At 41.5% G+C, this 72001-nt stretch overlaps 1 protein-coding gene across 3 annotated transcripts; it reads left to right on the top strand.

The window, feature by feature from the left end:
* Positions 1-18594: 18594 nt before the first annotated feature.
* On the top strand, positions 18595-69796 carry slc1a7b (solute carrier family 1 member 7b; the record flags this gene model as incomplete). Of its 3 annotated transcripts, none has more annotated exons than XM_080831777.1 (11): positions 18595-18735; positions 39052-39131; positions 52309-52524; positions 57057-57099; positions 57863-58094; positions 58400-58499; positions 59206-59439; positions 61460-61654; positions 66092-66226; positions 67655-67751; positions 69509-69796. In XM_080831777.1, 11 exons carry the CDS (start codon positions 18595-18597, stop codon positions 69794-69796), a joined length of 1761 nt encoding a protein of 586 aa, XP_080687903.1. The 3 variants fall into 3 exon arrangements, with proteins under 3 accessions (XP_080687903.1, XP_080687904.1, XP_080687905.1); XM_080831778.1 differs by having other exon boundaries at positions 67655-67754; positions 69512-69796; XM_080831779.1 differs by having other exon boundaries at positions 67655-67757; positions 69536-69796.
* Positions 69797-72001: the final 2205 nt, after the last annotated feature.

The raw sequence follows: 72001 nt of genomic DNA, 5'->3' as shown, positions 1-72001 counted from the left end.
GATGTGTGATATCTCCTGGTCTGGATTTTTAATTGGTGAAAATAATCACGGACATGGCATTCTAGAAAGTGCCATTTTACGATTTGTTTTGCTGTTTCTGTGGTATTCTATAAAGGGGTGGTGGAAACAATAATGAATTGATGTGAATGTGAACTGAAAATAGAGGGGTACAAATTGATTTGATTGATTGATTGAATCGAAAAATAAAGTGATAAATTATCAACTGATTTGTTTCATTTAAATTTGATTAAAACAGTGGTGACATGATACAATCAGTTATAACATCTACATGTAGCTATAATGCTTGAAATCTCACATTTTCACATCTCACATGTTGGGTATCAAGCATTGACTATTCATCAACTCATGAATATTAAGTTTCACAATGACAACACTGTGAAGTAACTCCTCCTCTACAGGAGGGGAAAACAAACACTCTGACAATCTTTAAGATCTGGACAGCTCTTCTCCAATGTTACCATAAAATCTGACATGTAAGCTACAGATTTTTGTGTCATCATTATATTTCTTGTTCTCCGTTCTAGGACTAATTTCCAAATCTATAGTCTGTTAAAATGATGAACTAACTAAGGAGCAGGAGTAAAGTACAATTGTGTTCAATGAACCTTTGAAGTGGCCATGAACTCCCACTCCCACTCCCACATTCCCTCTTTCCCATCTCCCAAAACCAATTTTCTAGGTTTTTGGCCCAAGGCTGTTTCTGTATTGTGGCTACTTGTATGACCCTCAAGTGGGCTTCATAAAGACATAAATCAAGGAGTCCACAGCAATGGCATGTTTTTTTCAACATCTTTCAGACCTCCTTACATACAGCCTCCTTCCATACATTTGGAATGTACCCAACCAGAAGGAGCCTTTTACAGAAACATGGGAAACCAAGTGACTCGCCACGCAGGAACAACTAAACTGGACATAAAAATTAGGCAGAGAGTCCACAATTCTAATCCAATCCTATAATCCCATAAACTTTCTGTCAAATTCAGTAAATTGCAGAGAGAAATGACAGAGAGAAGAGGAGTGGGCTCCAGAAATGACCTCAGGCTGGAATCGACTTGGGTCCCCATGGGCACTAGACTCCCCGCTGCTGCTGTCCTATGATAAGGAACCCTGAGCAGGACCCAGCTCAAAAGTGGTGGTGGCCCATGAGCCCGCTTCAATAACAAGAGATAAAAAAGATAATTGTTTTAATCATGAATCATTTCTGAACAATTTTACTGCAACTATATGTTGTCACATGAGCACAAATGAATGTTTGATTGTTTGTGAAGATATCATGTTCAAGTGTGTGTGTACTCTGCGCAAGTATTTCATGTCTTCTTAAAGAAAAAAAAGTGAGAGCTATGGTACCAACACCGTGCTAGTTTTGACTGTAGCGCTGTAACGCAACACTTGACTGCTTTTAGCGTGAACATTGTAAAACTAGAAAATGCATTTCCTGAAGGAAATACCAGTGCATGAAATGCAAAGGTTAGGAAAGGAAGAAGAAACGAAAGAAGAGTGAAAGAAGGAAAGAAGAAAGGAAAGAAGAGTGGAAGAAGGAAAGAAGAAAGGATAGAAGAGTGAAGAAAGGAGAGAAGAGAGGATGAAGGAAAGAAAAGTGAAAGAAGGAAAGAAGAAAAGAAAGAAGAGTGAAGAAAGGAAAGAAGAGTGGAAGAAGAAAAGAAAGAAGAGTGAAGAAAGGAAAGAAGAGTGAAAGAAGGAAATAATAGTTGAAGAAGGATAGAAGAAAAGGAAAGAAGAGTGAAAGAAGGAAAGAAGAAAGGAGAGTGAAGAAAGGAAAGAAAAGTGAAAGAAGGAAAGAAGAGTGGAAGAAGGAAAGATGAGTGGAAGAAGGAAAGAAGAGTGAAAGAGAAAAAGAGAGGGAAAATATTGAAAAAAGGAGATAAAAATGGAGTGAAGAAGAGAGATTGAGTGTGAGAGAAAGTAGACTGAGAGGGATAGAGAGAAAGATGGAGAGATGGAGAGAAAAAAAGTAGAGAATGGAGGGTGTCTTAATGTTCCTAGTTACAGTTAAATTGAGAGGGACAGAGAATAGGTTCCTTTGATTTGGCGCAGCTGTCAGTGAAGCACAGGTGCAAGCCAGTTTAAAGACCCTATTATGATGTCATAATGGCCCAATGTAAGTCAATGGGAACATTTCGATTCGTTTTTATTTAATATCTTAAAAAGTATAGAGTTTAGAAAAGTGAAAAATACATATCATAAGTGTCCTTTGCAAGACCTACGCGACAAAGTTTGAATGAAGTTTCTACGTTAAGCGGTTCGGGCTGAATTAATCGCAGAAAAAGGTAACAAGAACTAGAAAATGCGTTTCCTGAAGGAAATACCAGTGCATGAAATGCAAAAGTTAAGAAAGAACGAATAAAAGAAAAGAAAAGTGAAAGAAGGAAGGGAAGAAAGGAAAGAACAGTAAAAGAAGGAAAGAAGAGTGGAAGAAGGAAAGAAGAGTGAAGAAAGGAAAGAAGAGTGGAAGAAAGAAAGAAGAGTGGAAGAAGGGAAGAAGAAAGGAAAGAAGAGTGAAGAAAGGAAATTAGAGTGGAAGAAGGAAAGAAGAAAGGAAAGAAGAGTGAAAGAAGGAAAGAAGAAAAGAAAAAGGTAAGAAGAGTGGAAGAAGGGAAGAAGAAAGGAAAGAAGAGTGGAAGAAGGAAAGAAGAAAGTAAAGAAGAGTAGAAAGAAGGAAAGAAGAAAGGAAAGAAGAGAGGAAGAAACAAAGTAAGGAAAGAAGAGTGAACAAGAGTGGCTCTGGATAAAGACAGTAAAGAGAGAGTGAAAATATTGAAAGAAGGAGAAAAAAAGAGTGAAGCAGAGAGATGGAGTGTGAGAGAAAGTAGAGTGAGAGTGATGGAGAGAAAGAAGGAGAGAGAGAAAAAAAGCACAGTATGGAAGGTGTCTATTAATATTCCTAGTTATACAGTTGAATGGAGAGGTACAGAGAGAAGAGGACCCTTGGAGGCTTGCCGCAGGTGTCAGTGAAGCACAGGTGCAAGCCAGTTTAATTACCCTATTATGATGTCATAATGGCCCAATGTAAGTCAATGGGAAAATTTAGATTCGTTTTTCTTTAATAAGGGTAAAGTGAAAAATACATAGCATAAGTGTCCTTTACAAGACCTACGCGACAAAGTTTGAATGAAGTTTCTACGTTAAGCGGTTCGAGCTGAATTAATCGCAGAAAAAGGTAAGAAGAATAAGAAGAAGAAAATGCCTTGGAATAACAATACAGGGCATTTCATGCACTGTAATAAGAAGAAGAAGAAGAAGAAGAAGAAGAAGAAGAAGAAGAAGAAGAAGCCTAGGAATAACAATACAGGGCATTTCATGCACTGTAATGATATAAACATATTTGGACTTGACCGCGAAAATGGAAGATTCTATAGCTAAACTAAAACATTTCACTTAGCTAGCTTAACTGGCTTGCACATAATCTGTCTACAATTTCTCATAGCCTTATCTGCAGCGATATGCGTGAGGATAATTACTCCAGCATTTTCAATTGCTGAAAGAATTTACGTTTTATTAGGCCTATTTAGATGGAACCGCGAAGGCTGGCTTGTTACCTGCTGTGATTATGGAGGGTCACAGACCATAAAACAGTAGTAGAAAATGATATAGACTACAGCGTTTATATGTTCAACCATATGAAACGTAGTATTAGGTGTTGGAAGAATACAAGGCGCAGAAAACTTTGAGCTGCGTGAACGCCTCTTAGAGATGGATAAACGCTATTTAGAGGTGCGTAAACTCTATTTCCAAAATTCCAGAGGTGCGTAAACTGCGTTTGCGTGCGTTTACCCTCCACTACAGCCCTGCTTGTATGTCTGTCTGGTTTTTACAATATGTTTTCTTAACTGCACTGTTTTGTCAAACTGTTGCTTATCTTTTTTTATTATTATTATTTGTTTTAATGATTTCATTTTTTATTATTATTTCTTTCTTTTATTTCCATATCTCTCTATCATGCAATTCCAAGGGACAACGGCAGGGGCGGAGTGGGCAACAAAAATCCACCGGGACAATTCTGACTGCACCGGCCCACAACCGGGCCACAACGAGCCCACAACTGGCCCAACCCATCCCCTCCACCTCCCATATATCAACTTCACAAACAAAATGTATGGACTTACGGAACAAATCGCGTCCTGTATTGGCTCAAATGTTATGCTAATTCGACACAATGTGTCCTGTCAACTCACTTGCATCACTAGTTGACACCGGCTGGTTGTTTCGGAATAAATCCGTAATTATTGACCATTTTGATGCACTCTCCTCCAGCATCCGCCTCTTCTTCATTCAGGCCTTTTCGGCCCCTCTTTTCTCCTTTCTCTTTTTTCCCTCCATCAGGTCCGCTTCACCTGCTCTCTCTTTCTCTTACAGCCGCTCATTCATCTCTCTATATTCACTGGATAAAGGCAGAGCGATACGCAGGTCCCATTTCCCATGAGGCTTTGCTCCGACCATTCTACATTCATTTATGAACAATAAAAACAAATTAAATCGCTGGCCAATTTCTATTTGAATAAAAAGAATTAGATTAAGATAGGGGGCTAAACAAAAGTAGGCTGGATTAATGAGAGTGAGTTCGACACACTATGAGTGAGCTGTAGAGTGACAACAAGTGTTATATATATTGGTTGGACTTCCTTTGCCTTAAACTGTCGGAAAACTTGGAGCTTTTCTCGAAACATAGCTTGATTGACAAAAGTTTGGTAATGAGCCGCTCATGAACCTCACACGGCTGCACAGGGCAGTCTGCAGGCTGCATCTCGTGGGCTGATTGACCGGCCGACCGACCGGGAAATCTCCCAGTCGTCCGATGGCCACTCCGATCGCACATTACGCACAGTGTTTTTGCGCATTTTCCATGTTATTTATCAAACCACATCTGCGCCGGACACTGTGTGCCTACTCCGCCCTTTAAAGGGCCTGATTTACTAACATTGATTTGCGAACGCAGCTTAATCTGCGCCTTTGCCAGGCGCACATTAACGCACAGTGTTTCCCCGCATTTTCCGTGATATTTATCAAGCCAGATCAGCGCTGGGCAATCATTATTTAGCGCACAGTTAAAAGACGGGAGAAATTGCCTGTAAATAATATGCTATTGGTGGCATTAATGCATAAACTGTCTATTATAACAATATAGATGTGTACATGGCGAGATTAATACGTTCTACAAGGGACATGGGTTCACTACAATATATCCCCACTGAAACAAATACATTTACCAAGTAGCCAGGCCTCTCCAAAATCACCGTTGCTCAATCATGGATAGATGGCACTATTCCGGAAGATACAACTGTCATGGACAGACCACTACCACGTAAGTAATGGTCATGTTGGCATCACATATGACCTGGACATTCATTGAATATGCATGCTTTCTGTTTCGGTAAACGTGTTCGTGGATTGAAGGTGGGACTGTTTGCATGTGGGTACGATCAATGGCTCCAATTACGTTCGGAAAGTTTAATTTCAGCTATCGTAGTGGGGGAATGTATATTGACCAGTGCACCGTAGCAATGCGTCGAGCCCCTGGGTGAATATTTGGCTGAGTGAAGGCTGAGATATACCAACTGCTGATGCTATAACTGTTTGAAATGATCCGATGCCAATATTTGTAATGTTGTCCTGAGTTTAACAACTGATTGAATGGAATGTGATCGCAGGGTGGAGGGTTTGATTTCGTCTCTGATCTGGTCCAGTAATTGAAGTATTGCGTGGCTGGTTAACCTGTACCGTCTAATGATTTGTGGTTCGCTTAATTGAAAAAGTGTTATACGAGTTGAAAAAAATCTTTCGGTGCGCTGCCTCTGTCTATGTCATCGCCTTGCTCTTATTACTGCTGCCATATCAACGTATTCAGACTCAATGGAAATGCGCTTCCTGGTTAAGACGTGCTTTTATGGGGCGGAGAATTATCCCGCAAATTGGAGACGTGCACTCGACAGGCAGTTTAGTAAATACCACGCAATACATCATTAGGTGCACTTACCTTCTCTCCTCCCATTAAAGTGCGCTTCACGCCTACGTTACCACCCACGTCCACGTAACCTCCCCTGTTCACACCCACAGGCGTTAATATGCACTGCGCCCCCTTAGTAAGTACCGTTTTATGTTTACGACCGCTATTTTACGCCAGAAATGGGCGCAATCCTGTTAGTAAATCAGGCCCTCAGTGTACAGACGTTTAAACCCACCAAACACTTAATTTTGTGATATTGGTATGGACATATATATAGAAATATTGCCTCCAATGTTATTGTTGCAGTCATGAGCCAGCCGTAACGTAACAGCATGTAAAAGGAAAACAAATTGCCCCTCAACCTTGCAGGCAGTCACTAAGGCACTCAATAGACGTCAGCCACAAGATAACAGAATACATTCCTGCCAGTCTTCAAATAGAGAACATTCATTCTGGAGAACATGTTAGACAAATTTATTTTTAACTCTAATTCTAACTCTAGGGATATATCAATATAATACCTATAAATAATTGCTTCTTATGGCCAATTGTCATGGGAGTAGATGATAAATACAAGCAGATGGTAAATGGATGATAAATAAAATACACAAATGTGAATGTTATAGGAGTAGCAACTGAACAGAGAAATTATCATTATAAATAATTTGTTATATATGTTTGTTAGAAATCCGGAGAGATTAAACCTTTTTCCAAACATGTTTACCAGATCCAATCGCCCCCTCACCGTAGAAGTGATGGTGTTTGGGTGCACTTAGTCGTATTTTTCTTTTTTCTGTGTCACGGAGCAATCAGCAAATGTTATCCCTGCTCTTGCTTCTCAAAGGCACAAATGCACCAGGCTCAGATCCATTGAAAAGAGCGTACCTGGATGAGCTCTCAAAGGCTCCCAATTAGTCTCTAAATTAGCACGTATATGTTGAGATGACCTTCAGGAAGATGCTTCAGGAAAGGTCTTTACTGCTGTATTGATGTAGCAGTTCAAATGTTTTATTTACACAATGGAATAACATTATGTGAGGAATATATAGACTATAGTGACCCTCTAATTGTTAAAATTGTTACTTGTGCTATTTAAATCAAATTTAACTGAATTAATGTCCCCCCGCCATCCCCCCCAACTGTGTATGTGTAAGGTCTGTGCTTTGTCCTTGTTCTGTTTACTAGTTTGTCTCCCTTGTGTTGTCATGTGATCTTTGTTCCTTTGTTTAGTCCTTGTCCTTCCTTGTTCCCACCATGTGCTTTCCACCATGTGCTTTCCTGTGTTTGTTTGTGTATGCCATGTGTCCTCTTGTTGTTGTCCCTGTCTCCACCCCTCACCTGTTCCCAATCATCACTTGGTTTGTTAGTGTGATTGGTTTCTTCTGTGTCCTGTTAATTCCCCTTGTTTTGTCCACCTGTGTCTCATTGTCTGCTCCACCTTGATTGTTCTCACCTGTCCCTCGTTTGTGTGTGTGTGTGTGTGTGTGTGTGTGTGTGTGTGTGTGTGTGTGTGTGTGTGTGTGTGTGTGTGTGTGTGTGTGTGTGTGTGTGTGTGTGCAGGGCCGTGCAGAGACCTTTGGAGGGGCAGGTGCTCAAAGTTAAAAAGGGGGCACATGTAGCACGGATTTGTAAAAATGTATTTATCTAGGCCTTTTCTATAGCCTATGTCCACTGGTGTGACGGTCATTTCCACCAGTGTGGCGCTGAGTTCATTTCACACTATAGGACAGTGTTATCACAAGGGGTTGGTTTATACCCCCAGACACATTACAGTGTCTCCACAGCTGCCAACACACACACACACACACACACACACACACACACACACACACACACACACACACACACACACACACACACACACACACACACACACACACACACACATACACACACACACACATACATCCATTTCACAAACAGGTGCATACTCATTAGGTTTTAAATGAGCGGGGGAACTATATGGGAACAAGGCCTTTAAACTATAATTTTACAGGCAGCAAGTACTGTAGACAGCTGTGTTTCACTGTGAGTATGAAAGTTGTCAAAAGGGTGCAATGTTTATAGTCAATGTGGGTCCATTTCAACATACAATTTCCAATGAGTGAGATGGATGGAGAGAGAGGGAGGGAGTGAGAGATGGAGATAGTGAGAGAGGGAATGAGACGGATGGAGAGAGAGGGGGGGGGGGATCCTGCTCAAAACGGATTGTCTGCACTCAAATACACTGTTGCTTGCAAAATTGCCGTGTTTCAGTTTAAGTTGTCGCACTCAAATACACTGTTGCTATCAGAAATTCCCTGTGTTTCATTTTAAGTTCTCGCACTCGTTCTGCTCAAAGACTTCTGCTCGCTCTCCCTATCTGGCCCTCTCTCTCTCTCTCTCTGATTGATAAGAAAATAACGTTACCAAAATTCACCAACCAATACAAAATCATGACGTGAAATGAACGAAAATGCTCTCAGATTTAAAGACCACGCTCTATATTAAACGATACAAACTTCATACGTTGACAAGTTTATTTACGGGAGTTAATCAACTATTTTTGGCTCATATTTGCATGCAGTCATTTAGCAGACGCTTTTGTTCAAAGCGACGTACAAGAGAGAGGCATATAAGCCCCTATAGCAAACTTTACACCGAGTTATTCCCGAGTCATCATGGCACATTTGGCATCACAAGGATACTCGGCTTACTAGGCCGTAAGGTGAACACGGTTTTCGTTTCAGCCCGTTCCACTCACTGGCATCTACACAATCTTTAGCTTATAAAAAAGAACGAGTCGTGGTTAGTTACCAAAAAAAAGTTCGTCGCTGATTTTCCAGTCGATTGTCTATATGGCTTTGTTTTATGCAGAACTAGAGACTTCAGAGCGTAATAAGATTTTTGTCGGGAGCCGTGCCACGGTTCGACACGTGATCATGCTACACCAATGAGAAGGCTGCATTTGTCAACAGAATGGAAAAATGGCGGCTCCCGTGTGGTTAGAAACATCGTTAAAGATAGAGGAAAACATCCGAACATCCTCAAAAGTGGGCTAAATTAATTCTAATTAGTGCTGTATAGATAGCCGCGTCCAAGAATAACAATGAGGCAAATATACGATAATGTTATTTTTATGTTAAGTCATTTACATCAAGTTTAACATACATGGGAATAGGCCTACCCATTACTGTGGATCTTACATGGACTGTGAACACCCACCGAAGAAATCAAGGCAAAGACTGTACTTCCTACATCAGCTGAGGAAGTTCAGCACCATCAGCTGTGTGTCCTGACAGCATCACTTGGTATGGGAACTGTACAGCCTGTGACTGCAGCACCGAATCATCAGAGCATCTCTCCATATTCTGCAGGAGACCTACAAGAAAAGACCTACCTACCAGCGCCCAAGGTATTGTAAAGGATTCCTAACATCCTGACCATGGACTTTTCAAAACACTGAGGTCAGGCAAACGTCTCTGCTGCTACAAGACCAGAACAGAGAGACTGAGGAGGAGCTTCTTTCCTCAAGCATTCCTTATCCTGAACACACACAATGACTATAAAACATCAATTACACCTTTTTTCACACACTGCTCTTTAAACTCCCTCTTGCTATTTATGAAAAATATTTATTGATCTTTCTTTCTTCACACTCGCACAGAAAAAACAGTAGTATTTTTATGTATGTGACAAATAAACCTCCATGTATCAATAAAAGGCAGTAATTGTAAATACCAATGACCATCTGTTTGTTGATTCATTCATTCATTCTTCCACAAATGAAAACAACACTAATGAACCATAAAAACACTCTTTATGAAACATGAAATATGATATATAAAACTGTACAAAACTGAATAAGAAATAACAGATTAGGGACACTCAGTCCTCACTGTTAGTGTCAGTGTAAGGACAGTTATCTTCCAATTCCTACAGCAACGACATAGGTCAACTATGCAACACAATCCTGCAGAAAAACATCTGTCTGTCTCACAGGCACCTTTGCAGCCACAGTGTATCACATGCAAAACACTGTTTGAGACAGGACCTCATTATTGCAGCCTGGTAGTTTGCCCTTTTGCAGTGCTGATGGAGGGCATCAGTGGTAGGGGGAATGGATAATTCTGGCAAGGCTGATGATGTCATACAGAAAGCCTTGAACCTAGCTTTATTTACATTATCAGCAGCCGACTGATCATATGGCATACATACTGGCAAAGAAATGCGAATGTTGACTGCTCCAAGTTTAAGTTAGTACCTAAACTTTTAAAAGCCTTTAGGTACTCATCTTTCTCACATGCAACAGAAAATGTCTTTTTTTTCTCCTTTGCCATTAAAGGCACTTGTGGAGTCACACCCAGAAAATGTTTGAATTCCGATCAAGGCTGAAAACACACTGGTTCCAAGAGCTGATGACACCTTGGTAATGTCAATGATACATGTCCTGTTGCCAGTCCCTGTGAAAACATATAAAGTGCATGGCAAATCTGTCTGCACACTTACAGCAATGACTGCCACATCTGTAGATGCCAGACAGTGTAGCGGGTTGAAACGGAAACAGGGTTCACCTTACAGCCTATATGAGGATGTGCATGTGTGTGAGTGTGAGTGTGCACACACTGGGCACCTTCACGAGGCTTCTCTCCAGTCTTCTCTTCCACACACACACACACACACACAAACAGAGTTGAAGACCTTGTAAATGTTTTCCCACATAGTATGTTTTTGCATATGAAAATGCCAGTGAAAATGCCTTTACATATTGTAAACATATAAAAGGTCAGGCACATTTATGTGGACCTTCCCTGCCATGTACTATCAGGTGACGTTTTAAAGACCCAGCTTGTTTAGAAGTTTTTCCACATTGGCATGAGTATCAACATATATGCATTTGAGAAGGGCAAACTTCACACTTCAGAATTCAAGCAAACATGGCTTTTCTTCACTGTGCAACCGCTGATGGCATTTCAGACTTGATGTCCTAGTGTAGTGTTTCTCAACCACTGGGCCGTTGCACTTATCCTTATTACAACTGTATTTTGTGCTGTGTCTTACTGATATAATGTATTTAACCCTTATTTAATGTTAATCACAATTACAAACGAGGGTCTGACAGGGCTTACAATTAGGTGTGAGTGCTCCAGATCAATGAGGAAAAGTCAACCCCCTCGCTGGATTTCTAAAGTTGGGATGATTATTGTATTTCTGTAATGACTTCTTACAATGTTGCATGGAATTGTTTGTGTATCATCTAAGCCTATGATTTCTCATAGTTAAGATCACCTTAGCTGACGTAGGAAGTACAGTCTTTGCCTTGATTTCTTCGGTGTGCTGGGTGTTCACAGTCCATGTAAGATCGTCAGTAATGTGTATGCCCATGCATGTCAAACTTGATCTAAATGACTTAACATAAAAATAACATTATCGTATATTTGCCTCATTGTTCTTCTTGGACGCGGCTATGTATACAGCACTAATTAGAATTAATTTAGCCCAATTTTGAGGATGTTCAAGTGTTTTCCTCTATCTTTAACGATGTTTCTAACCGCACGGGAGCCGCCATTTTTCCATTCTGTTGTCAAAAAGCAGCCTTCTCATTGGTGTAGCATGATCACGTGTCGAACCGTGGCACGGCTCCCGACAAAAATCTTATTACGCTCTGAAGTCTCTAGTTCTGCATAAAACAAAGCCATATAGACAATCGACTGGAAAATCAGCGACGAACTTTTTTTTGGTAAATAACCACGACTCGTTCTTTTTTATAAGCTAAAGATTGTGTAGATGCCAGTGAGTGGAACGGGATTCATTTTCTAAAGCACTTTTCGTGCTTCACCTTGCGGCCTATACCTAGAAAACGGGAGCTGTAGAGAAACTTATCCGAGGCGTCGGTCAGCAGGGCACGTCAGGGCAGAGAGAGGGCACGTTGTGGATCATGTGACCGACCAAGGTAGATCTAAATTATTATCATTTCGTTAAATGTATTATTATTTTGGGCCGCACAGACGGACTTTTCACACACAAATTAAAAATAAATAATAATAATAATAATAATAAAAAAACACTCTGACAAAAGGGCACTTTGGGCATCAAGGGCAAAAGGGGCAGGTGCTCAAGCCCCCTTAGCCCCCCCCTCTGCACGTGCCTGTGTGTGTGTGTGTGTGTGTGTGTGTGTGTGTGTGTGTGTGTGTGTGTGTGTGTGTGTGGTCTTCGTCATGTAATGTTACGTGTTTGTTTCTCAGTGTTTCTCAGTGTTCCTCAGTGTTCCCTGTAAATGAAGTAAGTTTCTCGTGTTGCTGACCTGGACTGTATAATGACTTCTCTTTTGCCTAAGCCCTTTGGATTTGTTTTCCTTCTATTGTACTGTCTACCCGTGTACCGAATTCTGTCAAGTAAAACGTTTATTCTACACCCTACTACTGTTGTCTGAATCACCCGCAATTCGTAACAGTATGAAACATTATTTTACCATTGAAATCAATTTAAAAAAAGGTGACAAGGCAACACAATCCATGTGACTCAAATGTATTTCAATAGCACACAATTTCCATAGATTACTGCTTTACATAAGGAATTTTATATAACACATCAATTTATATCAGGAAAAATAGATGCAAAAATTAAGCGCAGTGCAGTGCAGTGCAGTGCAGTGCAGTGCAATCCTGCCTGGCATGTGAAAGGACTGGAGAGGATCCAGCACCATGGACAGTGCCAACTTTAAAAGCTGCTGTAGACATACCTACATGGCTGAAGTCAGACAGCTATCACAAATGCTGTATATGTGCTGTGTCTTTTCTTGGGCGACAGAACATGCAGTTCCTGTGTACCCAGCACATAGACAACAGGGGGTAGGAAGCTGAGTCTAAGCTCAGTTTGCAGGGGGTAATAACACTGCCTACAGCACCTTTAATCATAAACATGTTGTCTTAACACACTGCTGCCTGACCTTTTTGTAACTCTGTAAAAACTAGTTTGCAGCAAAAAGGTAATGGCTCAATGCTATCAGTCACTTTCCCAAAGTCACTAAAACCAGCTGCCATTAAGCCCCTAAAGCGAAGCGAAGTCTGGATGACTCTGTATTAAACAACTATAGACCTGTATGCCCTATAGATAAGAACATTGAGAAAGTTGTTTTCATTTGTTTGAACACAGTTTTGTTTTTAATAAGGCTTCTGACCTAACCACATAACTGAAATGGCTCTTATACAATTGTTAAATTATACTGTATATGGTAGTAGGACAGTGGTAGTAGGCTAAACAGGCTGTGTGCGGGGTGGCTGGTGTCACTCGCAATTGAGGTGGCTTTTCGGGTGAGCCGGGTGAGTAGTTGCTTGTTGCGTGTGCGCTCTCCCTGTGCTGTGACATGGGCTTTTGTGAATGTAGCCATCCAGACAGCACAGGATCAGTAACCATATGATGAAACCCAAAAGCATCTCTGCGGAGATGAAAAAGCAGCTCCCATTGACATTAGAGATTACTGTATTAATTCTGCCTTTGACTAGGTGTTAAGGAAAAAACAATTACACTGAATTGGATTTTGATGAGGTTATTAAGGGAAAGAGCAGCAGAGTGCCAAATCCTGGTTAATCACATGAGAAGCTAAATGAATGAAGGGCTGGTGGGTGAGTGTAAGAAAATTGCTTTTTTTCTCTCTCTCTCTAAAACATGAATGCTTCGATTGGCTTTCAAACTGTTGAAGAGGACTTGCCCATTGTCCATTTGTGTAGGGATTATATTGTCGATCCCAAGAAATAATAGCCCAAACCATAAAGCTTGTGGATTTATGTATTAGCCAGGCAGAAGGATTGTTCATGCCTCCAGTCACATTCATCTCTACTGTATGCCCTGTCATTTCAGACAGTGGTTGGGCTTTGTGAAAGGAGCCAAACTCACCCCCCTCCCCCATCCCTCCATTCTGTGAGGCTGGATGGACTGGCAAGAGGGATTCAGAATGACCTTTGACCTTGGCAGATTTAACACACTGGAGCAGCAATTCATTTTGAGATAGATAGCGTCAGCACCGAACACCTGGAACCCACCGACCAACTTTAACAGTAGTGATGCCTTTCTGTTACACTGTGCAAAACAATGCTGCATCATTTAGGTATTTAAATGGCCTTTGCATATTGTGAAGAGGACATCAATATTATTAATGAATGACTGCATGCCAGCCTCTAGGGGGTTGTCTAATCTTAGATAATCCCAGCCTGATGAGACCAGATTGAGGAGAAATATTGGCAAAAGAGAGGGATTACAGAGCATGGAGTCTAGGGAAACATGTGATGTCACAGATGACACTCACACATACGAACATAGATTCTACAACGGCAAAAAATGTACCCACATGCACAAACACATATATAATGAACTTTATTTGTATAGCACCTTTCATACAAAACAATACAGCTCATAGTGCTTAACAGCAAAGAAGTACATGCACAAAGAAATTACATGCACAGTGATTCACATAAAAATAGACATAAAATAAACATGCAAACTGGGTTGCATAAAATAGACAAAATGAACATAAAAAAGGGATAGTGCGCATACAGATTTAAGAAGGATTCTGATATGTACACACACGCGCACACACACACACACATACACACACACACACATGCATTAACAAACATGGGCATTCACGCACATGCAGAGACACACATATGTACGCACACACACACACACACACACACACACACACACAAAAGAGAGCTCACAGCACTGAGTTTACAGATATCCTTAGTTCATTCATGAATAGGCAGCATGAGATTAGTGTGAAGATATCCTCCACCATGTCAGTTCTCCATAGCAGCAGATATTGGAGTGCTAAACACACGCTACACGGCAGGCATTCTCTGGCTACTAGGATTATGGCCGTATAAAAATACTGTTTGGCTGTGTGACAGCTTTGGGTCACGAAAACACTAGCGCAGGTCTCCTCAGAACAAGAGCGCTTATAAATGTATTTATTTATCTGCCAGAGCTTTCATGTCAGAACACGCTGTATGGACTTTTTCCATTGAGGTTCGTATTCTGACCTTCGGAGACAACCAGGCTCCCATCTGGTGGAGAATGTCGATGGCCTTGTGCTGTCATGCCATGCTGCTGTCAAAATGTTGCCTGCCGTGCACATAACCAATGACGGCTTGGCCCGCCCCCTTCAAAAAAATGGGTTTAAATCTATTTTTCAAATCTCCCAACCCCCTCCTGTGAAGAGAGGAGCGTTTGATGGCTCGGGCAGCCATTAATCCTCGGGTAGAAGCACACCAACACCACTCACCGTGAAAGCCGTGGGAAATGTAATGTAAATGTAAATGTAATGTAAATGGAAAGAAAATAGAAAAGCGTGGTGAGAGCGCAACACGTTCGGATGTCACAAAAGAAAACAAACAGCGAGTATTTAAATAACTTCCCCCACCTCCCCTTGGAGTGACACAGATAAGACGGCAGTGCAGCACAATGGCAGACTTTAGAGGGACAAAGCGACAAAGCGGTATTGTCACAAGTTTTTGGGGTCAGTGGAAGATTAAAGCTCCTCTCTGTATTTATGAAGGAGGGAAAAATGCAGACACAACCCTGATGAGAATTAACTCAGTAAATGCCCTGAGTGACAGGATCATCTGGCCAATAGCAGCGCTGCAAGAGGTCCTTGTAAATGCAAGATACATAGATGTTGAAGCGTGTATGACATAGACTACAGGAAAATGGCCCTGTAGTCTAGGCCATATGCAGCAATGCACTACCGTAGGCGTATAATCATTCATATAAGTGACTCCACTTTCTTTTCTTTTCTTCTTCTTTACTGCGCTCAGTAAGCTCAAAAGCATGTGTCAGGCTTGTGTGAGCCATGCTCAGTCATCAGCTTGGGCAGCATTACAAACATTTTCTCCTCTGAAGCTGCCTATAAACAATCGGATGCTAACAGAAGTACAGAGTCAGGGAATGATCCTTCTGCCTGGCAAACAAAGATCAAATTGACAGTGGTGGCCACCTCCCCATCTCTGGCTAGCCTCAGCTTTATTAGCACATTTTTGTGTCAAATACACCACCTCCACGAAATTATCCCCAAAAATAACGACGGCTTTACTTAGATGATAAAGGGTGAGGACAGAAGAGGATGTGGCTCCTGCCTCACATGTCTCCAGAGACTAGCAGTGGCTGTTATAGTGTCTGCATCTCCTCTGAACGTGCAACCATCTGTGTTTATTTGAATCCTCTGAAAGTAGACATGTGCTTTCTTTATCATTTTACAAGTGCTGCATGACATCAACAAGGACACTTCACTTACCAAATGCATGATGAAAAAAATGACTGAATCTGCAAATAAGTAGATAAGTACAGTTAAATTGATTTTGCTTATACATTTTAGTCAAATCATTATCACACGCTATGAGAAATGCAATGTCGGATGAATAAGACGTTCAGCTAAATTACTTTTTTTAAGGCAAACAGTTCACATTCACAAAGCAGACAGATTGAGAGAAATGGGAACATTTGATGGATAGGAATGGCTTGTGTATGCTGATATCACTGTTTGACATTCCTCAGATGTATAATATAAATACCATTCAACATCCATTCACATTGATGTATATAAAAGTCATGTACGTGTTATGAATGTAAATTTGTGCTTTCAACATTGATATTGTAATTTGGTGCAGTAGTTTAACTGGGCAATCAGGCAACGCTTCTCTGTGTTATGTCTTAGAGCACAAAGAAGCGTCTGAAGGAAAATACATAAATATGTGTTTATGTGGACAGTTCTGTTCGAATGCATTTGTAATTTGTACAAACAGAGGTATTTCTGAAGACTGTTTGATAATTGCCATCTGTTGTTTTTGTTAATGTTATTCCAAAACATTTTCACAGATAGATTTCTAATAATTGTTTTAGACAAATGGGCATCCTCTTTATAAGCTACTTTGGAAGTATATTGACCCACCCTAAGACATAATTGTTTTCCATAGACGGGTGCAAACAGACCAATACATTGCCATTTTTGCCAATTACCATCCCTTCACTATTCAAATCTGAGAAACTGTAGGGTATAATTATCCAGCTAATGACGCTACGAGTCCAGAGTACATTCTCCTCTTTATAAGCTACTTTGGAAGTATATTGACCCACCCTAAGACATAATTGTTTTCCATAGACGGGTGCAAACAGACCAATACATTGCCATTCTTGCCAATTACCATCCCTTCACTATTCAAATCTAATCCCTTCACTAATCAAAGCTAATGACGCTACGAGTCCAGAGTACATTTTCTTACATCCCCACAGGCAAGCTATTATAATGACTAATACACCTTTTATCGGTGCAGAGCAGAAATCTCAGAGTGAGGTGAAATACTCGATGAAAACAATAGCCAGAGCAGTCATTAATGAATGACATTGGCTGACATCAGTGCCAGGTTATATTGAGACCATTTTATGTGTACGTTCCACAGAATTACACCAACACAGAGAGGGCAATTGAACTAGCATATCAGAATGAAGACAAGACAGTTGGTTGAGTAATATCTTAACTGAAAACCAAAAAGACTGCATGGAAACAGTATGGCATAGTACAGCGCTGCCATTGCACCAGTGCGGTCACAGTGTTGATATCCTAGTGGCTACTTGAAGCATGTATGCATGTCATTGGTCCTTGAAGCATGTATGCATGTCATTGGTCCTTAAACTAAAGCATGTATGCATGTGATTGGTCCTTAAAGCATGTATGCATGTCATTGGTCCTTAAAGCATGTATGCATGTCATTGGTCCTTAAAGCATGTATGCATGTCATTGGTCCTTGAAGCATGTATGCATGTCATTGGTCCTTAAAGCATGTATGCATGTCATTGGTCCTTAAAGCATGTATCCATGTCATTGGTCCTTAAAGCATGTATGCATGTCATTGGTCCTTGAAGCATGTATGCATGTCATTGGTCCTTAAAGCATGTATGCATGTCATTGGTCCTTAAAGCATGTATGCATGTCATTGGTCCTTGAAGCATGTATGCATGTCATTGTCCCTCTGTCTCTGCAGCACCCCTGGCTCTCGGGCCCCTCTAACCTACATTGTGACTTCATCCTGTTTGGCTTTGGGTATTTCATGCTGCTGCCCATCCCTATGTTTTATGGGTCTTTAATCCTTGCATCAATCCAGCCTTTTAAATACAGGGGCGCTCAATGGGATTGCTGCCGCCTGGCCCAAGACAAAAGCACCAGCTGTCACAGGCCCCCTGTTGGCCACTGTGGGGAAATGCATTTGGGGCGTTGGGTGATGGGCTGGGCGTGGGGAGTATGCCTGGAAAGTGTCATGATCTCCTTATTCCTGCGCAGAGAGAGGGAGAGAGAGTGAGGGAGAGATAGAGGCAGAGAAAGCACGCACGCAAAAGAGAGGAGGGTGATCCGTCACACAACCAAAAAAGTGCTTCACAGCTGCTGTGTCCCGAGCAATCAGACCCTTCCTGTCGCCTTCTTGTGTACATCATTTTTTTTCTACACCCGTTCTCCCTGTTTTGATATTTTTTTGTTATCTTGCACATCTGTATTTTCTTCTTCGTTCCTCTTGTGGTCCGCTGCCTTGGATTTGTCCTGTTCACATATGGGGTATTGATACGGCGCAAGTTGGGGATTCACCATGGCCGTGGCACTGGACGCCGTGTGGGTGCGGGTGAAGGCGGTATGCAAGCAGAATGGGCTGCTTATCATGTCGGTGATGGCCGTGATCATCGGATGCCTCCTCGGCTTCTTCCTACGCTCAAAGCAGCTCTCCGAGCAGGTCAGTCGGACAGGGCCAATCCCCAACTCCCCTGCCTATTTCACCCACCCCCCCCCTCCAAAGAACCTTCTTAGGTTCACCTGTGCTCCCTCAAATTCCAAACCCCACCTTAGAAAAAGCTCCACATCAAAACCCAACCCTGCTTACCCCATCTCCCTCATGAGACCCACTTGGGGTTTTTCTTGGTGTCACCCCTTATACGTTTCCTTTCACCTGCCACGATAAGTATTCAGCGTATTGGTCAAGTCCTACTGATGGCTTATGATGTCACAATCGTAGTGTAGCTCAAGCCAGCAGGAGACAGCTGCCATTTTTCATTTTTTTTTGCTGCTGTGTAAGAAGCATTAATACAAAAAAAAACACACACACACACACACTCCATCCCCATCAGTCTGCCCTCTGAGTTCATGTAGTGGAAGGAGACACCTTCAGAAAGTTTTTCTTAGGGTATACTTAGGTTGCTTTTTTCCCTTAGTCAAACCATTTAACTTGCAGGTCTAATTGAACCCCTCATGAATGGAGGGTGTTTGCAGCTAGATTTATCAGTGCCAAAATCTGTTGCCCACATTAAAAACACACCAGGTTCTGTAATTGGGCCCAGAGTCCTGGGTTGTTCCCCATTAGCAAACGGTGATTTTTTTTCTGTCTTGTCACCCTTCAAAAAATGGTTGCCTGGGTAAATCTCTGTCATATTCGGGAATATGCCTAAAAATAAAATGGCAGCCGTTCGCTGCGATGCAGGAGGATTACCATCCAATCACACAAATGCTCTTAGTAATTGTACATTAAGCAGAAGTGCTTCTTCTATCCATGCAACATGCTGACAATGGTGGCATGTTTTCTTTTGAACTATTGATTTATAATAGCTCCATGTTCTTTCTGGATTGTAAATTTGGTATGTAAATGTGGAATGAACAAGCAGAGATTAATTCCTCTGTGGAAACTGAAAGCCTTTTGGTTAATTCCTTCTGGAAGAATATTAAGCGAGACACCACTGTGCAGGAGCACATAGTTGTTTTGTGTTATAATTAATTACAGAGGCATTTTAAGAGCATACTTCATGTGCTAGCGGACAGGGTAGGGTGGATTTGTGTTTTCACTGGTAAAGGTTGCATTAGTGCCAAACATAACTTCCAAGCAAGCATGAGAGTAATTTAATAAAGCGGGCTGATTGAAGTAGAGTCCTATCTCATCCTGCATCACATGTCCCATCTGCCGCTCAATTTAGGCAAGTACAAGGTCAACTTTTATGGGTCGGCAGCAAGCAACGTCTGCAAGTTGTTTTGATTTCATATTCTGAGGCTGCCTATGTTTCTCTACAGCTTCCTTCTCTGTAGCCCAGCTGGACATTTTAGAAATGCTGATGTGTGCACTTATTTATTATATAAACTTATATATTTCATTCATTCATTTATTTATTTATTAATATATTTATTTATTTATCATTTCTTTTTGATGAATTTGTTTATGCTACCAGCAAAACAGTTGGACAGCTGAATGAAATTAAAATGCGCCTTGATTTGTAAACTATTTATGTTATATTCTCAAGTAAGACAGATATGGCTGACACATGCAGCAGCTTCCGTCAAAGTACAGCCATTATTTAGTTCCCCCACTGCGAAGGTGGTATGGATCACACACCCATGCATCGTTACCTTTGACCTTCCTGGAAGGCTCATCTCCATTCAGATTAATGGAAATGTATAGAGCTTGGCCTGGGGCCGGAAAGCTGACCATAAGCAACACATTATTTAAGACGTTATAAATAGTAATCACTCACTGTTGTGCATAGAATTTGAGTGTTGAGCCTTGGTGGAAGAGCTTTGCTACATGTAGTATTCAATGGAGAGAATGGCACAGGTAATCCATGTTTTTTCACATTAAAAAGATTAGAACATTAGATTTGTATTTCCTTCCAAGAGGTGAGATCCAGTTTTGTATCGCAGCTTTCTATCCAGTTCTGAGGAACATGTGTCCAGACTACAAATCTTTGCCATTGGTTCATTTCGTCAGCTTCCTAAAATAATTTTTCAGGTTTTTCAGAAAACACAAAAAACTTTGATATAAGATATTGATTGATTCATTTCACTTAAAAAGGTTATGACAAAAGATGACTTTTGACATACCAACCCAACCTTGGACCTGCCTCCTTCAAGAGCCCACGCCAAATGGGCTTCACCCAGACACTGAGAGATGGGCAAATGGCCAGACCCACCTGATGGGTGCCTGGATTTAAAAACACCCCCAACCACTCGTCAGTCAGTGGACAGGCGTTACTGCCCTGCTCAATGCCACGCCTGTGTCTGATTTAGATGCCCTGCAGGATGTTGTGTCTCAGCTCTGCACTGTGCACACAGCCAGCCACCGCCTGGAACAGTTGAGTTTGGGAAAATTAGATGAGAATGTGAATGAAATCTTCCAAGTATCGTATAAAATTCAGAGGCCAGTTTTTCTTTGCCTTTTGAATTGGTGGGAGTTAAAAAAAACATTGAACCCTCATAGAAGCTACAAGGCTACCGATATCAGTTACTCTCACAGTTTTGTTTCATAACACAGAGAAGAGTTTATTTCTTCAACTTCTTGTTTTATTTTTGCAGAAATGTTTTCATTTTTTAACACAAATACAAAAATACCATATCTATCTACCATCAGTCAATCGACAATCTAATTGAATTGTCAGGTTGCAGGTGATGCCACACAGTCCTAGAACGACTGGATCTGCAAATCTTCGCCTGCACAAGGAGAATGTGTGAGAGATGTATCTGAAAGATGTGCACTAGGGAATGCATATAGCAACAGGAGGGGGAGTTTGACAAGGAAACGAGGAGAGAGAAGGCAGTAATGTCTCAAGTGAGAGTGCTCTGCTTGTGTGTCAACCTGTGCATTACAATGCAATCCATTTATAAAGCACAAAAGAAATTAAAATGGATTCCCTCAGCATTCAATATATAATAACTTCTTATTATGGCTTCCAACTAATTATGCCACATTCCCAAAACAACGGAAAAAAGAAAAACTATAAAACTCTTCAATGTCTTGAGAATAACACTTCAGTGGACTTACAATACCCACAGCTTCTATGCTCTGCTTTTAATTGCTTCCCACAGGTAGAATTCGGTCATTTGTATTCAACACTAGCCTTGTGCTACCTAACAGCGTAAAGCACACAACACCAGCTGGCTTTTGTTCTAAAAACCTTGTAGAGTGCTACAGCAGTGAAGTCCAGTCTGTGACAATAAGCCGAGTCCACTGAGGTGGGACCACCAGATCGCCAACTCTAATCACAAAAAGTATAGTGGAAAAAACTCCTCCTGAGGGGAGGTGAGTAGAGACTGAGAGACAGAGAGATGTGTCGAAGTCAATACACAGGATCAGGTTGAGGCAAATACATAAGGAGCAGAAGCACTTGGTGCAATCCTGTAAAATACGACGGTATGCTAAACTGAATAATTTTTCTTTTTCTTTCATACGGCTAGCTAGCTGTAGTTTTGGCCCTGAAAAAAACCATTTGTGCTTGAGCACATTCTGAAAATCTGTGCATGGATCAAGACCCTTTGGAACCAACCTTCTGTTGTTACACCAGGGCGAGCGCTGACAGTAACAGTCCATTTCAGACAAGCACCCAGTTGCACTATAACGGGTATTATAAATCAAAATGTCAAAGATCTGATGTGGTTCAGTGTGAAGACATAAGGCACTCATTTCATTGACGGGCAATGAACAAAGCTATGTGAAACAAGCAAAAGTCTGTTTCACATAAAATTAAGCTAATTTAATAATTTGGCAAAATCATTTCAATTTTATACTATAAGCAAGATCCTAAGCGTCACCACACCATACACCACATGATAGCTTCAGTTCATGTGTGACAGACTTTACTCATTGCTTTGCTCCTTGCCTGCCAATACAATGAAGGCCTATAGGGTCCATATTAGCAAGCCATCTTGGAAAATATGCAACTGTGGGCCAACTTTATTTCCAGTTCAGGACGTCTAACAGTGTAGAATAATCCCTGAACATTTCAAGGATCTAGCATAAATAGTTCAAAAGTAATGCCCTTTTAAAGCCCCCTGTTGAAAGCCTCCATATCTCAGAAACTCAAGAGGATACAAGCCGAACATTTCAAGTATCAAACAAATCCATGATGGCGAGTCAAGAGGGGCTTTGTTAATTTAACATGGAATGACCAATATTTGAGGAAGAGCTTTGACGTGGAAGAAATCCAGATTTTCCAGCTCATACGGTAGAGTCTACCTCATAGACTCCAAAAACAATAAGCACAAACAAGCATCCCGGGGATGCAGTTCTTTACAAAACTAATCAATGAGCATCCCGGGGATGCAGTTCTTTACAACACTAATCAATGAACATCCTATTGGTCCACTAGATGGCAGAATGCAGGCAAATGAGTCAGAAACCCAGACAGACACGTATGATCTGTGGGCCAAATCCAAATCCAAAGGGTCCACAAAAAATAAAGTACGCTTTTCTAGTCCCAATAAATCAAATGCAAACGCAGTGTGTCACTGGCTGGACTATCAGAGAGGGAGATTGATAGAGTTCTCAACCAATAGAGGAACCCTTTATTTCCCATCATAGGTGTAGCCAGACCAGGGACAAGGATGTGACGTGGGGTACTGTGAGGGACCGGACCGTCACCCCACGTTATTTTGGGATGTGGCGACTGGACTGGGTGAAGAGGTTGGGAAAAAACACTGCATAGGAGATGGTGGCTTTTGTATACAAAATATATCTATATTTATTAACAGGAAATATATTCCCCAACGTAAGTGCCCATGAAATAAAACATACAAAAGAAACGTACAGGCCGCAGGAAGCAGATGAGCCCAGCCACAACCATTATGGGGGTGGAGTCCAAAAGTCTTAAAGAGCCCCATTCCTTTTTGCCACGGTGAGGAGGGGGAGAATTCACCTTCTCACAGGTACCTCAGGCAGTACTCTACGTAGGGTCCAAAATGCTATACAGCTGTCCTGCTGTTCATCTCATTCAGTCAGATTTAGACATGGCATCTTGTCTTTTCCTGTCCTATCATAACCTAACCTGACCTCAAGTCTAATGCCATCTACTATGCCAAATATCTATCTATCTATCTATCTATCTATCTATCTATCTATCTATCTATCTATCTATCTAGCTGTCTGTCTGTCTGTCTGTTAACTATCTGTCTATCTTTCTATCTATCTATCTATCTATCTATCTATCTATCTATCTATCTATTTATCTATCTATCTATCTGTCTATCTACAGTACAGTATCTATGTATCTATCTATCTATCTATCTATCTATCTATCTATATAATGTATAGTTAGATAGATGTATAGATAGATATAAAGACAGATAGATGTTAAGATATAGATAGATGTGTTTATATATATGTATGTATGTACAGGGTGCGATTTGTCCAAAAACCAGAGGGGGGGATGTTTTTTTTTTTTATTTATCATGAAAAAAAAACAAACAAGCAATACATAGGCCTAATTCTCTTCATATACATGCATCATATATGTCTATGATATGATGATCGCTGCTAGACGCTCAGTTCTTGTGCTCCCTACTCCCTCTCATTCACGTTGAAATACTGAAACTGAAAATGAAACACAACTGTTGGACAGAACTCGCTATTCAGTGAACAAATATTTTCATATTCATTGTACAGTAGCTTATACACGGAAATTAGCAAAGCCAGCGAATTCTGCGCTGTCACAACCTGTCTGTTTTTTCATTGTTTTTTTAATAATTGAGGGTTATCCCCCCCATGTATGAAATTCATCCAGCTGAGGTGGGGATGTAAAAACCAGAGGGGAGGTAAATCCCCCCCATCCCCCCCGGCAAATCGCACCGTTGGATCCTAGGCTTGGATATCGAGCATATATATATATATATATACATACTGTATGTATATATATATATATATATGCTCGATATCCAAGCCTGTGTGCTATCTGCCTCCTCAGCTCTTTGCAGAAACACAGAGAATGTTGAGAGGTCCAGTGGGAGAGGGGAAATAAAGTGGAAAAAAGGGTTCAGTTCAGACATATGGCAGTCTCTAACTCAGGATCAATCAGCTGAAGAAAGAGCACTAATGTACTGTCTGCTCTTTGGACTTCACAGAATCGAATTTTCAGTTTTGAGTGTTTGTGTGGAAAGGTGTTCATCACCCCATTTGTCCCCTAAACTGATTCTCATTTAGCTGCGTCATCATGGTCAGGCTTTCACTGCCTGGAGGATGAAGAGTTGACCAGAACATCCCCAAATAATCCCAAAGTCTGAATTGAGTATAATGCGGGTGGCTGCAGTCATCCATCTTTCATGGGAGTAAAGTTATTGACACACACACTCACACACACACTCACACACACACATGTGCGGGCACACACAGACACACACACAAAGAGAGAGAGAAAGAGAGACAGTGATCTTGGCTGATAGTAGGATTATAGTAGGAAACTTACAGCCTGGTCTTTTTAAAATTTTGGTAGAGTGTAGTTGTGATGGTTGTTTACTTGCATCAGGTGATATAACACGAGTGATTTGTACTATTAAACTAGCTTTCATCTTTTCATGTCATAATTTGGTAAATTTCAAATTGTGGGATTATTTGAAAAGGAATTTAGGATCATACTAAACTATTACAGACATGAGTGAATATATGTGTGAAGTATAAGAAAACACTTCAAAAAATAAAAGTTGATGTACAGTAGATGTGTTGTTATATAATATACTATATGAATATATATAGTATAGTTTAAATAATATGAAGCCTGTATGAAAAAAGTTATTAGTCAAACAAATGGATGAGCCAGCCATGTTCTTAATTAAATGCTCTCCAAGGGAATTCACTCACACTTTCAGACTAGGTACTTCTCTCTCCCCCGTAAAGATATGCAATCAACCCTCAATTTGGCTACTACTTCTCAAATCCTCTTCACAGACTCAGAATAGCATCAACAAGCAAATTGTTCTGATTACACTGAATAACGTGTAGAATTTTGAGACTTGTAGAATGTATGAGGCCATATTCATACGCTATTCTGGGCATCTTAGACTTTAGACGGATTTGGGCAATTAGCATTGTAGTCGTAGAGTATGAATTTGCTGTCACACTGAATGATGATGGAGGCTAGAACATGGAGATGTGCACAAAGACCTGGCATACGTGATCTTGAGCAAGCAGGCAGCATATCATTAACCCTGCCTGTGCAGAATGAAATAGTCATGGGGCTCTATCTTGCACCCAGCGCAATTGACATTGTCACCGACGCATGTATCATTCCTATCTTGCACCCGGCGCACAGCGCAATTTTCCCTCCAGAGGCGTGCTTCGAAATTAACTTGCGTCGACATGGGCGGGGGCGGAACAGAGAAGGCGTTTCTCTAGCGCAAGTGGTATTTTGCAGTTTCAAAACAACGCCATGCGCCGTGCGCCATTGACCACAAAAAAGCTGGTCTGGGGCCCTATCTTGCACCCAGCGCAATTGACATTGTCACCGACGCATGTATCATTCCTATCTTGCACCCGGCGCACAGCGCGATTTTCCCTCCAGAGGCGCGCTTCGAAATGAACTTGCGTCGACATGGGCGGGGGCGGAACAGAGAAGGCGTTTCTCTGGCGCAAGTGGTATTTTGCAGTTTCAAAACAACGCCGTGCGCCGTGCGCCATTGACCAAAAAAAAGCTGGTCTAATGTGAGGCGCAATGTCAAAAGTCTGTAACGCGTATTCAGAACGCTATTTTAAGGGCGCATGTGCTTGCCCGCACAGTAGGGCTGGGCGATTTTTCGATTTCGATTTTAATCGCGATGTAATTTTTTTCTACGGTTTTAAATGAGACGTTCGATTAGACGGCGCCTTAAAAAAAAAAAAAAATCAATGTTTTCACAGACCCGCGAATACAGCGCCGCACGTAGCCCATGGGCGTAGCGACAATGTAATTGGGGGGGGACAAGACCCCCTCACTTTTCAAAACAAGTCGTTTCGACCCCCCCACTTTTGCAGTCAAAATAGTGCGTGCGTGACTGGGGGTCTACTAGTCCATTATTCTTTCCATTGCTTCACAATTAAATCCGTTCAACTTTATCAGTGGGGAATACCCACAGCAATATAAATCCACTCCGCGTTTTCCTGGTGTACTACGCAGCCTCATCACGCACGCAGATTCAACTGTCATTAATGTTCATTCATTCTCTGATTTGATCGGAGCGTCGCGCTAGAAGCAGACCACAGAAATGGACATACGGATTTTTTTTCCGAAGAAGAGGAAAGTAAGTCAGAGTTGCCCAAGTTTTACCTGTAGTGGACAATTAAGGACCACCCAATGGACATTATCTGGCTATAATCGTATTGTTATTGCCATAACAACCGTGAGCTAATCTGGCGTTAACGTTAGCTATCTAATGGCAGTTTTTCTAACGACAGCAGCGACTAAACACACACTCACCAAAGAAGATTTTTTTTTTTGAATGTGTCACTCACTTGTATACCTCTCTTTGACTCACACACACGAAAGATGATGTCAATGCCACAAATAAAATGAACATTGGTGTGCTGGGCATGCTGTCAAGCTTTGCCATGTATGAAAACTATTTCCCCTACGTGAACCGTTTACTTCTGGCAGCTTCCATCCTTAAAGACTTTGCGTTTCAATACACATTTGGCCATTTCTGACCTGAACAGTCATACTTTAATGAGGTGGACAGTTTGAATGTAGCCAACATAATTATCAGGCCACCAAACCTATATCAATTGTGAATTTGATATGCTGATAACATGATTTACATCTCAGAGAAAAACATGGTAAAATGCACCAGAATGCGGGTATTTGCATGTACGTTTTTCAAATTTGTTGGGGGTGATTTTGTTCATATCGTGATATAAAATCGAAATCGAAAATTTTGGGGGGAAAAAATCGAAATATAACTTTTTCCCATATCGCCCAGCCCTACCGCACAGTATAGGACCTGTAGGCTACACTTTACTTCTGTCGTCTTCACGAGAGATTTACACCAATTGTTTGGCAAGCCATATATAATTACAAGGAAAATAAAGTATTTACCACATGAGGAAATCATTGTGATATCCGTATCCAAGACATTTAAAAACTAGGCATACATCTAGCGTACATCTAGCGTTTCACAATTGACCCAAATGATTCAGGTTAATTGAAGCTGCGTGACATTTGATTTATTGTATGACTTTGTTGCATTTATTTAATGCCAGTATTATTATAAATCTTGTAAACTCATCTCTGTGTATGTGGACTTTATTTATGTACCTTGGGTTTGGTCAGCTGGTGCACTGGCTTGGGTGCCGATTTCCATGCCCCCAAATACCTGCACGCTCTCAGGCGTGAGGGTAGACGTGGCGATGTCCTCTGCTGCCGTCAGATCCTGAGTCGAGGCAGATCCACCTCCCGTGAAGGCACGAGAACGTGTGTTACCTTCCAGCTTGGATGTCCCACGTCTCCGGACGTCATTATAGCGTTTTCGGCAACGTTTTCGGGTGCCCCGTTGCAGAAACAATCACGGCAATATCTTGACATGCTTGCTTGACTTTGCTTACTTTTGGAGGGTTTCTCGCATCCCCATATATATCTATCTCCCGGCTTTTTACAAAGCCATACAATAAATCAAATGTCACGCAGCTTCAATTAACCTGAATCATTTGGGTCAATGTGTAGGCTACATGTATGCTTATTTTTAAAATATCTTGGATATGGATATCACAATGATTTCCTCAAGTGGTAAATACTTTATTTTCCTTGTAATTATATATGGCCAAAAAATGTGTGTAAATCTCACGTCGGTCTCCTCGGCTGTGAACTTCTCCGGTCTTCCACCAGGTAATTCCGCCATCAAAATAACAAGCCGCTATGGACTATGCGCTTTTCGCTCTTAAAGGGAATGTGAAATGACGCTCGGATTGGTTTATTTCATATTACGCCCAAACCACACCTATGGCTGAGTAACCTCCTTTGGACCAACCCTTTTGACACTTGCGCTGGACGCAAGTGTGTTTTTTCCGCCGTTAAAATAGCAACTGCGCCATAGAGCCGCCCACACAGCTACTTGCGCTTGGCGCCGTCCTACTTGCGTTTCTGATCGGCAAGATAGGGCCCCTAATGTCAGAGGCGCAATGTCTAAAGTCTGTAACGCGTATTCAGAACGCTATTTTAAGGGCGCATGTGCTTGCTCGCACAGTATAGGACCTGTAGGCTACACTTTACTTCTGTCGTCTACACGAGAGATTTATACCAATTTTTTTGGCAAGCCATATATAATTACAAGGAAAATAAAGTACCACATGAGGAAATCATTGTGATATCCATATCCAAGATATTTTAAAAATAGGCATACATCAAGCGTACACATTGACCCAAATGATTCAGGTTAATTGTAATGGCAGTGTTGTACCCGATTCAGCACGATATTTAGTCTTGTGAAACGCCATGTCAAATACATTCAACTTGCTCAAAGGAACATTAAGTTAATTCATTTTGTAGTCATGGCTGGGGTAGGCTATATATTTCCACAGAACAAAAAGGTGTTCTTTTGCGTTCGCTATTATCCGAGGTTTTTGGAAGAAAAACATCGGTTGTTTGTACTCTTTAGAACAGTTCTAAAGACTGTAATCACTTGTGTTCTTCTCTTCCATCTCTTTCACAAATAATGAAATCGTAGTAGGCTATAGTATTTTTCCCTGCGTTTGTTTAGGCGAACTGCTTTCCTTTCCGATCAAGCGAGGGTGCTGAATCGGGTACAGAAGTATGGGTTCCCTGGCGTCCTTGGCGCTATAGACTGCACCCATATTCACATACGTGCCCCCCCAGTGTTTTACACAACATTGCCATGAATCATGGATGTGTCAATGACATAAATGAGGATAGATTAGAGGACTTTAGAAGACGTGAGGTTGAACTGCATGTGCCGATGGGTGCAATATTATTACCATGCATACATAACCTAGTGATTCAGTGAGGGTGAACCCAAAACATCGGAAAGTATGTTTTTGTGACTTTTATTTCAAATATGTTGCCACCAAAAAACGAATGCTAGTAACTGAAAAAATACAAACGAGAAATGAAAAGTAGAACCATTTCTCCAAACAAGCATGGGAAAATATTGCCGTGATTGTTTCTGGTAACACACGTTCTGGTGGCCTCACGGTCTTCCTCCCGGTAATTCCGCCATCACGATAACAAGCCGCTTTGCAATATGCGCTCCTCGCTCTTAAAGGGAATGTGAGGTGACGCTCTGATTGGTTTATTGCATATTACGCCCAAACCACACCTATGGCTAAGTAACCTCCTTTGGACCAACCCTTTTGACAGTTGGGCTGGGCGCAAGTGTGTTTTTTCCGCCGTTAAAATAGCAACTGCGCCATAGAGCCGCCCACACAGCTACTTGCGTTTGGCGCCGTCCTATTTGCGTTCCTGATCGGCAAGATAGGGCCATGGTGTCTTGGAGATTCAACAGAATTTTTTGCACAATTTCGTGATGGCCTAGATTCATCAATATTGGAAAATAAGGCCCATACGTATCTAGAACAGAATTAACTGTGGGAGGCTTTTCATTCTCACTGAATTGCATAGCAGTGTTACTTGAGTAAAATTGACTCTAATCCACTAGAAAGAAATTATCTGTTAGGTTTGAAAATCCAAACCTCATATCGCTTTGACTGGACATATTTATTAAAAGAATCTCCCTTGCACACATTGGAAAAAAGTTATTATTTTTCTAATTATTTTATTTTGTTTTATTTTTAGATAACATTAGACTCAACTTTATTATTTCACACATAACATATGCCACTATGTAAACAAAACTTTCCATTGTGTTTTGGTGAGTTACTTAAAAAGACTAGTCAGTCACACATTAAAGCTCTGTTGCGTAGACATGGGCTATCCAGCTTGCAGTGTGACACTTGGCTGAATTAAAAAAGTCATGGCTACATTCAGACGTGCTATTGACTAGCCGCTTGGCAGCAGATGCTGTCCTACGCAGCCAGCTGCATCCTCTCGTGACACACACGCACACACACACACACATATACGCATGCACCACGCCCACACACACACATGCACACACACACACACACACACACACACACACACACACACACACACACACACACACACACACACACACACACACACACACACACACACACACACACACACACACACACACACACACACACACACACACACATATACACAAGTACTGATCCTGCTCTTAAAACAGAAAACTAAGCTCTCTCTGACTAATGCAGGGCAGAAAAGCTCTTTAGCTGTTATTATCGTTCACTCCTCACTCTGTCCCTCTTCCTCTCCTCACCACTTCATCAGTCTGTGCTGGACTTCTACCTCCATCACTCCATCCTAGTTCCTCCTCCTTGCTCTAGAACTGTATCAGCACACACCAAAATCAGAGCAGAACCTCTGCTAGCACATCTTCCTGTTCTTCATGTTTGTGTTGCAGAGAGTGAAATAAGCATTATCTCTATCCCATGTCTCCAGGGTTGTCCTAAATTGATGCATTTCCCTGCTGTTGTTTTCCCAATCATCCCATTAGACAACCTGGAGCTGAAGATAACATGCAATCCCATCTTTTTTGTTGTTGTTGTTGTTGTTTGTTTTTTCTTAAAAAGGGGCAATGTGTTGTGTTTGCAGAGAGACCTGATGTAAATGTGTAAAAGGACTCTGTGCACCGCTGGTTACTACACCCCGCCTCATTGCTCTAATGACCGGCCAGGTTGTGTGCAAAGGAAAAAAAACAGAAACATGTCTGCACCAGATTATATGATTACAAAATTACTTCAAAGCCACTGACAGTCATGCAAGGTCAAAAAAACATGATGTGACATCCACGGCAACACAGCATTTAGATAATATGATTTGGAGTCAAACATTTTTGTACGTGGTTCTCCCAGTCCTGTCAAAGAGGGGGATGGGGGGAGGGGGGTCTGTATGATGGCAAGCCTAGCAAATCCTGTAAAAAATGTAGCACGCTATAATAGGGCATGATCTTGCATTAGATTGGAGGGAAGCTAGTTTATTGAGGCATTAAGTTTGTGACATACTGTAATGATGCAAGCCAAACTAGGTCCGATTGCGGAAACATTTATTCAGTTGCAGGGGCAATCCAAGAAGCGTAGTCAAAAACTGTCCAAGATCAAAGCAGGGAAAAGTCAATGCAAAAACTCGGTAGAAGTAGCAGGGTAGTGAAAATAAACAACAGGAAGGAACATGGGAGAAAGCCCTTAACTGAATTACAGGAGCAGTTGAGTTAGCAAGGAAGCAGAGGACAAGAGTACCCTAACCAATATCTAACGAAGGACATAACCAAATGGCAGGGTTTAAATAGAGTCCAAAACCAGAACAGGTGAAACTAGTATTCATGTGATTGACGCGAATGCGATAGTGAGCCACACTATCCATAACCACAAGGAATTTAACATCTCACCCTGTGACCTACACTTAAAAAAAAATGCCTGTTAATCATCTGCTTTGATACACAGATTCTTTTGCCATTTCTCTTTGCCAAGGCCAATATAAGCAGTAACTTAACTTAAAACGGTTATATTTTTGAAATGGTTATGGGCCACAGGCCCTGTTCTCTCTCATGAGAGTGTGTATGTCTTCTGTGAGGCATAGTAAGTGACCCTAACAGCCCCTAACATGGATTACTACCCATCGTCTCCAGTGGCAGACTCCACTTCACCGCCCAACCAAAGTGAGGGCTTATAGTAAAGAAGCTTTCTAAAAGTTTTGACCGACAGCCAAACTCACCCTACTAAGACTCTAATGGTGGCAGAGAGAGGTTGAGACTGAGTTGGTCCGGCACACCGAGCGAGGGAAGAGGAGCAGGGGGCGAGGGCAGAGGATGCTGGATAGTGGGCACTGTCAGCGAGACTGACGAAAAGTGGCGACCGATGACAGAGTAGCAAGAGGTCACCTGATCCACTAGCCAGATTCCTGACAGCAACCCTTTAAATGGCGTCACAGCATGGTGTACACTCTAGCACTTATTTTGTTTTCTGTGTCAATCAGGTCTCTACTCACTATGTTTGGTGCCACTTATCATGAGCCTTCTGTCTAGATAATCATAAGCATGATGTAAAATGACAACATTTATAATTTACATTCTCATTTACATTTACATCTAGCAGACGCTTTTATCCAAAGCGACTAAAAGGAGAGAGCAATCAAGCTATGAGCAAAAGAGACATGGGTCGTGTCTACTACCGCGCACTTGTGCACTTCAAACACTGACAGAACCAGCAGAATTCAGGGCAGAATTCAGGGCACTGAAAGTACCCAGATGGCGCACTGCAAATGGTAAAAAAATTCATTGTGAAGCGACACTACTCGCCCTAAACGGACGCCATCTTGGCTACGTAGCGGAAGAGGAGGAGCCCTTTTGGCAGCTTTTCAGTTTGGAAAGTTGTCTGACTGACGCCACGCAAATCACTTTAACCATTATTGCTGGTTACAATAACTGTGTTATCTGATAGCACAGTGTCTATTTCTCGGTAACTTAAAAAAAAAAATTAGGCGAGAAAACGCCAAAAGATGTACATTTACATACAAAAGATGGCCGTCAGCAGAGTTTGGTCAGCCATCTTTGATTAAAATTTCCAGTTGGCCGGAGGAAGCTGGTGCACAGATTTATGAGTAAAAGGCTTGCACATTTGGGTCTGTCAGTGTTCCATTTGAGACCACACTAATCAGCGTCAGAAGGCACTACAGATGTAAGTGCTTAGTTTGCACTACGAACTGTATTGCAGTGTACTTCATAATGTGCACGGTATACACGGCTCTAGTGTAACAATAAATACAGCTTTACAGAAGAATTAAAAAAAAAGTGCAAGAATATATACTGTAAGTGCGAGTTAAGTACTAGTAAGTGCAAGTTAAGTACTAAGTTAATTACAGCTTGTGTCTGGTGATTTAACAATGTCATGTTATGGTTCTCTTTAAAGGCCACTATAGTTCCCAAATGATTTGATGTTACTACAACTTGGCATACAATTTGACAAAGTTCTTACAATATCTACAATTCTACATGTTGCCAGTACAATTGCTGATATATCACTAATGTCATGATATCTGCCTGTTATGTGTTTCTAGTGTCTCATGGTATCTGTCTTAACATGTGTACCATATGGTTATGTCAGTGCTAAGACATGAATTCAAGTAAAGGGTTATCAACTGTATTGGGGCATAGAGGTTGCTGGAGAATGTCGAATTACTCAAAAATGTAATGTCCATTAAATTAGAATAAACGTATTTTCCATGAAATTTGAACGATATATTTTTTGTATATGCCCCCCATGAACACAAACATTTATTCACTTTACATACACAATACGAGTGCAGTGAGATTACACACCTTTTGTGAAGAAATTAGAAAACCTAACAAGGTTGCCATTGCTGGATATGCAAAATGTTAGACAGATCTGTCTAGTAAACTAGCATGATGCTAATGCAATACTAGTTTTGACAGTACTGACCATCCTTCTTAGGCTTGTTGAGAGATTTATACATGAATGCTGTGAAATAATATGTGTGCATTATTATTGTCTCTGCCTCTAAGGCTGCATTTGACAGCAACTATGTGGTTTAATTATAGCGGAGCATCCTTGTTTTTTTTAGATGGCCTTTCATTTTTTGTGCTTTAGGTAGACACTTCTCCCCATGGCAACTTGAAGGACAAGTGCCCTGAAACAACAGGAGCTCAGATTAATGGACTGCAAAAGAGTGTTGTAGTACTGTCCCTGTGAAAACAATCCCTCTCTTTGGTACAAACCCTTCTGGGTCTTTTAATTACATTTTCAGAAATCCTTTGTTTATTCAGGAAAAATAACAGCAATATGTTACTGTAGGTGAAATGAGAAATATTACGAGATGTTTATAAAATGGTAAGACTACATTCTTTAAAGTTAGCAGTGAGGCTGCATCTGTACTATTTCACATTAAGCTTGCCTTCATAAACATTAATTCAGTATTGATAATATTCAAGTGTTGGTAATATTCTATATGACAATAATAAAATATTTATTACAGATATCATTAAGACTGTTTGGTAATTCTAAATCCAATAGCTTAGCCGTATTAAAGAATTTAATAAAAGATATATGTAAAAGTTAACCTGAGCTTTAGTGGAACCTTAAAGTTCTTGGCACCATTTTCTGGACTTTACTGACCTTTTCAGTGTCCTTTCAATGTTTTGAAAGGAGGTAGTTTTTTCAGGTTCAACAATGATTAAATATCCTTCATCTTTTCATGAATAAGTCACCTTTCACCTCCACACCTTTGTTTAAATGACACATGAAAGCAGAGGTCTTTCAGCCCACATCTCTTAAGTAAGAACTGTCATATATGCAGAGGGGTGATGTGACATGTAACCTGTAAAGTGCTGCCTAGTCCTGGTATAGTCATTGTGGCCATTTTCACTCAAACCTGGTTTTGACATTCAAATGTTTAGCATCTTAAGATAGCGATCAAAGAGAGAGTGAGAATAAATAAATGGTTGCGAAATGGCTGTGGTTGTGAAATGGCTATGGTTGTTATCCTATGTTAACCTACCCCAATCTTGACCAGCCCATGGTGGTGGGAGCCCATTGCTCTCCTTTAGATGTTTTGCCCTGTTTGGTTCCCCAGTCGGGATGACCGTGTGTTGTATAAGGAGATTGGCCATGGACTCTTGTAGGTCTTCACAGCACTACATAATGCTATTTTGTTCTGTTGTATCCATGCCTGTATGGACCTTAATTGTTTCAAAGATTTTGCATCTAGGGACATGATCCCATAGAACGCCTTGATTCAGTGTCTCTCTGGCTCAACCAGTGGTGCTAACTACACTGTGGTCATGCATTTCACGGCAGCATATAGCCTGCTGATAACCTGGTTACTTGTCCTTGGGACAAAAGACATTTGCTGCATTGATGAAAAATATGTGTCAGGAAATTCTGACAAGGCTATAGTTGAAGAGGTTTCAGTGTGGACACTTGGAGTATGTGATGACCCCATTGTCAGAAACCAGGGCAAGGTTACTCTTGAGCAACTTCACCATTTCCCCATTATGACCCTGCTCTTCTGTTGTTTATGTAGGTTAGCATGTATAGCTCTACACATTTCAGCAGAATATGGTTTTGATTTTTTTTAATTACTGTCATCATTTGAATTAATTTTGAATATAACACAAGGCTCTTTGGTTCCTCAGCTGTACCATTGCAGAAGACATCTTTATATTATGCATAAGGGATTTCCAGAGGTGCTCTGAGTTAGGCTTTCCCTCCAGTGGGTTGGACTAGTGATGGAACCGGTGCTGGTAGCGGTGTGTTATAATCGTAATTATACCCATTCAGACAGAGGCAGGACTGACCAAATAATAAATTATCGTTTATTAATAAATTATCATTTCTGTCAGACATATTTGTGAGTGAGTGATTAACAAGGTTCTTCAGTAATTCCTTTGGGTTTGAAATATGGTAGAAAAGGAGAATACTGTTGCGCTCAGAATAAGGTGAGGTCAGCTCACGTGTGTAAAAGCACACTTGAAGTGAGTGAGTTTGTTGGTCCGCATGCTGATACAAATAAATGAGGACTTAGTTTGTCAAAATATTTTATCCTTAGTTACAGACTTAGACAAACGTGGTCAGAGTTTGGCAACTAGACACCCAGTTTAAACAAGGCACTGATTATTGGCGGTAACCAGAGAACAAAAGACAGGTGGGGGGGGGGTCCTTATGCCAGGAAGCATCCTAAAAGATGAGTAGATGTATATGGAGTCAAGTTGAGACGTTAACCATTGACGTTATAAGGGAGGAGACCAATCATTGACAGGAAAATGAATGGGGAATTAAGGAGGGGAATCCATAAAGCTGCAGATTCGTAACTGCAAGTCCTTCCCTGTATTATAAAGAGCCAGAAACATTGTTAGAAACAGCATAAAGGACGATTATCCTCACCTGAACGTTCTGTTTATTTTCATTCGGGCATGCAGTCTCACTGTCTCACTGATCACACTCAAATGTTCTTAAAAGAGGGAACAGATGTGAGAATATCCTTCAGAGATAAGATGAGTCCAGGTGTTGATAATGTTTCAGAGGTGAATGCCCCAGTGATTGGTATTGGGTATCTTCTTGTGCTAAATAGGGGTAGATGGTGGGTAAACTCTCAGAGATAGGGTTCCACTGTGGAGAAAGCCAGGCACTGAGCATCATGAGTCTTTCTGGAACTGGGACAAAAAAAAATATAGAGCAATCCTAAGTGGAAACCTCATCCGTAGTGCTCCAGATCTCAGGTGGGAGCACAGGATTACATTTCCACAAATGAACAGCCTGAAACATACCATTAAGAAAACACAGGGGTGGCTTCAGGGAAATCTGTGTAAAGATGCTGGAACGGCCCAGCAAGAGTCCAGACCAGAACCCAATAGAGCATCCCTGGAGAGACCTGAAAATGACTGTGTACCGACACTCCCCATCCAGCCTGCTTGAGCGATTCTGCCAAGGCGTATGAGATAAGCTTCCCAAAAGAGTGGTGTGGACTGGTGGGATTTGAGGCTGTCAGTTGCTGCCATATGTGCGTTAAATAAGTACTAAGTGAAGGGTTTGTGGAGTACTGTGTGTAGATTGATAAGTAATTGTTTCTAATTGAATCAATATTAAGTTGAGTCTGATGCATAACAAAATGAACAAAACCTTAAAGGATCTAAACTTTCCCAAATGCACTGTATGTATTAATGGATAGATGGATGGATGGATGGACAGATGAAGGAATTAATGCATGTTTGTATGCTGATGAAGGACTTCTGTCAGAATTCTGAAACGTTCTGGTTTTGGTAATGTATGTATGCATCGAATAACCTTTCCAGAATCCTCCTCTCAAAGCCATACCAACATTAGATTGTAGTATGTTCCAAGAAGTAAAGAGGAAAGAAATACATCAAAAATACATCACATTGTGACAAATATTGGAAGCTTCTGCAAACTTTTACATCCAGTTTTTCAGTGATTGCTCTTCTTGTTCATGAACTGACCTTGACTAAAACCAGTGGCAATATGCACAGCTTAGGCAACATGCACTTTCAAAAGAACAGATGGTTATTATGGCTCCTAATGAATGACTTGACTACCTAGTGTTCTCCAACAAATCAGTTGCTTTGTGTGTTCTCAATTCCTTTCCACCTCGAAGACCGTTGCATGATGTCTCTTTGAATTGAAGCCCTTGAATTGAAGAATAAGCATTGTAATCATGTAATCAGTGTTTTTGATTTAATAAGTATGCGTAATTACGTGTTCGCAATTACAGACATTCAGTTCAGTAGAGAATATGTTTGTAAAAAGACTAGAGGATACGCCTTGGTCACACTCACTGAAGGAAATAGATGTTGCCACCATTGTTGCTTTGAATATCTGTTGTTACATAAGAAGCTTAGGAACATTGTTAGCAATTATTCCTCAGACAATGGATCCTGGTCTTCTAATTGAATAGAAGGGTTGCGTAAAACACAGTACCGTATTCACAACGTTATTCAAAAATAGCATGATATAGAATATAATGTAGATGTCCCAGTATGCAAAAGGAGTGTGCTCTCCCTCTCTACGTTGGGTTGTAGATTAAAGATGATGTTACATCACAACCAGTCTTGGTCTTGTTTGCTTTTTTGCACCAATCTGTCTTTCTCTATCTCTCTCTTTCTCACTCTCAAAATATGCAGAGCAGGGGGTAGCATTAAAACTGAATGTCCAGTGTGTGGTAATCAAGAAACGCTTCAGTAACGCCTTGGCAAAGTGCGGCGGCCAAAACAGAAGCGGTGCGCTTCCCTGCCTTGCGCTGGAAAGTTGAGAATGGTTCAACTTTTAAGCGCACCTAAAAAACGCTACAAAGACGCACCGCGTGGTGGAGAAGGGGCGCACACGCAAAGCGCGCCGTACCATAGGAATCAATGCATTTGCTCGCGTCCCGTTTTTAAAAAACGCGTATGTGTATTTGAACCCTTAGGGAGTGAGGTTTTTTACACTGCCTAGCGTATCCACTGGCTACCGTTACAAGTATAAAGTGACCTGAAATGAAAAAAAGTTAATCATTTTCTGAAGGGAGTAGCCATTTCTAAAAAGACACCATACTGTGTTTATGTCTCTGTCTTTGCACAACTCATTGTGCAATTCAAAAATACACTGTTGCTGATATACAGCATTTTAGCATCACAGCGTGCTGTCTCTGTGTCTCTCTCCTCAGGAGGTCTGATACCCTCTAACAGCTGTCTGTCTCTGTCTCTCTCTCCTCAGGAGGTCAAATACTTCCAGTTTCCTGGTGAGCTTCTGATGAGAATGTTGAAGATGCTTATTCTGCCCCTCGTCGTGTCCAGGTAAGCAGCCTCTCACCAGCCTCTTTCTCGGAACTCTGGGGAGCATCTCTACAGATATGTGGAGTAAAGAGAAACATGCAGGGGCTTATACTTGCATATTGAGAGTGTTATACGGATGGTATGGAGAATCAATAAGCAAATGCAAAAGACAGCACACCACTCATTCAAAGATACTAGCATTGTGATTGTTTTGTTTTATTTGATTAAATGTATTATTTATTATTTAATTTGTTATAGGTATTACTTTTTTCATTTCTTTGTTTCTGTCACAGAGTTCAAAGTATGAGTATTATCTACAAAAGCTTAATAGTTTGCCATTTGATGTGGTTGGTTTTAGTTCTTTGGAAAATGCTAAAGTTACTTTAATATCAGCAGGAAATAATGAATAAACATAAGAGCTGCCAGTCCCTCCTGTAAAACTGATTGAAATTCAAAACTCTATTTAAAATGCAAGTGACTCTGACGCCATCATTTCAGTTTCTTTGATACATTCCTTTTGATCCATCCGTTTTGCAGAATTGATACCTCTCTTAATTAGCAGCAGTCTTTCATCCCATAAGTCCATCAGTGTCACAGAGGAAAGGGCCTTAACATCGAGAATATGTGTTGCAACTAAGTTCAAAGCATTTGTGCAATGGACACGATGAGTAATGAATGACACAAGACTGAAATAGTGGAACACATCAGAAGGCCTTTGAATGTCCCATATCCTGCAAAAAAAAAAAAAAAAACACAATTTGAATCTTTATCATAAGGGACATAAGACTGAGATAAATGAGTCAACATTAGTATTTATGCCCTTCAAATAATAATACAGACAGTTAATCCTCTCAAGTTATGTAAACAGTGAGGGACATACCAGTACCAATAAATGCATCTTTTCAGCCTGAGCATACTTTGTATATGTTTGTATACTATATACTTTCATACTATGTTTGTACATTTTAGGTCATCCAGTAGCCATACAACTCACAGGCACACATGCATAATTCACATACACATAGGGAGAAAATGTTCACAAGGAGTGGGGGGATTACAGATTCAAGAATGGGTCTGACCCTATGGTACAATATGCAGTGATCGTGACAGTGTAGATGCCCAGGAGGAAAGTGTTCTTGTGCTGCTTGTGTGGATAGTGCAAAAAGATAGTGTTCTTGTGCTTGTGTGGCTAGTGCAAAGAGATAATGCACAATATAAGTCTGTGCAAGGGGCTAGTATAGCCAGTAAAGGGATGGAAAGTGGGTTGGTATAAGATAAGAATGGGTGGGCACACTGATGTAGACCGGCAGGGAGACCGCTCCGGAGACCGCTCCTTGGTCTTAATGGTGTTCAGCTGCAGGTGGTTATGCCTTCACCACTGCATAAAGTTATCCACCAGGCTCCTGTACTCACCTTCCTATCCATCCCTGAAACATCCCACAATAGCAGAGTCGTCAGAGAACTCCTCAATGCGGAATGACTCTGTGTTGTAGGTGAAGTCAGACGTGTACAGGGTGAACAGGACTGGTGAGAGCACAGTCCCCTGTGGAGCGTCGGTGTAGCAGACCACAGTCCCAGAGAGGCAGTCTTTCAGCCTGACCAACTGTGGTCTCTCCGTCAGGTAGTCAGTTATCCAGGATACCAGGTGGATGTTCACACCCATCTCCAAGAGCTTGTCACTAAAGGGCAGGCCACACTAAGCGGATTTTCATACTTTTGCGGAAAATAACTTGACAAACTGGCCTCCCGGCCAGATAAATCTGCCATTTGGAGCGTTGCTTTCCGTCAAGGTTAGAAACCCCTCTCCAGAGTGGGAAGGTTGCAATCTTCCCTGCTATCAGGGCCTGTCTGGCCGCAAATCGGGTTTGAATCCGCGAATCTGATGACGTAATTATCCCACGTGAACGCTGGAAGCTGTCAAGTAGTCACGTACATCTTCCCAATCGCAATAAAAACAAAAAAATGTAAGTCTTCTGTTCTGTTTATGGCTGGCAAACAACGATCTAAGAAGGGCACGTTTTATTCACTGAGTTACCAAAGCAGTCTTCTTTATGGGGACTAATTTACACTGCACTGAATTACACAACTAATATTACCAGATACATATAATAGTGGACATTACACTAGGCAACATGGATCTCATTCATATCTCATCCAGTCGAAATCTTAGCAGGATTGAACATATCTTTATTACAGCGTAATATCAACATAAGAACAGAACATAGCTAAATCTCCGCTTAGCGTGCTAATCACTACTAATAGCACTAGAAGGTAGCCCAAAATGTGGTATTTAATACACACGATCTATCACAGTAGCAACTTCATGAAAACCCTTACTTTCATTAGGTATGCACATAATGCATCACATACAGGTCGAACAATGATGATTTAAGCATAGGAAATGTATAAGGCACAGTATGGTCAACTACTTGGCGACAAACTGAACTGTCTGCACCAACTTAACTAGTTGTAACTTGTCGTCTTCTTCTACGAGTCTCCTTCTCCATTTCCGGTAGCACCCTTCACAGCGCCACCAACAGGCCTTGCATATGTACTACAGCATATTCACCAGTTTCAATGGGTGTGTGTGGCCGTAGAACAGCGCAGCACAGCTTTGTCTGGCAGCGATTGACTAAACCCGAATACGTTCCCGAAAGTAAGAAAATCGGCTTAGTCTGGCCTTACTCTCAGTCGCAGGGGCAGGATGGTGTCAAAGTCACTGGAGAAATCAAAGAACAGGATTCTCACATCACCCTTTCCCCTTGTTCCCCATGAATCCCCTTGACCCAGGGCCAGAGAGCCACAATGGCCTGACATTAGTGTCTTTAAATATACATTTCAATGGTAGTTTCATAATCACTAATATGACTAATTTCCCATTTCCCGGAACAGGAGATGAAATCTCAAGACCAATAGGCTATTTCTGGCAAGCATTACTGATGATTTTTGTAGACACCCTATTTTGTGATGTGGAGCTTCATTTTCTAGATTTGCCAAGCTGCTGTGTTTTTGGTCTTTTTCATTTTTCTTTTTTAATTTAATCAGGAAGACGGAATAAGGAAAAATTCATACAGTGGGGCAAAAAAGTATTTAGTCAGCCACCAATTGTGCAAGTTCTCCCACTTAAAAAGATGAAAAAGGCCTGTAATTTTCATCATAGGTATACCTCAACTATGAGAGACAAAATGAGAAAAAAAAATCCAGAAAATCACATTGTCTGATTTTTAAAGAATTTATTTGCAAATGATGGTGGAAAATAATTATTTGGTCAATAACAAAAGTTCATCTCAATACTTGGTTATATACCCTTTGTTGGAAATGACAGAGGTCAAACATTTTCTGTAAGTCTTCACAAGCTTTTCAGACACTGTTGCTGGCCCATTCCTCCATGCAGATCTTCTCTAGAGCAGTGATGTTTTGGGGCTGTCCGTGGGCAACACAGACTTTCAACTCCCTCCACGGATTTTCTATGGGCTTGAGATCTGGAGACTGGCTAGGCCACTCCAGGACCTTGAAATGCTTCTTACGAAGCCACTCCTTCGTTGCCGGGGCGGTTTGTTTGGGATCATTGTCATGCTGAAAGACCAAGCCACGTTTCATCTTCAATGCCCTTGCTGATGGAAGGATGTTTTCACTCAAAATCTCACGATACATGGCCCCATTCATTCTTTCCTTTACACGGATCAGTCATCCTGGCTCCCTTGCAGAAAAACAGCCCCAAAGCATGATGTTTCCACCCCCATGCTTCACAGTAGGTATGGTGTTCTGTGGATGCAACTCTGCATTCTTTCTCCTCCAAACAGGACGAGTTGAGTTTTTACCAAAAAGTTCTATTTTGGTTTCATCTGACCATATGACATTCTCCCAATCCTCTTCTGGATCATCCAAATGCTCTCTAGCAAACTTCAGACGGGCCTGGACATGTACTGGCTTAAGCAGGGGGACACGTCTGGCACTGCAGGATTTGAGTCCCTGGCTGCGTAGTGTGTTACTGATGGTAGCCTTCGTTACTTTGGTCCCAGCTCTCTGCAGGTCATTCACTAGGTCCCCCTGTGTGATTCTGGGATTTTTGTTCACTGTTCTTGTGATCATTTTAGCCCCACGGGGTGAGATCTTGTGTAGAGCCCCAGATCGAGGGAGATTATCAGTGGTCTTGTATGTCTTCCATTTTCTAATAATTGCTCCCACAGTTGATTTCTTTACACCACGCTGCTTACCTATTGCAGATTCAGTCTTCCCAGCCTAGTGTAGGTCTACAATTTTGTTTCTGGTGTCCTTTGATAGCTCTTTGGTCTTGGCCATAGTGGAGTTTGGAGTGTGACTGTTTGAGGTTGTGGACAGGTGTCTTTTATACTGATAACAAGTTCAAACACGTGCCATTAATACAGGTAACGAGTGGAGGACAGAGGAGCCTCTTAAAGAAAAAGTAAAAGGTCTGTGATAGTCAGAAATCTGGCTTATTTGTAGGTGACCAAGTACTTATTTTCCACCATAATTTGCAAATAAATTCTTTAAAAATCAGACAATGTGATTTTCTGGATTTTTTTTCTTATTTTGTGTCTCATAGTTGAGGTATAACTATGATGAAAATTACAGGCATCTCTCATCTTTTTAAATGGGAGAACTTGCACAATTGGTCGTTGACTAAATACTTTTTTGCCCCACTGTATTTGAAGTGAAAAAGTGAAAGTCCTCTCTATGGCAGAGGTGGTGTAGACACACACACTCTGAAATCAACCTCTGTATTTAACCCATCCAGGGAAGTGACACACACACACACACAGTGAAGTGAAGTAACACTAACCGGGAGCAGTGGGCTGCCATTGGCAGCGCCCGGGGAGCAGTGATCGGGGTTAGGTGCCTTGCTCAACGGCACTTCAGCCGTGGATGTGGGCATGGGAGAGCAGTGGTCTACCACTTCCCCCGCCCACATGCTTCCTACTGGTCGGGGATCGAACCGGCCACCCTACGGTTACCGGCCTGAAACCCTAACCAGTAGGCCACGGCTGCCATTGGCATTGATATATCCTTTAGACCTGCTAAAGCTAACTTGAACCTCTGTTTGTCTATATAATTGTCTTTTGCCAAATAATGGAGAGTAAAAAAACATACTCACACAAACAAGATGGCAGACTTGTACCAGGATGTGTTGTTGCTCTCAAAATTCTTCAGAATCATAGATATGGGTGTGTGGGTATGGTCTGAGAAGCGCCAGTGTTCACTGAGCAGCATTGAGTGTTACAGAGTGCCTCGTTAGTACTACTCTAGGCTGGTAATATATCGCCTCCAACTTCCAACTTCAGCTTCATATAAAAACCTACAGGGGGTTCACAGAGAGACCGACCCCTGAGAGCTGAGACTCTTCAAGATAACACAAAAACGTCAAATCCCATTTACAAAAGATGCCAGGTTAAAGTTATAAAAAGTACCAGTACAGTTTTATCCCACTGGACGGGTATTTTATGAGCAACTTAATCTGTTGATCCTACTAACGACAACAGCACCTTATTCTAGCAATCTGCTGCATATCTGTAACAGACAAAACTAATACAAAAATACATACTTTCTAGAAAAAAAATGTCTTCTTACCTTAAAAGACTATTAAATGCAGCATCTCCTAATACACATTCAATTTCATGTGTCCATTGGTGACATTGTTTTATTAACTCTTTTTCTGGACAGTTGGCTTTTAGTGTTGATAGATGTTTCCAAAGCTGTTATTTCTACATGGTGTCACACAAGAGGCAATTTTCTTTTTTTTTGTGATACATTTTTTATTGTATTTTATAATTCATACAAGAAACAGTTACACATATACACAAGTAAGACAACTTAACACATATAATACTCAACCATACTCCCTACCATAAACCAGCGTTGGTGCATCAGAGAAAGATCTAAACCCGTGAAATCACTCAGCAAAAAGATCATTGGGGAGAGAGGCACTTTCATACTGCTGTCATCAGCATGAGGCAGCCGTCACCTTGAAGCCAGAGGAATGAAAAAAGAGGGAAAAGAGGCTCTCATCCACCTGAAGAGCAGATGCACTACACTTATGTATAATACAATAGACAGAGAAATCTCCGAGAGATTATGTAGAGCCCTCACACTTATGCTTGAGATACTTGTGATTACTCTACTTTGGCTAATTCTTTTCCTGGAAATCAGGGAGGTGCACGTCACTGTGTGCCATTATCGCCCTGAGGTTGATAGTATACGTTTTTCATTACAAGCCGTTGTTTTGCAGATTGTTTTGTTGCTCATATTGCTGCAGTGCAACTTCTAAATTTGGAGCACGATGGCTCAGGTGCTTGCACTCCTTGCATTGGCGCCTCACAGCAAGAAGGTTATGGGTTCGAGGTCTTAATTATTATTATTATGTATAACATTGTAAGAACATAATAATTGTTCAAATTACCATGGCATATGATTATGATTGAGTAGAGAGTATTATGCTGTCACATATGTATAATTAGTGTGTTACACTGTAACTAAATGTATAGTTAGTTTAACCCCAGCTATCTAACATAAAGAATTGCGCATTTCTGTGCATGGAATGTACTGCTGACAAATGAGATAATGTGCAGTGTGTGGAACCATAGAGGCTTCAGAAAACTTGCTAAATTGTCAACAACCTCGTTTGCATTCTGGATAACCTGCCCATTAACAATATTACACATTTTTGCCCACGGGGACACAGGTTCGATTCCAGCCTGCTGTCGTTCTCCCGATCCTCTCCCCACGTCTTCTCCGCCTCGCTTCATGTCCTCAACTCTTCACTGTCCTGTCCAAATAAAGGAATAAAAGCCCAAAATAAATCTTTAAAATAAAAAAAAATTAAAAGAATATTACTAATTTGACTGGTCAGAATGCCTTTAAAGTTAACTGGACATGGTAAACTGACATTGATGAGTGTTGCATGCCGCTGTGAGTAGAACGCAGAAGTAGAACGCAGTTCAACCCCCACCTCACTAGCATAATTCTACTAGTGCTAACTGTTCCACTGCTGAAACAACAATACAATCTGCCGCTTATGCCACTACAATCTACCGCTGGTCAGTGTGATCCTTGCCTAACGAGTTCTGGAATGATGAGTGGGAGTTACTAAACAGAGTGTTACTGCAGTGGGAGATACAGATGGTGTGATGTTCTGTTCTGTTCTGTTCAGTTTGGCCAATCAGAGGTGACAGACTGTTAAAGTTGCAAGGCTACTAAGGATGGCAAGGATATTACGCAACTGAAAACCTATCCCCCCTAGTGATTAATGATACTTCACCAGAAGGCCGTATGAAATACCTCAAATAAGAATATTCAGAAAATATATAGTAAAGCGCTGTTATGTGACAACAGTCTATAGTGCAAACAACAATAGCATTGGAACTGGCTGGCGCTGGTGGTTTAATGGAGATGACACCGCGGATGATCCTGGTTCCATTGGCTGTGATCAATGCATGGCTTTTAAGAATGTCACCAAAGCACAATGAAAATAATTCAGTGCAGCATATCGTCCTGTTTTACAGTATCCTCACACAAAACAAATCCTAAAAATATTGCAGCCAAGAATGCGACCAAACCAGCTAGTGTTGGACTACAGGATAGAGGGCAACTCCCAGGCTGCCTCAATCGATGTGACGAACAAGTTTCCGTTAACAAATAGAGCCCAACTCTAGGGCAGAAAACATCTTGTAGTAATCACATAAGCAGACAGCTGGTAAGCGCCTGCGATGCACTCCTGACCTTTATGTTGGCTATGTAAGCCAGAGCATGATTTACAGTTGCAAGAAATATATTCTATTGTAAATAGCCCACTGTGGTTTGTGATTCATTTTTTTGTGGTTGTTGGTTTTTTACACAAATCGCACCCTGCATACGTACACACATAGAGAGGAAGAACAGGGAAGTAAGAAGGACTGAAGATTAAGGTGCACATCAGATGGAAAACTGATGTAGAGTGCCACCATGTCAGCAATTGGTCAGGATTTTGTGTATAATCATTCTGACCAAAAAAAGAAGTAGATACCATTGCTAACCTTACTGTGAGGTAAAGGGAGACTATGAAACCATGACTGTAAATCAGCCATTGCTTTGAGCAACACCATATTTTGTAGTGGCTGCAATGTGAGAAGATTAAAGTGCAGGATGAATAATTCAAGAGCTGCTGTGCAGCAAGAGACTGTTGAATCCGCAGACTTTATTGAGTGATTTATTGTCTTTGCATCATGTAGTTATGCTGGGATGTTTACTATTTTTAGGTGTGAGGCTTGGTTTTTGATTGATGTCTGAGATTGTGTCCACTTGGTCATGGTCATTCTAGTTTCATCTTCCATGTGTGATTACTGGAGATGAAGACAATCACATCTTGTTCCACCCCTCCTCCCTCAGGTCAAAGACCATTCTGGATCCAGCCATTACGTTTTGATCCCCTCAAAGGATACATATATTGTTTTATACAACTAGCTCACTCAGTGGAGACGTTATTTTTTACTCTGTCGCCCAGAGGTGGTCGTGTCCTACTGAAGATAATACCTCAGAGAGACAAGGTCGCGACCGTTGCAACAATATGCTGCTGATTCTGGCCGCAGAGCGAGTGCTCGTCCAATGACCTGGTCCAGTGTTACCCGGGAAGCGATTCAATTGGATGAAAGCCAGATTAAGCAGAGACAGGCCTGGCATTTTCTTAATGAATCCGCTGCCACATGTGACTCTGGTTCAGCGTCATCAGGGGATTACCCATTAGGCCATTCTGTGTCTGACCCCTGACTGCGTGGACAGAATGAGCAGCCATTGGCTAGATGACTTTGGCTGAATGGTGCTAAAACCAGGATGTGAACCTCATAAAGTTTCTTGTGCACACAGTAAATTATCCACAGAGGATTATTTTACTTGTACACAGAGAATTGCCATGATGCAATATATTCAATGATGCCACTTTCATGCATTTCAAGACATATTGAGACGCTTTAGATGCAAAATTATCACTATAGAAAGAACAGCCTTATTTGTCTGAAATAACGAAGTAAAGGAATTTTGAAATAAGTAAAAAACACTAATCTCTTTGTCCCCATGGGTGTCGTTTTCCCACAATGTCAGTATAAGGCATTGCGTTTTTTGCACAGTATTCCTTCTTAGTTTAATAAGACCTACAGGAGAAACAAACCTGGTTTTCAGACAGATTTTGTGTGTTTGTAAAGGCCACATCTTACAGCAGCCAACCCCATAAAAACTATATCTCTCTCTTTTTTTTTTTTTTTTTTTTTTTAAACCTTTACATGATGAGAGATGTCCGTTGACAATCACTAATATGTAATCTATGGTGGGGCTATCCAGATGTTGAGTGGCAAGCAGCAGTCTTTTATAGGGCACAGTATCCGCTAATCTTTTGGAAAGCCACTCAGCGGGCTCGTGCTGGTCTGACTGCTCGTGCTTGCATGGGTTTTTTTTTTCTCCTGTTTTTTTTTCTTCTTTTTTGTTTTTGACTTCGGCCGGCTGTGCCCGGGTCATTTGGGTTTTTGTTTTTCACGTGGCTGTGGCTGAAACAACAAATCTGTTATCTTAAAATGTCCACACCCACACACACCCACACACACACACACGGAGAGGAAGAACCGTGTTCTTATGTGGGTATATCAGGAAAAAAACGGTTACAGTCCCATCCTCACATACAACCAAAATCAATCACAATGCACACTGTGGGTCAAACTCAAGAGACTGAGCTAGATTGACAGAGATGTGAATTTGTGTTGACATGGCCATGGCTAGTGAGAAGATGTGCACGTTGTCATGATTGAAACAGACTGAAACTTCAACACATACTGAGAGCGCATGCAGGAGGAGGGGAAGCAGAGACACACACAACCCACATACTATACGGCACACCTACCACCATGTTTATCAAGCAGAGAAATGTCACAGAAATGATTACAGAAAATTACTGTGGCATATGCATTAAATGTCAAAATAATTTACTCTCATTTGAAAATTTCAAATTTTAAAAACCTCACAAGACTAGGGATGGGACAGTATAAATGTGTTATATTACAAGTGACCTTAAATGTTCATTGCATAATTCCAGCTGTACTAGCATGCTTTAAAAATGTACTATGCTACTACTGAACTGAACATGCTGGTAAACCTTCCCGTTGTAGGCCTATAAAATCACATGCACTATTGCTGTCTACTGTTTGTATGAAGGATGGACAAATCATCAGTTAGGCAGTGTTGCAAATTTCATTGCCTGCATCTTGTTCATGAGAAATATATTACATTTACAGTGTGCGTTGAGAATGTTTTAGTCATTTGTAATTGGATTCATTGCCAGAAGGATTTTTTCATCTTGGCCTGCAAACCATGTTTCGATGCACACGCATGTGCTAAATAGATTAAATGATGAACCTACATGGACTATATCGTAGGACTGAATATGTCATAATGTCTGTCCCTGTGTAGGCTGCAGACATGTGCAGTGGGTCTAACCTGCTTGTAGCTGCATAAAGGTTTGAGCGGTGTGGGCTATGGTAAACATATCGACTGAACTCGTGTTTGTCCGTTCTTTAGTCTATTGCCTCTTACTGAAAGCTTCAGTGGCTTCATCCGTCCCCTGATTCACAGCAGGTGATTCACTGCAGGAATACGGCAGTAAGCAGTTTGCTTTTTGTGCACAGTTGTTGAAATCAATATACTTTTAACCCTCTATACCCCAATAGAATTCTAGAACACTGCAGCAAATTACTGCGAAAAACAGAGCATTCCTTCATTTTAGTTTATTCTGTAAACAAACAGTTACAGTTAGAAAACAAAATAAAAATTATAATTACAATTTTGTTTTTGTTTGAAAGGGCATAAATTGTTTGTTAATATGATCTCAAATATGTATTAGTGACTTCTACAAATATTAAAATACATAGCTTTACATACACCCTAAAGTTCAAATTCATAAGTTTTGAAGCGTACTGCAGACGTATTTATTTTATTTAATATATTCTCATATGTATTTAATTAATATTTGTTATATATTTTGTAAATACATTAATACATATTAAAATATTAACACTACTTAACCATACAGATAGCCAACATTTTTACTAATTTGGTGGAAAACACCAACCTCTATGCCTCTTCAAAAGCATTCTGATGCAATACATTTGTGGAGGAAGTGAAGGTGTTTGTGAGGATAAACATCCTCATGGGTATCCATCATTTACCTTCTTATCTTGACTACTGTACTGTACAAGTGTCCTATGTGGCAGACACCAATGCCATGAAATAGGTATGAGGAGTTATGCAGATACCTACCCTGTTCAAACCCAGGGATAGCAGACTCTGGTGATAAGCTTCAGAAAGTGAGACCATTACAGTTTTTTCCAATCATTTTCACACTTGGTTCAATACCATGTACTCTTTCTCAAAACACTTAACACATCCAGCATTTTAGTAAACCATTGTGAACTAAATGGGATACTTTTCCATTGCTTAGATACAAAATGCAGTCAATGACCACTTCCAAAATTCATGGATACCTGTTTCAGTCAATGTTCACCACCAGCAAAACGTTGTGCAACTACAGCATTTGTTTTTCAGATATTCAGATACTCGGTTGAAAACATTTAACTTTAGTTTTTAAACCAGACACAATTTAGATCACTGTAGATGGAAAGATGCTGTATTTTCACAGACAAATGCAATTATACACTTGACATAAGACAGATTTTGTTTTTACTGATGTATTCATAAATGTCTTTAGTTTCCATCTTTGTTTTGTTTGTTTTGCAGTCTTGCTACCATCTATACTACAGTACAGCATTTGCATTGAATTATGTACTGTAGGTGTCAATGAAGACATGTTTCCACTATTTATGCATATGAAAGTCATGGGCCATCAATGAGACAAAGTGACCCAAAAAGGGAACTAAAACAAACATGTCTATCCAAAGTGATTTACACTATCATCTTTCATTGCCCAGGAATTGAACCTGGGTCAGATACTTGTTTGCCAACAACACTTACCACTGTACCACTTATCACACCTGGCAATCTTGCCACACAAAATTTGTATGTACAAACCAACGGAAAAGTTTGTTCTTACAGTTTTTTCCAATCATTTTTACTCTCAATACCATGTACACATTCCAAAAACACTTAACCCATTGAGCATACCAGTAGACTATGTGAACCAAACTGTGGATACTTGCCCCTAGGCTTATATACAAATGCAGTCAATGACCACTTCTTCCGAAATTCATGGATACCTGTCTCAGTCAATGTTCACTACCAGCAAAACGCTGTGCAACTACAGCATTTTTTTGCCGATGTTTAGATACTCTGTTCAAAACAGTTAACTTTCAGTTCAAAACCTAATTTACAGTAATTTAGATTACTGTAGATGTAGAGATTCTTATACCACTATACCATTAATAAACAGGGATGTATTGAAATCATACAGTAGGTTTAATTGTAGACACCTTAACGCTGCTATTACGTATATTCTTTTCTTCTTCTTCTTCTTCTTCTTCTTCTTCTTCTTCTTCTTCTTCTTCTACTTCTTCTTCTCATCATCATCATCATCATCATGTTCCTCTTCTTCTTCTTCTTCTTCTTCTCATCATCATCATCATCATCATCATGTTCCTCCTTTTCTTCTTCTTCTTCTTCTACTTCTTCTTCTCATCATCATCATCATCATCATCATGTTCCTCTTCTTCTTCTTCTTCTACTTCTTATTTTTCTTATTATATTATGACTATATAAAGACAACCTAACACTATCCCTGTTTAATGTGGCCTCGTGGCTTTCACAGCTATATGGATTTTGTATTTGTTGGAGTAGTTAAAGCATCCAGAGTGGTATTTTGTCTAAACAAAAGTGCTTTATCCTTCATCGGAGCTGTTCTGTAAATATGTGTGAAAGGCTCGCCTCTAGTATAAGCAACCATCAGACATTTTAAGGAATTGTCAAAAATGGATTTTAATTTGTGTTTATAAACAAATTAAGGTCAAACAATTGGAGGAAACGCGACAAGTGAGCCTTTCTCTGTAATACTGGATAATGTTTGTAAAATACATGTAACCATGCGCAATGCAGATGGTGTTGAAATGTGTCTGAGCAGGGTGCCTCTCTCTCTCTCTCTCTCTCTCTCTCTCTCTCTCTCTCTCTCTCTCTCTCTCTCTCTCTCTCTCTCTGTCTCTCTCTCTGTCTTCCCCAGTTTGATGTCTGGACTGGCTGCCCTGGAGCCTAAGTGCTCCAGCCGTCTGGGCCTAATCACTGTCTCCTATTACCTGTGGACTACCTTTCTGGCGGTGGTGGTGGGCATCGTCATGGTGCTGATCATTCACCCGGGCGGAATGGCGCAGAAGGACGAATCGGAGGACAGCGGGAAGCCCATAATGAGCTCGGCCGATGCCTTGCTCGATCTGATCCGGTAAGACAAACAATGTGTGTGTGAGTGTGTGTGTGTGTGTGTGTGTGTGTGTGTGTGTGTGTGTGTGTGTGTGTGTGTGTGTGTGTGTGTGTGTGTGTGTGTGTGTGTGTGTTTGTGTGTATGTGTATGTGTGTGAGCAACCCCGAAAGTTTCCTGCTGGCAAAAGAATTGGACTTGCAATCCCAGAAGAGTGTGTATATAAAAATAGTTTACAGCTGTCAAAAAGCTGGACGTGGAAACCTAAAACAAAGCTTGTTGACTACGGTGGAGAAACCCCTAAGGGTTCTGAGTCTTAACATGCCACGTCGCTCGGTGGTTGGGTTGAAGCTTGAAAGCTGTCTGCCAGACTGAGTCTGAATCCTGAATCCTGAGTCCGCCACATCTGGGCCACATCTGGGCCACATCTGGGTCAGTGCTGGCTGCCATGCTGCTACTCATATGCATCCAGCCCATTGATCCGTTTTTTTTTCTCCTGCCTCACCTGTCCACTCCACTATTTCCAACGTGTTTACCTGATTGCCAGTTCTCTCCGAGCACGTCAGTCTTGTCAGAACTGTTTACCACAAAACTGGTTGGATTTCAGATTAGAGAGTAACCCTGCCATCTGTCTTCCCCTGACGCCCCTCTTTTGCCTGGCTATTAACACTGACAATGAGAGGGCGCTTTGGAACCACTCAGGATTGTCAGCCAGCTTCACCTGACACTTTTCATCACTGGTTTGTATGTCAGCGAAGTTGCCATACAATGGCAAGAAAGGCTGGTTGGACAGGGTGGGTTGGGTTTTTCTCTGTCTTGTAGTACAGGGAATATCACGATCCCCCTTGCATTCACTCAGGCTGATGTTGTGGGTGTATATTGAAAAACGAGTATAATGAGAACTTGTGAGGCGGTTGAAAAACGGTTGATTTTTGGAGCAGATTTTTCTCCACTCAAGAGCCCACTTTTGCCTTGAGTTCTCAGTTCTCTGCCAAGGACAAACACTTTTGGTCAACCAGTGTGGACTGTTGTGGGAATTTATTTCATCAAAACAATGTTGCATTTTAGCATGTCTGCCATGGAAGAACAGAAATACATGCTGAATGTAATTGTCAGAAATGCACTAACGTGTCAAAGGTGTCATAAGAAAAGAAAGTGGAAACTAATAGTTAAGCCAACAAACCTCTTGAACTTCTTGAAAATACTATTTTTCAGTCACTCGGGCTGTCTATGCTATTTGCACAGACAACAATAGCGGTTGTTTATACCAGTATATTGAAGTAGATTACGGTGGCACTGCTGATAAGGGGAGAAGCTGTCTGTTAAACTATCCAGATAATAATAAAATAATAAGCCTGTTCAAAAAGCCTAAAAAGGCTAACACTTAACACCCTCTCTGAAATGTATTAGATTGAACAGTACCTAATGTTTTCTGAGTGCCAAGGAAAGTGGGAAGTGAAAGGGCTGAGTGAGATGAGGGAGACCCAGTGTGCCGTCGCTGCCCCCTCTGTGCAGATACTGGAGCCATCTAATTACAAGCAGGAACCAGTCGAGTGTGCGGAGAAGACAAGACTTTTAATACAGCTCGATGTCCTTACATACACCCTCTCACACAAAACAAATCCTACTGACCCTGTAATTTACTGGCAAAGAGTTAACTTTCACTTGTTTATTGTTATTATGATCTTGATTATGCCTTCATGTGAAGTGACCCTGAGTCAGGCTTGTATTACATCCAGACATGTGTGACAAATGTGTTCTAATGAGCCAACACTCAGATGCGACTTGCAGCTTTTGTCTTCACCCACCGACTGACTGGGGTTCTGTGGCAGCTGCGATAGAAAGTCTGCTAGCTAACTTCACATGGGGAGCGAGCAAAGCGAAGGCGACCTGCAAACTCTGCAAGTTGAGCAAAAGTAATGACTGGTTCCTCTGCAATAGTACAAGGAATCTTCTCCCGTATATAACTAAAAACAATGAAGTCTCTCTGGAGATTTTCTGTGAGCGTATGAAATTGCCTCTGTTAATAACTCTGAGCTCAGTCTCTAAAGGCCTCAATATACAGTACTTCTGCATCCTTCTCCGACCTTCTCCGCCAGCCTTCTTCCTATGTGCGGGAGTTTGTTTAACAGTTTAACTGTGCGGGAGTTGTCCCATTTCCCATGAGGCTTTGCTCCGACCATTCTACATTAAGAAACAAATTAAATCGCTGGCCAATTTATATTTGTGGACAAGTTATGTAACGTCTGAATAAAAGAAATAGATCAAGATAGGAGGCTAAACTAAAAATCAGTAGGCTGGATTAAAGAAAGTGAGTTTCGACACACACCTTGAGTGAGATATAGAGAGACAACAAGTGTTATATATAGTGGTTGGAATCAGCTGGATTCAGCTGTTGGAGAACTTGGCGATTATTTTCTTTTATGAGAGACATTGACTCGGTGGGTGATGATGTCGTTGGCAAATAATGTTGTTAGTGGACCAATCACAGCCAAGGGGGTATCTGACTCTCTCCGACTCTCTACGAAAAGTTAGAAAAAAGCGTTCCTCTCCGACCAGCTCTCCGAGGGCTCGCATGGGCGTTAACACCTGGGGGAAGGTGTTGCCAAGGCTTGCCAAGGCGTGCCAAAGTGTCCCTCTACGACTGAATCGGAGAAGTAAAAATCGGCCTTTAGTCAATAAAGCCTGGCTAGCATCACATGTGCAATACTGTCATTTTACATACATCCCTGACATCTTCAAGAGGTAACTCTGTTCAACATCATTACCTTAACCTTTAGTGAGTTTATCTCTGGAGTTTATCATGTGAGTTTTGAAAGGAGATTCTGATTCATTACAATGCAGCTAAAGACAAATGCTCATCACACTGATGTATACAAAGCAGAGGCTTGTTTACTATACACAATAGCACATTTTACATACATATCAATGTCATTTCAAGGCCAGAGTTTGACTCTGTGTAAAATCTGTGATATTTGTCCAAAGTCCTCTTGCTGTTATTCAAGTCCAGAGATGATGGCATTTGATCGATCTCCCGCTTTGTGTTCTCACCGCGTTTGTTTGGTTTGGTTGTTGATGTTGTATTTGACTTTGCCAAAACCGGTGCGTCATACAGTTGTTTTTCTGGCACTGCTCTGTGAGTCCTTTTGGTTTGTCTGTGTTTTCTTGGCGCCATGGTGATGGCAGAATGTCATAATGTGCCTCTTTGTTGATAGTGAAACTCATTGTTTCATCAGGAAAGGCCCACAAACAAGGTCGGTTGCCATGCTGTTTTTGGCATGGAGCAGCAGTCTGTGGGTGCACAAAAGGCTTTCCTGTTGCTAATGTGGCTTTTCAAATCACATGGCGAGGGCCAAAGGCAGCAGGCTGTGGTGCTCATAACAGAGAAGTGTCAGGCATATTAAATACTCTGTACACAAAACCTGCGGCCTTTTCTCCAAGCCACGACATGCAGAGGTTCCACATGAAAGAGGACCAGGCCCATGGGGAGAGAGGCCATTAATGTCCTGATACAACTACAGATAAAGGCTCTGAAGCTTTTACACAGCACTGGAAGTCTAATATAATATATGCCATTCTTTTTTTTTTTATTTCACAAATGTGTGTGAAATGTAAAATAGTAGCATTTCTGTATCCAAATTGTCCTGCCAAACCTGAATGTGATCAGGAACTTAATCATGTTAGCGTTTATCCAGCCGGGTGTCCTCACAGTCGTGGCTGTTTAAAGGGGTTATGAATTTGAACAGAACAATTTCTCTATCTCTAGAACGTTACAAATCTCATTACATTACCTAAAATCTCTCGTCCAGCTTTAGAATCAACATTTCTTCCATGATCTCTTGTTCTTTACTTACTTATTTCTTTTCCCAGCCCTCTCTATCTGTTCTTTGCCCCTGTAGGTCACTGAAGCCTGCCTAGTGTTGTGCCTTTATGAGTCCAGGTCTGAAACAACACCCACATGAACTAACATGCATTTGTCTTGCAAACCATAGACGTGTGATTATAAATACAAAATGTAGTGTGTGTAAAAAAAGAAAAATAAAGAGAAGCACGATGATGAAGCAGGCATTCTTTCGGATTCATCTCTAGCATTTAAAATCATCCCTATTTTTGAAGGCATGCAAATGTTTTACTCATGGTATGTTAAGTAACTCACACACCATTTGTCATGGCTTGACACCAATGCCTGCCCACGTATCCACTGAGAGGAACGTTGTTGAATAAGGGCTCCATTTACCCATAAATGCCACGTGAGACAGAGTGTGACAGCCTCAGTCATGATTCCGAAAGAAGAAAAAGCAAGACAACGTCACCACTGGCATTGAAATCACACAGTCACATTTACTCATCATGGGCAGCACCTTTCAGAAATGGCCTTGGTGAAAGCATGCTAGTTGGTCAGATTGCTTCCTGTTGTTGAGTGTTTGGAGATTCTGTGCTGAGTGAAGGCTCTCTTTTCTTCTCTAACGATTTTGTGACAGAACGTTCACGGCCTCTTTGGTTCCCCACCCTTTTATCTGTCATTTCATGTGAAAACATCTGTGCTCTCTTCACAGAAACATGTTCCCGGCCAACCTCGTACAAGCCACCTTTCAACAGGTGAGTCCTAATTGGCACCTTTATTCCACAAGAATTAATAGATTTTGTTTAACCATCCAGAGTCCGTCTTAGCCATCTGACAACAAACAGCTATTGACATGTGAAGTATCACTCACTATGAAAGGATAATAATAACCAGAGATATTGATCTTTTAGGTGGAGATGCTTTGTCCGAGATGCTTTGTCCTGCATACATTACTTTTTGCCCCATAAAAGGGCATTGTGAAAGGCCAGCCTGGTGAAGCATGTACTGTATGTCAGAATCAGAATCAGAATCAGGTTTATTGGCCAAGTGAGATTGCACAAATAAGGAAATTGACTCCGGGTAAAGTGGCTCTCAGTGTACTTACACAGAATACACTTCACAACACAATAGAACACAAACAGTGCAACGGTCTAAGAAGTCGATAGAGTATATACAAGGAGAAATGGTTATATACAGGAGCTGTGAATTGTAACACAACAAATAGTTCAAGAAGTGGAGAGTGCAAGAAGTGCTTGTGTCTGACAGGCAGCTTGAAAAAAAAATATAGTTCTCCACAGCTCAAACATGCAAACTTGACTATAAATGCAGGCATGCTAGCAAGGAGTCAAAAGAGCTAGCATCAAAGTGACCTAGAGTTTACACACTACAGAGTTCTGTGCCCATTGACTTTACTGCACCTACAAGAACGGAAGATTTTAGAAACTGAAAAAAATAGTAAAAATAGTCAGATCTTCCGCAGAGTGATTCCTGTCCTCTCATCTCTCTTCCCCCAACCAGTATCGGACCAACAGTGTGCCCATCATGCAGTCCCCAAAGCCCACAATCGCCCAGAGCCTAGAGAGCACCACCAAAAGGCCTCTGATCTACGGCATCCAGGATGACAACGGAACCGACATCCAGAACTTCCAGCTGGACCTGACGCCACCCCCGGACGTGGTCTTTCGCACGCTACCAGGAACCAGCGATGGCATGAACGTCCTGGGAATTGTGATCTTCTCAGCAACAATGGGTAAACAACAATCACTCACCTGCATTATACAGAGAAAACATTCAAGTTCAGGACCCAAAGTCTTTAATTAATTATATAATAATTAAGTTAATTACATTCAGACAGATGAATGAATACTTATTATTTAAATACACAAGTCTGTACTGATGTTAACTAACCTTCTGTTCTGTAAACATCAGAGTACCAAACGCAGTATTTCAGGTGGGGCGGTTCAAGCTCTCTACTGGAGTGCCTGTAGTACTTTCTATCAGTAGACTGCAGTAGACCACTGATGTGTTTGTGTTTGTGTTTGTGCTTGTGTTCAGGAATAATGCTGGGAAGAATGGGTCCGAATGGGAGCGCCTTGGTCAATTTCTGCCAGAGTCTGAATGAAGCTGTGCTTAGAATCGTCGCCATTGTCATCTGGTACGGTTTTGTTAACTTGTAACTATGAAACACTGTGAAGACATTTTTTGCTGAAATGTCTTGCAATCAACACATCAATGACACACAACACGCTTTTTCCTAAGCGGCTTTCACATTAGGGTAAACACGTCAGAAAAAAAATGGAAATATCTCTATAAATAGTAACACCAAAGTATAAAACTTGTTTTCCCAGTGGTATGAAACTGCAAATGCACTTTTCTTATAGCCTAGCTGGCAAAGCAGACATGGAAAAAAGACCTAGCTTTAAGGTGATACAACAGCAGAACATTCAGCGATCATTGACTGCTCTGAATTGTTTAAAACAGCTGGGAAAATGAGAATACTGGAAGGTGTATATAAAAGGGAATCTGGGAATTTGAGAAGAGGTCAGTAAAAAACGTGTGATTGATATTGTGTGGTTACTTTAACTATTTGACTTCTTCAGTACACATCTCTACTTCTGGTCAGATTTATTGTAACATGCAAGTTTGAATCGTGACATGTGACAGTAAGAGCAGGTGGTTGCTGCTGACTCTGGCCCAGCTCTGGGCCTGATCTGGCTCACGTCAGACTATTCAGCTATAGGCCAGCTGGGGTGCAGCTCATAATGCCTGTGAAATGCCTTTTAATAACGAGTCTATGTGTTCATGCATGGCAGCCATGTTCCTCATGGTTCTTCTCCATATTCTGCATTCCAACCAACCAGGTACTTCCCGTTTGGAATCGTGTTCCTGGTGGCGGGAAAAATCCTGGAGATGAGCGACCCCTCCGCCATGGGAAAGAAGCTGGGCTTCTATGCTATTACCGTGGTGATGGGGCTGATCTTACATGGCCTCTTCATCCTACCAAGCATGTATTTCTTCATCACTAAGAAGAGCCCGATTGTATACATCAGGGGCATTCTGCAGGCACTGCTCATCTCCCTAGCAACCTCCTCCAGGTAGGAACTGCATCCTGCCATACATACTAGTAGGCAAGGGAGTGAGGTCAGTGCTTCTGTGTTCAAAGCTGAATGACAATTTGTTTCTTCCCTGTGGTAGGTTTGCATTCAGTGTGATCTCTAGCTCTCACTATCTCTCCACATTTTTCTGTCATTCACTCTTTCTCTCTCTCTCTCTCTCTCTCTCTCTCTTTCTCTCTCTGTCTCTCGCTCTCTCTCTCTCTCTGTCTCTGTCTCTCTCTCTCTCTCTCTCTCTCTGTCACTAACTCTCATACAAGCACACACAAACACACACAGGCTCGGCCCACTTAAAAACCCAATTCATGACTTCAGGTGGGCATGAGTCCTCCATCTAGCTATTTAATCATTGCAGGCAAGTCATTGTGAGTCATAACAACCTCTCCAGATCCCATTCCCACTTGACAGTCACATCATACTCGCTGCAGATGTCTCCCCACACACATCACCCATCCTGAGCGCCTCTCACTCTCTCACTCTCTCTCTCTCTCTCTCTCTCTCTCTCTCACTCTCACTCTCACTCTCACTCTCACTCTCTCTCTCTCTCTCTCTCTCTCTCACTCTCTCTCTCTCTCTCACACTCTCACTCTCACTCTCACTCTCTCTCACTCTTTCTCTCTCTCTCTCTCTCTCTCGCTCGCTCTCTCCCTCTCTCTCACTGTTGTTTTTTTCCGACCTGTCTTAGCCAGCACTCATTCATCTCACATTCCTGTGGAGAGAATATATGACTCTGTTTTTCTTCCCACCTGCCAGTGGGCTTTTAATGAGAGTGTGTGACCCCACAGACGCCATGTCATGGTGGCAGTTGTGTGTGGAAGAGAGGTAAGGGGGGTTAGCAGGACACATCTGGCGGAGAAAAACAGGCAGCTAGGGGTCGTAACCCCACACACCTGTGTGGGCCAAGTTCATCTGAGGGTCCTGATAAATGTCCTAGAGAATGTGTGTCTTAGTGACGCACACACATACTGTTTATACCTAGTCCCTATGCAGGCACATGTACACCCTTTGGCCAACCATTTTTCATCTAACATACAGGATGCCATTGACCTATGCATACTATACCGTACTGATTTGAAGGATGTCAGATTCTGTTGCAAAGGGCATCTGAATGTATTTTAATTGTATAAGGTCTTCAATTGCCCTCACATGCAATGCTCAAAGACTTCCACATTTCCCCATTCAAAAGATTAACAACATGTTTGTGAGGCTGTCTTTGTGCATTTTATTTTTTATGATGTCGGTTTCCCAGTTCACTTTAACCTCACACCTGTATAAAAGTCCTCATATGGTGCGCCTTGTGACCCTGTGGAAGGACTTAGGCCTTATTTAGTGGAAATATATTCACTGAGTAATTTTATAAACCATGTGTCCTTTCATGTCATGTCCTTTCTGATAGGTGAAAGAGAGTAAATAAAAGATAGGTTCAATTATTTCATGATTTACTGAAAGAACCCTTTTCACACATTCATTCATCCGTTTATATTCTTTTCCTTCATACATATTAACTCATTGTTAACATTTCACATCCATACATTTTTGATGTTACCAAAACAAGAAGCTTTCTCATTGAAATCACTTTATATTGTTGGAGCGTTATGTATTTGAATTGGTTATAATCTTTCTGTTCACTACTCTGTTAATCTTTTTACCAGAAGCAGAATTTTAGCCTGTATCAGTGTGTTGAATTCAAGTTTAAATTCTAACAGAAAGAAAAGAAACTATGCCTTGCTCAAGGACACTTTGAAGTGAAACAAGTGATGCACCTAATTTGAACCGAAGAACCTCCTGGTTGCTTGGCAACCACTCTACCTCCTGAACCACTGGCAGCCCCTCTTCTGCATAGTGTGGCATGGACAAGGCTTTGTTTTTTGTCTTTATGTTTTTTTAGTGGAAAAATGTATATCCCCTTTGTCTTGTGTTTTCCTCTCAGCAACTTTGTACAGATAACTCACAACCAGGTCACATACTGATGTGCTTCTTTCACATTTCCTCCTTTGTCCAGCTCTGCCACGCTGCCTATCACCTTCAAGTGCCTCCTGGAGAACAACCACATAGACCGGCGCATCATTCGCTTTGTGCTGCCCGTGGGAGCCACCATTAACATGGATGGCACCGCGCTCTACGAGGCAGTGGCGGCCATCTTTATAGCCCAAGTCAACAACTACGAGCTGGACTTTGGCCAAATTATCACTATCAGGTACTGCACATTAAAAAGCATTGTGGTCTGGGGCACAACATACAGTGTATGAGGTCCAACTACAACTAAAGCTGGGGTATTTTGTCTAAAGTGAATTTTGCAGATTAATCAAAATCTGGATTATATTAGATAAAAAAAAGTGATAGCTAATTATGGACAAATTGCTCTGAGTTTTGGAGTCAGGAGGCAAAATATTTTAGTCGAGACACATTCTTTCATGCTTTTGTGAGATGTTATCTTTTATGTCTGTAATGATTATTCATGATAAACTATTTGTGTGCTACTGAGCCAGCCAAGGTCAAACAGTGTTGAGGCCACAGTTCATTTCATTCTCTTAGTGAAAGCAGCACAGCTGTGGAATAACCCCCTTCCCTGATAACAAAAGCCAACAGCAGACACGCACACATGCACACACATGCACATGAACACACGCACGCACACACACGCACACACACACACGCGCACACACGCACACACACACACACACACACACACACACACACACACACACACACACACACACACACACACACACACACACACACACACACACACGCACACACACACACACACACACGCACACACACGCACACAAACACCATCTCTCACACATATTCCCACCCAAAGCTTAGCGCATGCTGAGAGGTTATTTAAAGTAGGTTTCTCCTTGCATATGTGGATCTCCAGTTACCAGCCAACATGCTCCGTAGGGATAGGTTGCATCCGCGCAGTGCTGATCACATGACCTAGTGATTTAAAGTGCAAACTGCAGCAAGAGACATTTGGCAGCACAGAGAGCGCACATGGAAACGGCAACACCAGATGACAAAGGGTCACGGGTCAATCTAGGTGAACAAGGACAGGATACAGGCTCCTCCCCAGGAACAATCTGTGATTAGCGAGCATGAACTGATTTCAATACATATACAATAGAAATGTTGATTTTGGGCAAAGAATTGTAAGCGTTATGAGCCGTGGCTTATTTTTTTCTGTGGTGAAAAGCAGCGCTGTACAGTCTGGTATGCTGGTGGGGAGAGAGAGAGGGTGGGGGGTGGGGGTGGGGGCTGAAAACTGGTCAGTAATCCCTCTGTTAAGACAACCATGTGACCTGGGTAAACCACCAGTGCCCTGTCACGCCAGACTTCTATTTTTTATCCCTGTGACACTTCTGGCAGCACTGCTCCATCTGTGTCACTCCTCCCATCCCCCTGCTCTCTTCATCTCTCTCTCTCTCTCTCTCTCTCTCTCTCTCTCTCCATCTCTCTCTTCATCTCTCTCTCTCTCTCCATCTCTCTCTCTCTCTCTCTCTTCATCTCTCTCTCTCCATCTCTCTCTTCATCTCTCTCTCTCTTCATCTCTCTCTCTTCATCTCTCTCTCTCTCTCTCTTCATCTCTCCTCTTCATCTCTCTCTCTCTCTCCATCTCTTTCTCTTTCTCTCTCTCTCCCTCTTCATCTCTCTCTTCATCTCATGTTATCATTGAGTACATGACATGTGAGAGCGATAAACTGGTCACATAGCTATGAGAAGTTGCCTGCTAGGATACAGCGCTTATTTCTTTCCAGACTTTAAATTGGACCGACTTGTGTGAGTGCTAGTGTCAGTAGGGTAGACTGGGGCAATTGGCACTTTCAGAGTTCCACCAGTGTTGCATTAAATTCCATGGGGTCTGACGCTGCTTATACTGATTGATGCTTTGGGTTAGGCGAGTTTTCTACATCTGCTGGCAGTAGCGCTGTCCCTGGCTCACACACACACACACACTTTCACACTCGTGCTATCTCACTGTCACTCTCACTCTCTCTCACACAGACACACACACAAACACAAAAGAGAGTGATCTGGCTCTCAGTTAGCATCTTAGTAGCCAGCAGGGAAGACAGAAAACAACTGATAGCACTACTGCTTGATCAATGTCCTTTTTTTGGGTTGCACTTTGGGTTGTTGATGCTTAAAGACATGGCACACTGTAGATAGCTTGTGCTGTCAAACAACATACTGAAAAGGCCTTGAGCGTTTCCTTCAAGAACATACGTTCCATACAATATTTGTTGGGGCAAATCTCCAATTCTATGTCTAGCGTGTCAGAGCCCTTCTATTACTGATTATGTTCGTTTCTACGCAGCCATGGCCACTTAACCTTGGGCACAAAAAGCTTTCTGGTGAAGCCGCTCGTATCTAATCGTTTCCTTGGAATGACAAATTGATGGTACATTTCAGGCAAATGGAACAGTTAAACGTAAGCATGTACAACTGAGCTATGGCTGAAATTCTCTCTGTCGGTTGTTACGGATTGCGGGGGATGTGTAGAACTCAATTGCACGACTCAGACAACAGTAGTAGGTTTCAGAATTAACGTTTACTTTTTCAGGGTCGGTACGCAGTAAGGCAGTCCAAGAAGCAGGCAAACAAATCCAAATGGGCAAAGGCAAAAGAGAGGTTAAATACAGTGCAGGGTCAGCAACACGAGGAACTTAATTCATAAATTAAATTTGATCACGGAGGAACACAAAGTGAACACAGAGAAAACGCATAGAGAACGCATAGAGAACGCAGAGGGAACGTAGAGAGAACGCAGAGAGAACGCAGAGAGAACGCAGAGAGAACACGGAGGAAACAAACACGTAACAAATCTGACGAGAACGCAACGAGAGACAAGAAATCATGGACTATACACACACAACAGATAACAAGGGACAGGTGATAAAACAATCAAGGCAGGGCAGACAATGAGACACAGGTGGACTTTACAGGACACAGGAGAAACCAATAAGACAAACAAACCAGGTGATGATTGGGAACAGGTGAGGGGCGGAGACACGGACAACAACAAGAGGGCACATGGCATACACAAACAAACACAGGAAAGCACATGGTGGAAAGCACATGGTGGGAACAAGGAAGGACAAGGACTAAACAAAGGAACAAAGATCACATGACAACACAAGGGAGACAAACTAGTAAACAGAACAAGCAGAATAACAAGGGGAGGGCGTGAGGAGTCAGACACGAGGAGACTAAGGTAAACAAGCACAAATGAAGAACACGGGAAAACACAAGGGATACATACTAGGAAACAGGACAGGGACAGAGCACAGACCTTACATCCGTTCTTTAATTTTCCATCATTGTGCCGAGAAGGCAGGTACTGCGACTCAGGCTGATGATGTAACCCTTATGTCAACAGTGAATGCCGTATAGTATCAGTGCAACATAGTTATTTGCTATTTCTCAAATGAATCACTGATTCAAAAATAATAATAATAAAAAAAACTGTCGGATTTGTAATAGTTCTGTCCAACCATGTTGTGGTGCTGGCACACATCTTGCTTATTTTTTGTACTAACCTTATTGGGCACAATAGCCTTGGGTAAACTTGTGAGGAATGTAAATGACAGTGTCACACACTTCTTTGTGTTTTTTTTTTTTTTGCTGTCAGACATTCTTTTATTTATTCGCAAGGCCTAGCAATGGAACATCTTTGTAATGCCTCCCACACCCCTGCCTGAGGTGTCTTTTGTTACCAGAAGGCACATTACTTTGACCGGATCTAGAACCTAGTGATAGTAGTTTTTCCATTTGAAAGCACTCTGAACAGAGGAGAGTGCACTGCCTGTGCACTTATATGTTTCACTGTAGGAGAGTGGGAAAAGTTTTTTCAAATACTTTGTATGTCTTGACATTTGAAGTAATTGACAAATAAAGCTACTTTGACTACTTTGACTTTGACTTTGATAAAAGAGAGAGAGCTTAAGAGTGGCACAGAAGCAAGATAAAAGAACATGACAGTAAGATACAATGAAAACCAATGGACAGCGTGCGCTCAGTGAAGTCACCTGAGTTATTGGCTATGGTGAATATGAATATGGTTCATTCTGGGCAGATGTGGCAGATTTGTCTGTTTACTATGCACATTCTGGCTCCAAAAAGCACTTACTGTGTAGACTCCGGCTCCAACTTTGCCAATGTGCCAATTTTGGCTTCATTTCCTCAGAGCATTTATGCATGTCACCCTGCTGTCCATCTTTTTGGGTTAGACACGTGAGAATCAGGCAAGGGGAAAAGTAGTATTACCTGTTACTAGTATTACCTGTTCACCTTCAACTTACCTTAGATATGTAGTATCCTGCATCCCATCTAAAAGGAAATCTACTTTTTGACTTTGCTCGAACACATTTAAACATACACTTCTATCAATGTATCAAAATTGAAACCAGCACATATCAGGGTGAACAATGCACAAAATGATAGTGGTTTTATTTATATTTGGATGGCTTCATCTGATGGCTTTGCACTTTCAGATGTAAAATGTCTTAACACATATAATAGATGGCAATGAAATTCAGTTTTGGAAGGTTGTGTCTACAAAGTGAGTTGTCATCATTGGCAGGAAGTAGAATCTGCTAAATGACATTGTTTGTTTCTGTTCTGTCTCCAGTATCACAGCAACAGCAGCTAGCATTGGTGCAGCTGGAATTCCACAGGCTGGCCTGGTAACTATGGTGATCGTGCTGACATCTGTTGGCCTGCCTACTGATGACATAACGCTTATCATCGCAGTGGACTGGGCTCTGTAAGTACATTGGGGTTGACTGGGTTTATTTGCCAACCTGAACTACACAAACAACAGCACATTTTCTATAGGATTCTGAGCAATTTCCTGGAACATAGCTATTCTGCTGAAAGTCTAAATTAAATGCCTCTCGTGATCATCTTTGCCCAGTGATCATCATTTCCACTATGCATTAACCTCTGTCTGTTTTGGCCAAATTCACATTAGCGAAGGCATGTTAAATGATCTAATGTCTTGAACATTAGGCCTCATCCCATTCCGTTGTCAAAATGCTTTGATGATCTGGATTTATATACTGTTGTTATACACTGTAGCAAACCTTGGGGCTTCATCATTGACCAGGTGTCTGTTAGGGTTATAATATGATTATTTGATAGTGATTTCTGAGAATATTACCAAATCTACCAATTGTGCTGAATCTAAAAAAAAAATACATTTGATTTTGAAACCACTGTTTAGAGTTGCTTACATGTTTTATCAGAGCATGTCAGAATGACCAAAGTGGCATGGCATGGCAATAGTGTCCTCACTGATTGTTCACCTGGCCCCCTCTGCCTGTAGGGGAGAACCCAGGGAAGATGTGAGGGGAAGGGGAAACTCAGGCCAAATCCATTTCAATATATGCAGTATCCATCAATACTGTCACACAATATCTACAGTACATTATGCGACTGATTGTTTGTCGTAAACAGATTGTTGTACACAAATCCCCATAATGCGGATAAGAGGAGTGTTTATTGTCACGCCACTCCTTGACTGTTCTCAGGGACAGATTCCGTACCATGGTGAACGTGATGTAATAATAATAATACAAATTTGTATTTGTAATAGTTCTGTCCAACCATGTTGTGGTGCTGGCACACATCTTGCTTTTTTTTTTTTACTAACCTTAGTTGGCACAATAGCCTTGGGTAAACTTGTGAAGAATGTAAATGACAGTGTCAAACACTTCTTTGTGTTTTTTTTTTGTTGCTGTCAGACATTCTTTTATTTATTCGCAAAGCCTAGCGCTGGAACATCTTTGTAATACCTCCCACACCCCTGCCTGAGGTGTCTTTTGTTACCAGAAGGCACATTACTTTGACCGGATCTAGAACCTAGTGATAGTAGTTTTTCCATTTGAAAGCACTCTGAACAAAGGAGTTTCAAATGCATGATTGGGCTCTTTATAGCATGGCAATAGTGTCCTCACTGATTGTTCACCTGGCCCCCTCTGCCTGTAGGGGAGAACCCAGGGAAGATGTGAGGGGAAGGGGAAACTCAGGCCAAATCCATTTCAATATATGCAGTATCCATCAATACTGTCACAAAATATCTACAGTACATTATGCGACTGATTGTTTGTCGTAAACAGATTGTTGTACACAAATCCCCATAATGCGGATAAGAGGAGTGTTTATTCTCACGCCACTCCTTGACTGTTCTCAGGGACAGATTCCGTACCATGGTGAACGTGATGGGAGACGCCCTAGCCACCGGCATCATGGCACACATCTGTCGGAAAGACTTCATGAAGGAGGGAGATGGGGTAGGTCCTCTTGTGAACTGCGTTCATAATGTTGTTTGGCTACAGATGAACATTGTTAATATTGTACTCATTTTGTTTGTTTGCTGTTTTCCTTTTCAAGTAAATGCCTGAAGTATTGACATATTAGGCCACGGAAATCTTCTACTTAAAATAAACATCTGTCACGTCCATATGGCTTTGTCTATCTTGAGGCAATCAAGTTAATAGACACAGACCAGCCATAAACTGTGCCCATCAAAAGTAAATGAATAAATGCATATAAATAAAACCAGCTCACGTCAGGCTTGTTGAGTTCTGAGGTAAGGCTTCTTCCACGACGCGGTCATAGCCTTCTATTTATTATGTCCATTTCTTACAGGGCATCTGATATTCAGTATTGGGCTATTGTATTATCCAGTACACAGACATGTTTGCATGGTGGGCTCACTGAATTTTCTGTGCTTAAAGGCAGGAGACAAATGCACGGCACTCATGAACTCAGGTTTAAATGATAAGTCTTAACTTTTCAAACAAGAACACAGTGTTAATTAGACAGTCAGAGAGAAAAATGGGTGTGATGCCAAACAGGTTACACGCTTTGATTGAGTGAAGGTCAGATAGCAGGATCTGTTTGATCTTTTCCATTTGGGATCTATAGATATAATTGGCCGTAGGGGTCAACCAAACAAAAGAAAGGTGGGAGTGACTGAATTACTTTTAAAAAGATGAACGCGCCATTCATACCATAAAATCATCCATGGAGCATCAACTGTTGAAAGAAAACCAGAATAAAAATTCAGTATAGGTACCGTAATTTGGCCTACATTATAAATGAAGTGCATGACAAAGGTTTGGCAAATTCATACATGTCATACGTAAGGCTTGAGAACTGCACCACCAGGCATGAGAGTGTTCAGAAAACTGGACAGTTTCTACGGTAACTGAATGCACATTACAAATCTTAGATACCAACTTCATTCTTTAGTAGGCGCTGGCGTCACAGCGTGGAACAACAAACATTGACAGACCAAGAACTGAACAAAACCAAGGTTGTTAAATGCACAAGACTTAACAAGATAACAAGACACAGATGGGCAAGGAACAAGACAAGGAAGGCAGTAATAAGAGAGGCGTGAACCGAGACTCAATGAACAACTGAAGAACATGGCTCAATAAAAAAGTAATAACACACTGGCACTCCAAAGTAAAGACCAACACAGCACAGACATAAACCAGAATGTTTGTGATACATCTTCATGAGCAGAGTCCTGCTCAGTTCAGGCTTGGTGAGTTCAGAGGTGATATGAGGCTTATTCCACGATGCAGTCATGGCCTTCCGTGTATTAACTCCATAACTTATCTGACATCTAGTATTGACATAAAGGCAGTCCGTGCTTGCTTGGATATGGACCCATGGTGGCTTTACACACTTTTCTTTTCTTAGATAAGTGGAACCAATCAGGGCCACTGGTCTCACTGTCAATATACTGTAGGTTCTCAATCAATATTTCTCCTTCCAATAAAGACAGAGGCCATGGATCTATACAGTTCAGTAGACTGGATAATTGTCTTTGCTTAAGGCCTTTCTTTTTTATTCTTTTCTTTTTAATTTTTTTCAGACTCTCCATCACCGACTTCCTTTTATTTTCACTACTGCTGACCCGTGTTGTATGGTTCTAATCAATCTAATCTCTCCCACTCACACTCTCACTCTCTCTTTCTCTCTCCCTCTCTCTCTCTCTCTCTCTCTCTCTCTCTCTCTCTTTCACTCTCAGCAAGTGCCACTCATCTGTGAGACCAAGCCCATGATCTGTGAGACCAAGCCCATCAACATCCAGCAGCTGATGAACTGCCAGCAGAACAACGGCAGCTTCCAGCCCCACCCTCCCGGGCACAAGCTCGACCACATCCCCCCAGACCTGGCTCGTCTCATGCAGCTGGAGGAAGGGGTCCGGCCCCCGCCCCCGGAGCGAAAGAAGCCCCCCATCCCTCCGCGTCACCTGAAGAGCAAGGACAAGGACCATTGTGCCATCGACATGAACGGCCTGGAGACAAATGTATAGCCCACAGGCCCGTGGAGGAGCAGGGGTGACCTAGGCCCTCTAAGTGTGTGGGGTCAACGTGACGGGCCGACCATGCGAGCAGAAACTGGAAGAGACGGATGATGATGTATCGTCTTAGATATATTAATAAGACTGATCGATTGTTTAAATGTGTTTGCTCGTTTGTTTGTGTGCGTGTGTGTTTGAGTTTTAGATTTTTTTTCTCCAAGTGTGAATCCTGAGAAATACATGAAAGCATATTTTTATGACTTTGGTCTTCTCTGGGAGACTCCAAGAAGAGGGAGTGTGGAAATGCCTGTTTTTGATGTACTGGGAACAAAAAATGGCTGCCCAAAGCCAAGGCTTACAATATGAAGGAAACATGAACGTGAAAACGATTCACCATATGGAGAGAACAGAGACTCCGGCATCAGTGGTAGCAGCTGAAACATGGCCGCCTTTACTCCTGTGGCCAAACTTGATTGGTCCAGACACGCTTTGCAGAAGGTGCTCTTCCTTTAAGGCTGGGCAGAGGAATATCCAACACGGCCCTGGCAGATTCCCTGAGGAGGAACTTGAACATAATCTCTCCTCTTGAGATGAGAGGAAATGTTTGTTGTTTTTTTTCTTGTATATATGGATGTGTACTATCAAAATTATTATTTTTTTTTTTCAATTTTATATTATCTATCTGCCATGTTTTGATTTGTTGGGCGATAATCCTGCAACAATCTTACAACAGTACTTAATGGGAAACATATAATATTCTAGTTGCGCCTCCTTACCCCGCCCTCCTATCTGCAATGCTGTGCATGACGCTTCTCTTCCATATGCAGAACACCCGCTTAGCAAAGAGTGGAGGAAACCTCCCATTTTTCTAATCTTTGCCTTATGAGATGGAGAACATGAATCCAGAGAATCAAGGGAATGAAAGAGAGAGTTCAGACATCTTACCCCCACCCACCCCCCACCCACACACAAACACCTACACACAAACACATTCACACACACACACAAACACGTACACACACACACAAAACACACACACACACACACACACACACACACACACACACACACATAAAAAACACACACAAACACACACACACACCTACACACATTCTCATTCACACTGGCAAGGCAGGCTGAGCCGACCACACCTGCCACCCTTCAGCCACAGCACAGATATCAGCCCCCTCTGAAAGTCATTTGTCCTTGAGGTCTGGGCTCGGGTGGTCTGGCCTGACCATCTCCCACTGCTCTCATCCTCTGTGTCACTTGAGGACAGGCTGCACACACACACGCACCTCTGATAATGTGAGGGATTATCAGGAGGCGCTGGCACCACTTCTTCTCATAAAAATGCATCCAGGAGAACTCGCTGGCGTTGCTATGGCAATTAATCTAATGAGATTTAAATCCCTCCCTTTCGTAATTACTAACGGCGATCACAGGTAGAGTTTCTCTCGCTTTTTTTTTCAATCGTATTTATTTCATTTTATTTTTTTTCCTGTTAAGTCAGGTCAGGACATATTCCAGCTAATGCACTTAAATGTAGTCATGCCTATGAGTCCTTTCACCCAGAGGGTTTTTCATTAGCCAGCTAGAGTATGTTGTGAAGTAACGTCAAACTAAAGGGAACAGTCTGTACTGTCATTGGTGTCCTTGTAACTCTTACATCCGCCGATGTGACACCAGGCAAATCTCACTGGAATTAACCTTACAGGTCTCTGGTTGGGCATTCCACTTTGAATGCTTTCTGAGACAGGCGGAAAGTGCCCCAATGTGTGAATGAAAAAAAAAACACAGTCTTATTTCAACCTCAGTGAATAAGAGGCACACTGAATCAAAAGAGATGTTCCTCTCTTTTTCTTCTCCTCTTTACAACAGTTCATAAGCTCTCTGTTGCTTGTTCTGAATCCCCCCCCCCCCCCCCCCACTTTCTCCCCCCTAATTAACTGTTTCTTCCATTCACCCTGTCTCTTACTAGATACAGTATACAGTATAGTGAAAAAGATGAAAGTGTACCCATTACTCAAATACATCCTTTTAGATCTTCGGTCAAAGACAAAAGCTACCCTTCTGACTGGCCGTGCACCAAACCCAGGGCAGCACTTCAGTGGATGACGAAGCAGACAGCTCACTAGCACAGTGATGAGCTCTCTGTCATTGGTTATAGCAGTAGCATTTTTTTTTTTCTCATGTCAATCTAAAAAATAATTATTT

This window comes from Sprattus sprattus (assembly GCF_963457725.1).
Source record: "Sprattus sprattus genome assembly, chromosome: 2".
Lineage (NCBI taxonomy): Eukaryota > Metazoa > Chordata > Actinopteri > Clupeiformes > Clupeidae > Sprattus > Sprattus sprattus.
Note: the sequence above shows the minus strand (reverse complement) of the source record. Positions and strands in the feature narration are given on the sequence as shown.